The sequence below is a fragment of the Coffea arabica genome, chromosome 6c (assembly GCF_036785885.1).
Source record: "Coffea arabica cultivar ET-39 chromosome 6c, Coffea Arabica ET-39 HiFi, whole genome shotgun sequence".
Taxonomy (NCBI): Eukaryota; Viridiplantae; Streptophyta; class Magnoliopsida; order Gentianales; family Rubiaceae; genus Coffea; species Coffea arabica.
In genome coordinates, this window is record NC_092320.1 from 60132026 (window position 1) to 60204114 (window position 72089).

Consider the following 72089-nt stretch of genomic DNA (forward strand, 5'->3'; position numbering starts at 1 on the left):
TCTCCTCCTCTGCCCCGGAGTCCCACCTCTAGTATGATGATCAGGCTCCCTTCTCAGCCTTCTGCCCAACTTAATCCCTCTGCCAATGCAGGTCTAATTGCTTCTTTTCCCTTTTTGCTTTTTTGAGCTTTCAATTTTATTTTAGGTACAATATTAGTTCTAACGACAATGGTGATTTATGTAATTAAATAATCTCTCATTTTATTTTTGGTTGGCTAGCATTTGATAAGCGTTCTCCTTTGTTAAGGGCTCTATCGGACTCTGCCTCAGACTTTGGCTATGGTTAGTTTGGATTACAATACTTTATGCACTAACTATCTTGCGAATCAGTGACTTGGTTTTATTTTGATTGTCTTGAGGTCTTTCAGTGGACATGGAGAAAGCCAAGCTACAACATGATTATGAAATAGCAAACAACAATGTTTCTGAGCTTTCATATCAATCTTTTGCCTATGGCGTGAAGCATTTTTCCTTACATGTGCTAGGTGTTGTGGTAATGAATTTTTCGTAGCTTTTTTTTTTTGGGGTCTAATTGAAACTAACTTCTTAGTTTTTATTTTGTTACTAAAGGTTGGGATTAGAGTCGTAGCGAAGCTAATCGAGTTGTTTAGAGAATCTCGACTTGAACTTCTTACATCATTTTGGTTCTTGATCACTACGATGTTTTTCACCACTGCAATGGTATAGATCGATGTTTTTCTACAAAAATTACATTGGATAAAATCAGATATCAGCATATTATTTACTCTTTTTTTTCTTTTTTTTTTAAATTTTTTGTTGGATTGGTTTCTTGGTCAATGCTTTGATCGAGTCAAGCTTTCCACGGTACAGATTGGAAGAAGCAATTCAGGACCTTAAGCTTGCTAAATTTAAATTGGATCAGCATAATGTAGAGCAATTAGTAAAAGCTTCTTAGAAGATGTCCAAATGACGGAATGCTTTAGTAAAAGCTTCTTCTTTTTTTTTTAGTTTTTGAGTTTGGTTATATTTGTTTTAAAGATGGTAAATGATATGGCTTGCTAACTATGACTCTTATGTGGGAAAAGAAAAAAAAACTATGTCTCTTATGATACTCCCTCTATCCCATTTTAATAGTTTTGTTTTCTTTTTTTCATCCATCTCAAATTATAGTCCACTTTTGAATTAAAAATTATAGTAACTCATCAAATAGGGTTAATCACAAAAACTCCCCTTAAGGTTTAACCAGATTTTGCACTTTATCCTCTAACATTATTTTTCTCACTTTATTTCCTAAGCCATTAGTCAAGTCTAACCTTGTCTAACAAAATTGTCAAAAAGATATTTATAGTTAACTCCAATATATCCGGCTAATTACTTAGAATATTGTCAAAAAAAAAAAAGAAAAATCGGACACTTACGGATCTGACAAGGGTCTGGTATCAAACTATTGACCTGATACAATTTTTTTTCTTAAAAAAGGTCACTCAGCCCGGCATTTTTTTTTTTTTTGAAAAATCGACTGTCAGCCTGGCAGCCAGTTTGTCAGTGCCACCTGCAAAAAGTAAAAAAAAAAAAAAAAAAAGCCTGTCTTAGCAATTAATCAGCACTGCAATTGTTCTTGATAATGTTCCGTCTATGTCTTAATTCACTAGTCATGCCTGGGAAGTTTTGGTGAAACCGTTGAATAGTTTCAGCTGCTGAACTGCAATGGTGTTGTCCTGTATCAATATTTTCTCCGCATGTGCGGCATTTACTGGGATCCTTCGTTCCCGTCCTTCGCTTCAGGGCCTCACCCTCGAATGGACTAGATAAGGTGATGACTGGAGATGCCTCTTCTGATGGTTATTGGTAATTGGGGATTACCTCATCCATTGAAGATGATTGTTGTGATGATTTAGAGCCCGTAAGCATTAGTATTGCAGCTTATCATATTCTAGATAAGCATACAACTAGTAGATCGAGCAGATGATTGGGGCTAAAATTGTGGTGTTGAGGACTCAGACGATGAATGGACTCCTCAGCCTCCTCCACCCAGCACTCCATACCTGCCTCTGACCCCTCGCACGACCCTTCCTCCTCTGGGAGGAGGGCTCGTCTTGGGAGACAAAGAGACGTCCATATCTCTGACCCTGCACATTTTGGGGGTAATTTGGACTTCACCAGGCAGCCGACAAGCGGCGATATGCTGCTGCTTGTGAACGGAGGATAATTCCTTGTCGTTATCGGGATGCCGCCACCTTGGGCCTTCTAAATATTTGAGTTGGTTTTGACCAGTTGATTGAGGCCATTGGGTGGCTTCCCTATTCTCGTATTACTGACCGCTCGGCCTTTGTTGAATTAGTTAGGGAGTTCTGTGCTACATTTGAGTTCGACCTTCTCACTGGTTACACAGTTTCTACCCCTAATGTCATCCACTTTCATTTAATGGGTCATGAGTTCCACCATTCCATTACTGACTTCAATCTTGCCCTTGGTTTTATTGATCCAGCCTATGCCGAGTCTCGCGAGTATGCCAAGAGTGCATGTGACTATGTCCAGCCTTTTTTCTCCCGCTATCGCCATATTTGGGAGGAGATGTCCGTGGACAGGGATAATTATGACCCTCGTTTATCTAAAGGTTCTTATCTGAAGGACCCAGCATCTTGCTATATCCACCGTTTCTTGGCTTATAGTTTCTCGAGTAGGCGAGACAGTTCGGGCATTCTGTCTAAGCCCGAATTTTTCTTTATATGGTGTATGCATAACAATATTAAGGTTAACCTTGGGTGCTGGCTTGCTTCTCAGTTCAAGTCTATTTTGCCTAAAAAGAAGTGCCCCTTGATTCTTGGGTCGTACATTACTCACTTGGCTATTAATTTGCATGTACTTGATATTTGTAACTATGATTTGCATATAGCCTGTCACATGGAGCCCTTGGACATTCCGTGCTTGGAGAAAATGGGTTTGGTTCGGGAGGGCGATGATGGATGGGAAGTTGTTCCCCCGGGTTCGCTACGCGCTCCTCCTCGGTCATCTTTTGCCCGAGCCTCCACTGGTGGTGGTGATCCTGGCCCGTCGACCTCCGCTCCACCTCCTCCCACCCCAACGGCCAACGATTGGCTCCAACTCCGGAACACAGTTGAGAGACTGGAGACTCGCGTGACCCACATTGGCATTAACTTGCATAGCATGGCGTAGAATCTGGCAACATTTATGCAACATGCGGGAATTGCTCCTTAGTTCGCGCCCGATCCACTCCTGTTTTGACGACTTCAGGGAAGTACCGTTGCCCTTCTCCTCTCTTTTTGCTATTACATCATCACATTGAGGGCAATGTGTGACTTAGGTGTGGGGGGTCAGTTTGGGTGTTGTTCCTTTGTTTTTTTTTTTTTTGGTGTCTTTCCTTTGCTGTTATCTTGGTGAATATTTTGACAGCTCACTCTTCTATTGCTAGTTGTAGTTTATTCTATGAATTTAGTTTCGGTGGCTAGCAAGAGCATATTGTCCTGGTGAATATTTTGAATTTAATGACTTGGTGCAATTTATGGCTAACTTGTTTAGGCAATGTAAATATCTTGCTGGCACTGTTGTGTGGATTGGTCCCCTGTTGACCTTGGTCCTCAATGTTTAGGAGATGACGTGGGCCATGATCTTTAAGTGTTTGCTATTTTGGTACTTTATTGAGAATAACATTGGCTATACTCCGCTAGTGTCGTCACCTAGTAACCGGGAGTCTTCACTACAAGTGTCGACTCTTGCGTCAAAAAGTGACGATATCTATGAGTAAATAGTCCTAGAGCTATGAAAAGTTGAGTAATTGGGCTCTTTCATCTAAAAATGTCAGAATTCACGTCAAAAGGCTTGAATGGCTTAGGACTAAGCATTATTCGTTCAATCAAAAAAAAAAGAAAAAAAAAAGAAAAAAAAGAAGAAAAAAAGATCAAATGTGGAAAATATGTAAGTCTATGATCATGTTGGCCCGCCGATCCTTGGTTCTCAATGTTGAGATTTTGTTTGCCTGTTAACTTAATTGCTGACTATTACTAATTACACTACAAGAAATTTGGTCATCAGTGACAACAATATGTCATCACAAGACATAGAAATGTTGTCACTAATGACTTTTATTAACGACTTTTGAGTCATCACAGAGTCGTCACTATATCTCCGTCGATAAAAGTATATAGTGGCAACACAAAAAATCGTCAGTGAATGGTTGTCATTAGTGACAACAGTATGAAAGCGTTTTATTGACGACTTAGCATGTTGTCAGAGATGTATTGATCAAGGTTGTCACTGAAAAGTGTCAGAAGTTGTCACTTATATGATATACTTATTGACAACATTTCTTGTCACAATTGAAGTTTTGAGTTAGTGACAAGCTTTGTTGTCACAAAGAGTTTTTTATTCTTGTTATGCAACAGCTCTTTTTTGTCATTAGTGATCTTTAACATTGTCAGCTCCATTTCAATAAACTCACAATTTAGCATGGTAAATTATTTATCTAGAATAAATAGAAAGAAGTAATCTAAACAATCGATAATCAAAAGCAGTTGTTGCATTAGGCTACATGCCAATATAGCATATTCAGTACTCAAATGTCATATTGAGGTGCACATTACCCAACAAAGGTCTATAAAAGTAACATTGTGCCCAAATATCACATATTCATAAGGTACGTTTACAAAAGGAATTAAGTTCAAGAAACCAAAGAACATCCAAGCGAACCCTTGCATGAGAAATTGCGACTTTGTCTTCAACGTCCTTCAGTCATTGCTATAGACAGCTCCCAAAATTTTGTTTAAATAGCATTTATCTGTAATAAAGTAGTAAAACAAGTAGATAAGGGGAGGATTAAAACACTGAAGGAGAAGTAACAATACTTAGGTTGCTTAGCTAAAATATGCAATCCAATAAGAACCTCAATAATTAAAGTTGTACATTCAGAATCAACCCCAAATAAAACCAAAATCAGCCCCAGAAAATCAAAATCAGCCCCGAACTATTGCACAAAATCAGCTCAAGAAATAAGTACTGCTATTAAACTTCAGCTTCAAAGGAATAATATATCAAGTTGATAATGCAACAAGCACTGGTATAAGTACTTCTATGAACAATATAACCAATTGATAAGACTACAAGCACAACACTAAAGGAAAAGCAACTTTGATTCGCTTGCTTAGCTAAACATTCAAATAAACTAAACTGAACTAAACCAAAACAATCCAAAGTAATGCATAGCAAAGGATACAACGTGTCCAGTATGATAACCAAAGTAATGTGAATCACGATACAAGATGTCGAGCTATCCATTCATATAGGAGAAACTGAGGCAATGTGTACCTCATTTATATAAGAGAAACTGATGCAATGGGTATCGTGAGAAAGATGTCTATGGGTTGCTCAATCTTTACAACCCATTTCTCCAAACCACTAGAGGATGAATACATGGAGTGGTATTGCATAAACAATATTAACATTATCAAAATCCATATACCCAAATTACTCAAATCACAAAAACAACTAAAAGCTACTGAAAAGCATTGGCATTGCCGTGTAAATGCTTGTTAAAGCAGTAAATACTGTAAATTGCAAGACTTAATAGCTACCATCCAAGGTCAGAACTCATCACTATGCTCAAACACATTACCTCAATAGCACCATCATATCATACAAAAACTCAAATCACTTCAATATTTCAAAACAACATATGCTAAGCTTAGAGAGCACAAATTTCTGTAATGAAAGATCCAAAGTTCAAAACTTTCAAAGTCAAATAAGATAACTTTAGAAGCAGAAAATTAAACAAAAACAATTAAGTCACCTCTTCGATAATCTTCGTTGCCACTCTATCTGTAACACTCCCTCCTAGCTTCAAGAATTCAGTATTGCTTCAAATCTAACAAACTAAATACTCGTCATCAATTCAAGTAAATAATAAGCTGAACATAACTATGAAAAATAATATATTTGTTGAGAAAAAAATTACCTCATAGCCAGTGGCATCAGATAGGCTATTGATTTATCAGGTACATTTATTTTTCAAGAAAGAAAAACAAGCACCCTGTCCTCGTCACCATTCCTATTTTATGCCCTAAGGTAGAATACTCTGAAAACCATTTAAAATTACACTTCAAATCAAAAACTACTCCCAAGTATAAACTACTTTGCCATACTTAAGTAACCAAAACTGAATTGCATGGAGAAATAAAAGATAATTAAGGTAAGAACATAAATGATAATTGGAACCAAAAAGCACAGGAATTACCCATCCACAATGGCATAACATATGTATAAACTACGTCACCATACTTAAGTAACCAAAGTTGAATTGCACGGATCACATACAAAAGTTGAACTAATCTTTCTCTATTTTCTATAGGCATTCTCCTATAGATTTGTACAAGTAGGAACGCGAGGGAAAAATTTGACTGTGGTAATAGAAGAAATCAGAGCATTACTGTTCCTCACTGCTTCTTTGCTAACATTTTTATGAGCCCCTTGATAATTTTACCAAACCACATCAAATTCATGATAGAAAGAGCGCAAGGCACAACAAATACTAGAAAATAACCAACTGAATGCATCTAGATGACCTGACTATAGTGAATGTAAACATGGTGAAACATGCAAACAAACAACAAAATCCTTGCCATCAGCCAGCCAAAAAAAATAAAGACACCGTTAATTAGGTAGACATTGGACCTCTTCAATCCAGAAATATCAAGATGCCATCTCATGTTGATTTCTGGGGTAGTCATTTCTGATATGAGGACCATGAATGTATAAAACTGCCCCTCCCCAGTAAATACAAAATATACTACAAAAACTTCAGAAAGACTGTGATGGACAAGAAAATTTCTGATATTCCATCTTTTCTTAAGCAAGAAAATTTGAGATTTCCAGTTGTGTGAACTTCAACAAGTGTCTTCAAATAAAGAAAAAGGCTCTCTGGGTGAGAGTGTAGCTGAGAAATTACCATCAGAGTTTGCACAAAATTACCTGTCTAATTTGACCAGATCACCAATCCTTGAAAGACTGCTGCTTGGAAGGCTTCTGAATCAGTCTCACTCAGTCGCCGCAACATATCATGGATAAAAGAAAAGGCATGAATGGATTCATCTACAGCTTTTATATAACTATCCAATGCAGCAATGTACTAACATCTGTTTGAATGAATTAAGCCGCAGACCTGAACAAGGTCATAAAACATTACAATCGACTTATTCGATATCCATGGATTTGCCTAACAATGGATATTATTTTCATCAGCATGTGAAATACCTGGTGAAACTGGCATCTTTCACACAAATGCAACAGGTAAGGAGCATCCCAATCTGTGTCAGGTACAACCTCTAAAAGTGTAAGCAATTGCTTCTCTCTTCTTTTGTGGATCTCAATATTCTGCCTAGAGACACTAGGTGAAAAGCTAATTTCTGATGTCAAATACTCCAAATTTTGACTTAAAATATCTCTAGAGACCTTTGCTCTTTCACGGGCAACATAATGAGTAATAAACTCAATTATGTGACCTGCATCTTTCTTTGAAGGCCAAGTCTCCAATGAACTACAATCATCGCTGCTAGTAGAACCACCCTTTTGGAAGTAGCTTGCTTCAAGGATAAGAGACAGAACATCTACTAATTTCTTTAACTCGTCAACTAACCGTTAGCCAATCTTGGCATAACAACATAGCAATAGGATTGGCAGCAACCAACCCCTTCCCCTGTAACTTTTTTGTGGGATCAAGACATACAACAGAAGGATTTTAAAACCTACAATTTTCTAAATAAGAATGAAGCAATGAATATTTTGAGGTAAATGAGTATGTTATTATGCCTCATCTAAAGCTTGTCTAATTGCCTCATCTAATTTGGTATTTATTATTCAATTCTCCCCCTACCAAGTCCAGCCGTAGCTGATTTTGTACAAAAAATCGTTGGGAAGCAGCAAGTCCTTCCCAAGTGGGCCAAAAAGCAGAGGATACAATTAATCTAGAGGATACAATAAAATTTCAGGGGATGAAAAGTTTAATCATGTAAATAACCATAAAATTACACCCTCAATACAGGTTCAACAAGAATGCAGGTAGAAATTTTCAGAAAAAAAAAAAAACAAGCGTAGGGCCAAAATATTTGCAAACTATTTTAGAGACAAAGAACAGAAGGAAAGAACTAACCTTTGCTGCAGAGACTTGGAGAATTACTTGGTCTTCAATGCCAAAGAGCCACGGTACTTCACTGGTCGTCAATTGTCGAAGAGATCGAGAGTGTGGTAGAGGTGGAGGTGGAGGTGAAAATGGAAGTGGAAGTGGAGGTGGAGCCGTGGAGGTAGAGGTGATCGTGGGCTGACGGGCTAAGTAAAAGTGAGGTGATTTGTGAGAGTCTGAGAGAGAGTTCGACACTTAGGAAAGTTATTGTTTTGCATCTACGCAGTACAAGAGACTTGGACAAATTTGCGCCTCTTTTTTTGCCTTGAATTTTAAAATTGCGCCACTTTGTTTTTGTCTTGAATTTTAACTAGATTTGGACATCATAATTCCCCCTTTTTACACAAGAAAAATTGGTGCAATTTTGTCTTTTATAATTGTATTTGAAATATAGATTTCATTTTTATTCATTATTTTTGTGTCACAATTTTAAAAATTTTAGTATGAGTGGCAAAACTTTTTAAATTCATATAAATGGAAAAGCATTTTAATAAAATTTAACTAGTTCTTATAGGTGCTAAAACTTTATATCAATTATAACTACTATTTATAAAACTTCACTATTAATCCATTATCTTCAAATAAGAAAAAAATGCACAATTCAACTAATACATAAAGTGTATTAGTTAATTAACTATGGAGTTTAGGATTTATCCACTTCGATAATCGGTTCAATTTGAAAACTCTTATTTATTCATATCAAATTAACTAATAATCATTCTAAGTTAAGTAGTCACAAGTTTATTTACACTAATGAATTTTTTATTTTTTAATTATTTTTTATTCTAATGAAGTTATTACATATACAAGAAAATTAAACTAATAAGGAGGCTCATAAGTATACAACAGTTAAAAATCATTAGAGAACACATAATGATTACAAAAAATTAGGATTAATAGTTGCAAAAAACAATAAATATTTTAAATCAAACAGTGATAAGACTAGGTTGTCACTAACAGCTATATAATGTTATCAGTGACAACAATAGCAAAGTTGTCAAAGAAAGTGCTATTAATACTGACGACTTTTAGAAAGTTGTCACTATTGCAGTTCCCGCTCTCTCCGTGACTCCTGGCGGGAATCGAATTGTGACAACAATGCAAGGTCGTCACTGATGTGTTGGTTTCCTTGACTCAATTGTGACAACTTGCCGTATTATGGTTAAATGACCCTATTCTGTGACAATTTTTTTTCATCACTGAGAAATGTTGTCACTAATGACCAAATTTCTTGTAGTGTTAATATTTGGATTTCCTAGGCGAGTTAGCCATGAATTGGACGAGTCTATGAACTTAGGAGCTAACCGGGAGAGATATGACTTGACACTTAGCCACTAAACCTTGATTTTGGTGTAAGCACAGCGGGCCATAGATAACGTGAGAGCTAGCCATTGTTGAGTTGAGTTGTCCCCATGCTTGAGGACAAGCATGATTTAGGTGTGAGGGGAATTGATAGGGTATTATTTGTTAGTAATTTTATTATTAATTTTCCCTTTCGTCCCTGTCAAATATTGTGGTAATTGTTGATATCTACTCATATTTGGTATCTGGACTTAATTTCAGGGAGTGGAGCAGACAACTACAAAAATAGGGACTTTTGGATGCAAATTTGGGAGACTCCAAAAGAAAACCTGACAAGCCTGGCCCACGGAATGCTAGAGACGGATGGCATTTCCTTTAGAAATGTTTTGAGTATTGGAGTTTTTGACTAGGAATAGGAAACTAGAAAAGAGGAAACATTCAGGGGCCTTTGGACTTTCTTGCAGTTGCACTCTAAATTCGGTAGGGACCACCTGGATAGAGAGAGTCAATTTTCTTTTGGCTTTCAAGGAACACAAATGTACAGACGGCAAGATTTTTAGCCTTTAGCATAGTTTTCAGTTTTTTTCTTCTTCGGACTGGCCTTTAACGCACGTCAGGTGTTCGACAATATTTCTCAACGGGAAGAATATTTTTTTATTCCTTGCTTTCTAGTAAAAAATGCAATGCCTTTGCAATCAATTAATTTGCGTGGAGATTTAATTATACGACGTGGCTAAGCCTTCTATCTAGTCAAGGCTCAATTCAACGGCGCAGTCCAGAAAATCTGTGAGATCTAATTAGTTTTCACGCTTCTCTCAATTTATTAATATTTGCACGTTGTCTACTTGAATTTTCATGGGATTATTTTATTAATTGGATATCAAGGGCTCGATGTTCAATGTGATTTATTAATCTCGTGCCAATTTAGTCAATTAAATCCGTAATTGTTTGATTGATTAATATAAGAGAACGTGCAATCTAATTTAAATAACCCTCGTAGCGTGTTATTGATTAGGGTTAGGTTTTTCTAGTTATTAATGCAATTGAAAAATTAATTCTTACGGTCGTACCTAGGAGTATTTTCTGGTTAGGGGTTTGGTTATCAATAAATTAAGGAAAAATTGGTTGTTAGAGTTCATCGGCGACTATAGCTAGCCTATTAATAAATTAAGTGAACCTCTCTTGCATCAATGATCAGATAAATGGACTGTGTCTGAGTAGTTGTATCCTTGGCTAGAATTTATCTATTCTTGATTTAATTCCTGCTATATTCGTGCTAGTTAATTATTTATTTTGAGTTGAATTGGTTAATTGTTTTTAGTTTTAGTCCGATAAAATCCTCCTTTATCAATTGGAATCTCAAAGAGACAAATATCCCCAGTCCCTGAGGAGACGACCCTACTTGCCACTGTCTACTATTTAGTAAATTTTGTCAACTAATTAATTCTGGTATATCGAATTAAACAAACTCTTCGAGAACAGGGTGAATCAAGTAACCCATTATACACCTAGGATCCCTGCTCCAGTACCTAGAATTAATTATTGACTGCTTTTAGTGGTATTTAGGTTTTATTTTTATTATTGCACAGGCTCGACCCCTGTCATAGTGGCATCTTTTATTATTTTTTACTAGAATGATCGTACTTACTAGAATCTCTGTGCATATGCTTTTTTCTCCCCCAAATTATGGATATCCACAAAAGTTCTGACAAATTAACAACAAAAAAAAAAGCAGGAGAATAATAAAAAGGAATTTTAAAGGAAAAGGATAACAAACAACATCTCCATTGAGTTCAATACAAATATAAAGATGTGGAAAAAAAAGCCCTTGTCACTAGAACTTCTTGACACTCTCCTTTTTCATCTCCCTTGACCTCCTTATTGAACCAATACAAGAATGGATAGCCACAACTAGAATCTACTACACTAACCTACATTAAAACAAGGGAAAATAAAGAGAGTTACATTTGCTAAGGGCTTGTTGCCTCAAAGGGTAAGACACAACCCTTTGGTTGTTCTTCTTCTTCTCCAAAGTCTTTCCCTTCTCTCAAGCTAATTAGAACTCAAAACTCTCAAAACTATAAGAACTAGGTAGTATATATTCTTGGCCTTGCATTATCGGAGCAAAGTGTCAAAAAAAGAAGCTCCTAGAATCTCCAAAAGTTGGTACAAGTTGTCCCTTTTGTCTTATGAAAAATGGAGAAAAAAACAAAAATCATGCAAGTTGACTACTCGCAGCTGCCAGGAATCCCTCGGACCAATCCCTCGAGGGATTCTCTTTTTTTTTTTTTTGGCTTTTCATCCTTGAATTGTACCATCTCTTTTAGATATTATTGTGACTTCTCAATCTTCTAATCCTCGCTTTAGATCACCATTTCACTTCCAAGTGAATTTGATCATTTTACCTACAAAATACAGAGATTTTCCATCTAAAATGAGAAAATCACAACAAATTCATCTATCAATTGACGGTGCAAATTAGTGACAAAAAATGGACAACTTGTACCATTTAACTTTACAAATTGACTAAAAAATAATGTGAAACACATTAAAAAATATCACAAATTAGCCATTATCAACTGGATAACACTACTTTTCACAATAAAATATATAGAACCCCTTATGGAGCTCTAGAACTTCAACAACTTCTGAATAACCCAACTCTTCAACAGCTGCTAGATAACAATTTTTCTCGCTATATGTATTTTACTCTTGACGGAGCTTTTGAATATATAGAACTTTTGATGCACCTAAAAATTTCCACTATTCTATAAATTGATCTATTAGCCATCCTTTTGGCTGTATTTTCAAACGAATAACAAAAAATATCACCTAACACAATCTGCGGATTCTTTAACCTTTTCGGAGATAAAGGAAGCCATTTGACATACTTTTGAACTAATCCACCCAAAAACTCCTTTTAGCATATCCCATAGGGGTTATTTATGTGTTGGCTTGAAACTCTAACTATATAATTGATAAGTATATACTTTGCATGTTTTTAGTGTGTTTTATTAGTTAGTTTAGTGTTTTAACTACTTTTATAGCTAATTATCTAAGTTTCTAGTGAAAATATGTATTTTACAGTTTGAAGTGTTAAAATTGCATTTCTATGAATTTTAAGGGGAAAAAGTTCATGTTTTTGTAGGTTTAACGATTCAATCATCAATTGGAGAGATTTGAGAAGATAATTGGATGATTATTGATGGTTTGAAGTGGTTTAAAGAAGACATGAAGTGCAAAACATTCAAAGGAAGAAATGCAAGTGAAGACAGTTTTAACACCTTGTGGTATTTTGGCAATATCGTGAGTGATAAGCATTGGATTGAGGTGATTCTTATACCATTTTGAATATAAGAGATTAATCTACATTTGGTATGAATACATCGAAGTCCAATTCAATCATTTTCATTGTCAAAAAGTAGAAATATAGAAGTGCAACTCTGCTGTCGAAAGCTGAAATAGAGCTCTGACCAGTTGATGGTATTTTGGTCATATCTCGATCCACAGAGCGCCGAATGAGATGATTCTTGAGGTATTGGAAAGCTAACTCAGAGATATATGTTTTATACAAGAGCTAGTTTGGCCTCCATCGTTGAGAAAATATCAGTTGAAGTGGTGCTGAAGTGAAACCGTGACTATCCAATACGCGCGATGAAGTCGCGTATTTCTGAGGTCGCATATTCTCTTCTGTTTTCTACAACTTGCTCATCAACTTGCCTTGCTTTCACACAACTTTTCCAACTTAATTCTAGTTATCAATTCCACCTGTGTCTGATTAAGAAAAGGTTGGAAAGTTAGAAAGACAACTGATAAGAGTTTCAAGAGTCAAAGATAACAACTAGAAACAACTCATTTGGCTCTTGAATCCTCTATAAATAGAAACCTTTGGAGAACATTTTAACAGCTTTGGAAGGTTAGAGGAACTCCACAAAAATGTAGACTTTTACTAGAATTTCCTTAGTTTATTAGTTAGGATAGTATAGAGTAGTTAGTGTAGTTTTTCCTTCTTGTATTTGTAGTTAGATTTGGATGAAGATTTGAAGAGCAAAGATGGAGAGTTAGAGCTCATGTGATAAGGGTGACATCTCTCTTATCACTTTCTCTTTTGTATTTGATTTCATGTTTAACTATAATACAAGTTTGGATTTTTTTTCTTCATGTTTAGTTAAAGTTTATGCCTAGAGTAATGGATGAACTTTCTATATCTTGTTAATAATGTTTATTTGGTTGTTTGATGATATTATTCTGAGCAAGTTATTTATCACTTTTACTTTTCTAATCATGATTAACTGGCCATTAATTGTAATTATCTAAAGGTATTAAGTTTGCAATGAGAATTGGAATTTAACATTAGTTCAAGGAAGTGATAAACCTAGGGAATTCACTCACGAGAGCAGAGGAGTACCTTCGTGGCTTTTAGTGACTTGTTTCATGTAATTTCATAGAAGAAATGAGCTTGTAGTTAATTTCATAATCATGAGAGTAGATATGGCTTAATTGCAAGTATAGTTGATTCACTACGATAGTAGGTTTCACATATATTAGGAAATTACGTCACGACTAGCCAAGATAATAACATTCACTTAACTAATAACTTCATTTGCAAGAGTAGTAAGGAATTTCATACCTGTAGAAGCTTTCTAGTGTTATTTTTATTACTTTTACTTCATGATCATAGTTTAAATAATAAAGGAGTTCAAAAACCATCGGTAATTGAAACTCTTCCCTGTTGGCTCGACCTTTAATACCCTATACTTACTCTCGACTCATATACTTGTGAAAAATCACGTGTGGGGTATTTAGCATTTATAAATGTAAAACTTGATTGTGGATGAGCTAATTGTTATATGTATACCCTGCACATATCAAGTTTTTGGCGCAGTTGCTGGGGAAAATTTGTCAATATCAGTGCTAAGAGTAACTTTATTAGTTTAGATATTTTTACTTGTTTTTCTTGTTTTTACTGTGTCTAGTGTCTAGTTTGTTATATTTAGTGTCTAGTTGAGTCTTTATTTACATGTTTTATATGTGTCGATTTATCTATTCTTCTTGACTAAAAATGTTTTTGAGTTGTTTTTGAATGCATGTTTAGGGGTTCAATTGGAGAGTAGAAAACATGAGGAGACAATGCTTGAGAAGTGGAAGATCAACAATGGATAGTTACTACATGCAAAGCTCCATGGATAGAGGTAACCATGAAATTACTGAAGATATGTCTTTTGAAATTAGTTTAAGGTGTTTAAAGTTTAAATTTGATGTTATAACGTTAAAAATTCAAATGGACACTATTATGAATATGCTTGAGCAAACGAGGAATATTAATATTTTTAATTCTTATCATGTGATTTATGACTTGTGTGGAGGTTATCACGCTACTCATACATATAGGCAAGCACAAAATGTGGATTATGTTGATGAATTAGGGCATTACAATCCTTGTTTTGATCAATATGGTGCTAATTGGGATAATTCTCATGCTTATGATTGGGATAATCAATGTAATTATAGTGATTCTCCATGTTTTTATGATTGCCAACCCGAATATGTCCAATATGAATCAAAGCCATCTTGAGAATTGGCAATAGAAAGGTTAGTTAATGCACCTTCACCTTCGGAATTAGAAAGTGAATCATTAGCTAACGATTCTAAGTCATCTTGGGAGTTAGCTATAAAAAGGTTAGCTAATGCAACCTCCGACTGTTTTGATAGGGTTGAGGAAATGTTAGATGAATTAGCTTCTCACTTTGGTAGAATACAAGACCAATTGCATGAGTTGTGTGAAGTTATTTCTTCGAATGATATGCACTATGACTCTAGCATGAATGGTGAGTATGTTGCAAGTGAAAATGGATTGCATTTTGATCAAAATGATGAATCTAATTTGTGTTTCAATTAAAAAGAGTCTATTACACATGATAGTACCTTTGGAGCTAATCTTGAACCTCAAGAGGTGAGCCTTAATGACTCATTTTTCACCCCTCTTGAGGAATGCATTGAGAGTACAAGTTTTAATTATTCCCCAAGAAAGCCATGTGGACGTTCGTTTGGTGAGTTCTCAAGTGGTGCATATTCAAGGTAATATCTATGAAACACTTGAGATAGGTAAGTCACTTCCATCTCTCTTATCATTTGAATATGTGATTTTTGTCATAAAGTCACATTTTAACGATCCACCATGACCTAAAATGGTGGATTATTCATTGATAAAACCTCCTTGAAAAATGAGGTTAAATAGTCGAGCCAACGACTATAAACAAAAGCGCTAGTTGGGAGGCAACCCAATGTTTGTTTACGTTTACGTTATTTGGCGTGATTTTTATGTTTAAATTATGTATTTAAATTATTTTGTTGTTTTTCTTTCATATGTTTGGGAAATAGAGGCAGAAGTGACCAAATGAGGTGAAAAAGGCGAAGTTCGATCAAGAAACTCTACCCCTCGATTTGAGTAAAAGTTGTTTTTAATTTGTTAATAAGGGTTAAAATGCATGTTTTGATTGTTTTACATGTGCGTGCATTGAATACTTTGGCAAAAAAATGACCTAGGATGCATTTTGAGTAATTGGGGTAAAAACATAATTTTTGAAACGTTAAGAAGTTTTTGTAGAAAACTGCAGAATGAAGAAAATGCGAGCGCAGAAAAACACGACCTCTAGTCGCGTATTCATTTCTACAAAATATAAGAAGAAAACGTGAGCCTCAAAACGCGACTTCAAGTTGCATTTTCAGAAGTCTCGTATTTGGACCAGCAAAATTATAATAGAAAACACGAATGATAAAAATGTGACTTCAAGGCCGCGCTTTATGAACTCTCATTTTTAGGATTCTTTTTAAAAGAAAAATATGGGTTCATTGTTCATTCTCTTCTTCTTCTTTTCCTTGCATATTTCCTTGTACCTTGAGTAGTGTGTTGCGTATTTTCTATAGGTACATCACCACCACAAAGGCGTATGAGTCACGGATCACCGTTATATGTTTATTAATGCCTTTGTTATCACCTTTGTTTCTCATTTTCCATTCTTAGGTTTCTATCACTAATAGTTATCCAATGGACCTCATGAAGTTGTGGAGATAAGTGGACAATGGCTCGTGAACTTAATGCTTTGGTACTTCAATCGCAACAATAGGGGAAAATTACTTTCTTTATCTTGATTCCCTTTTTACACATTGAGGACAATGTGCATGTTAAGTTGGGAGGGGGGAATTGAGATTATATATGTTAGTTGTGATTGAAAATATTCAGGACTTGTGCTGAAAATATTTCAGCACATTCAGGACTTGCCTGAAAATATTTCTTGTGCTTTAATTTGTTCAAAACTGGGTTTGTTGGCAGGGAGTTTTGTCTATTTATAAGAGGAAACTCTGCCAAAACTTTTCTAAAATCTTGTTCAAAATTGTAAAATGCCCCAAATTTTTTCAATTTTATCCAAAGGCCAACAAGTATACCATTAGCAATTCAAATTCCTTCTACTTTTGAGATAAATGTATGTGACTTGAAAGCTTCTTTTCTAATTTAATTTGGAAATGACTATTATGTGATTATAATTTGTACATTTATAGGAAAATATCTTGTAAAGTAGAGAAAATTATGCCTACATTTTGCATATTTGATGAAATTTCTTCTCTTTACTTGATTTTACAAAGTTAAGTGATTAATATGGTTAATAAGTGTAACACTCTTCTCATGATTATGCTTTTGAGAGGCTTACTTTAAAAAAAAGAAAAAGGAAAAATAGAAAGAAAAAAAAGATAAAAAAAAAAGAGAATAGGACTTGTTCTACTCCAATGGTTCTTGTACTTAGTAACCGGGAGTCTTCATCTATAAATATTGACTTTCACGTAAAACGATACTCGAATTAAAAGTATGTTAAACTACTTGAGTATGTGAAGTGTTGAGTAACCGGCGATTTTCATCGAAAAATATCGATCTTCATGTCAAAATGCACTTTCACTACTTGAGTAATATTTAGTTATATTGTATGGATAAATCCCTCTCTAAGTTGAATAAGAAAATGATTATGGGATTAAATAGCATTTTTATTGGCCATATGAGTTACTTACTTGTGACATTGGGTGAAGGGGACAAATTGAGATGAATTAGCATAATTAGGGTATAATTAGCTTTCCTTTACTAAATATTATGAGTACTTGAGGATTAATGAATGATTGCATAATAGTTATTTACCTTGTTTTTGAGGAAATGAAGTTGAATGGTGCACATATGTTTATGTTTAAAATGTTTGATCATTGTTGGTTTGTATTTTTCTTGCTTAAGAACAAGCAATGGTTCAAGTGTGGGGGTATTTGATAAGTATATATTTTTCGTGTTTTTAGTGTGTTTTATTAGTTAGTTTTAGTGTGCTTTAACTACTTTTATAGCTAATTAACTAAAGTTTCTAGTGACAATATGCATTTTATGGTTTGAAGTGTCAAAATTGCATTTCTATGGATTTTAAGGGTAAAAACTTCATATTTTTATAGTTTTAAGGATTCAATCATCAATTGGAGAGATTTGAGAAGATAATTAGATGATTATTGATGATTTGAAGTGGTTTAAAGAAGACATGAAGTGCAAAACATTCAAAGGAAGAAATTCAAGTGAAGATAGTTTTGACACCTTGTGATATTTTGGCAATATCTAGAGCTACAAGCATTGGATTGAGGTTATTCTTATACCATTTTGAACCTAAGAAATAGATCTACATTTGTATGAAGACATTGAAGTTCAGTTCAGTCATTTTTATTGTCAAAAAGTCAAAATACAGAAGTGCAACTCTGCTGTTGAAAGCTAAAATAGAGCTCTGACCAGTTAATGGTATTTTGGTCGTATCTCAGTCCACAGAGTTAGTTTCTTCTCCATCATTGAGAAAATATCGATTGAAGTCGTGCTGAAGTGAAAATACGACTATCCAATACGCAAGATGAAGTCGCGTATTCTTTTCTATTTTCTGCAACTTGCTCATCAACTTGACCTGCTTTCACACAACTTTTCCAACTCAATTCTAGCTATCAATTCCGGCTATATCTGATCAAGAAAAGGTTGGAAAGCTGGAAAAACAACTCATAAGAGTTTCAAGAGTCAAAGATGACAACTAGAAACAACTCATTTGGCTCTTGAATCCTCTATAAATAGAGGCCTTTGGAGAATATTTTAACAACTTTGGAAGATTAAAGGAACTCCACAAAAATGTAGACTTTCACTAGAATTTCCTTAGTTCATTAGTTAGGATAGTATAGAGTAGTTATTGTAGTTTTTCCTTCTTGTATTTGTAGTTAAATTTGGATGAAGATTTGAAGAGGAAAGATGGAAAGTTAGAGCTCATGTGACAAGGGTGATATCTCTCCTATCACTTTCTCTTTTGTATTTAATTTCATGTTTAACTATAATACAAGTTTGGATTTGTTTTTCTTCATGTTTAGTTAAAGTTTATGCCTAGAGTTATGGATGAACTTTCTATATCTTGTTAGTAATGTTTATTTGGTTGTTTGATGATATTATTCTGAGCAAGTTATTTATTACTTTTACTTTTCTAATCATGATTAACCGGCCATTAATTGTAATTGTTTAAAAGTGTTAAGTTTGCAATGAGAATTGGAATTTAACATTAGTTCAAGAAGGTGATAAATCTAGGGAGTTCACTCACGAGAATAGAGGAGTATCTTTGTGGCTTTTAGTGACTTGTTTCATGTAATTTCATAGAAGAAATAAGCTTGTAGTTAATTTCATAACCATGAGAGTAGATATGGCTTAATTGCAAGTATAGTTGATTTACTACAAGAGTAGGTTTCACATACATTAGGAAATTATGCCATGACTAGCCAAGATAATAACATTTACGTAACTGGTAACTTCATTTGCAAGAGTAGTAAGGAATTCTATACCTCTAGAAGTTTTCTAGTGTTAATTTTATTACTTTTACTTCATGATTATAGTCTAAATAATAAAGGATTTCGAAAACTATCGGTAATTGAAACTCTTCTTTGTGGGATCGACCCTTAATACCATATACTCGCTCTCGACTCGTATACTTGTGAAAAATCGCGTGTAGGGTATTTAGAATTTATAAATGTAAAACTTGACTGTGGATGAGCTAATTGTTATATCTATACCCTGCACACGTCAATAATTTTCCTATATCTCTTAGTATTTTGAATGGTTCTACTATCAGATCTTAAAGATTCATGCAAACGGTGTTTGCGAGAATGCAAAAGGGAACCTTTTGGACCAATAGGCAATGCCTAGCTATCAAAATTCGTGATAATGCCTCATACAAACACACACACACACACACATGTACATATACACATACAGATACATATATGTGTGTGTGTATATGTATTGGATGTATGAAAGAAACAAAAGAATAAATACTCCAGAAAAAATTACTCCTCCCATCCTACTTCGATTGTATTGGGGTTTTTCTTTTCAGAGTAAATCTAACCTACTATTTTTCTAAGGGAATTTCGCCAATTTGGTCCCTAAACATTTTCACTTAAATCAATTTCGTCCTTAATGAAATATTTTAACCAATTTAGTCCTTGAACTAGTTTTTTACTTCGAATGTAGGACTTTTCATTGCATTTTACTCAATTCCCGTGGACCAGCAGGGTATAATTGTCACATTGATTTAATCTTCTGCAATTAGCTGACAAAACAGATTAGAGATCATTACAAGGAAGAGATCACTAGCTGACAAAACAGAGAAGAGAGCCTGATGTCAACTAGCGCCTGCATCCTTACTCTTTTCCGGTTCCTTGGTCTTGTGAGGAAGAGATGGCACAAGCTGTCGGAGCAAATGGGATCAGTGGGTTCAAAAGAACAGTTTGAACAAGTAGGTGAATTGAGCTAGTTGCAAAGAGAAGAAGTGCAGGGAAGTGGGTGGCAGCGGTACGAACAGGAAGAGGGGTTGCTGCAGGTGCATTCCTCCAAATTTAAAGAGGCAGTGAGGTCAACGAGTAGTTTTGTGGGCTGCTAGTAAGGGGTTCTCAAGTAAATTGACAAAAAGTGAAGTCGAGTGGAAGGATCCTGAAGAATGGGAGCTAAAACAGCTGAAGAAGAAAGGTGAATGTGTGACGACCCCACCTCCCCCTAAGGCGTACCAAAGGGTTCGGCGGACCGCCTGCCCAACTCTCGCCAGGACTTACTCACAAGCTCACGCGAATCACGTACATACGCATCCATGAACCATAAATAACATCCACGATTCAAGCTTATAATATACATGGATAGAAAACAGGGTACAAAGTCTCGATATACTCAAATTAGTTCAAAGCGTATACAATCCAAGTACAAAACAATCCATTCGAGGGATAGCGCGAGTACAAGTCAAAATTCAAAACAAAATCAAGAACAACTAGACTACGCTAGCCTTTACACGTCTCACGCTTCGCTCGTACCCCTGTAAGGAAAACAAACTAACGGGGTGAGCCAAAGCTCAGTGAAGTTCCCAAATATCAAATTGATCAACAAATCAAGTGATAACAAAGTAATAGTGAAATAGCGAGCAAACAAGTCAAATCAGGAAAATAGTACTTCAGCTAGCCAAGTAATATCAAGTTCACATTCACATGTAAGGATACAACAACCCATATCACGGCTCCGTTCCAGCTTGGTCAAGTGGTAGTTGACACTCCGTCAACTTTCAAGTAATATTAAGTCCAAATAAAAACTCCACTACACGCCAATCTCCGTCCATCAATCAACCCCCTTTTCCGGGCCTGCGCGCCACACAAAACACGGGTGGTAATACTCGAGTATACCGTTTAGTCGAGGAGATGACACTCCACTCGACATTTCAAGTGACCCAGGGTTTGTTATCTAATCGACCAGGCCCTTGCCGGCTCGACTCGATTAACTAGCCACAGGGTTTCTGGAATTCCAAGCAAGACATATTTCAAGTGCATGTAAAGCAAGTCAAGTATAATCAATAGAAAGAATAAGTCATATTAGGGCAAGTGCGGTAAAGTACACCCTTGCCCTATCATTCATTTTCATGTAATCATACAAGTCAAGTAAGGAACACATGTATCAAGTACAATCGGATATTTGGAAGCACTCACCAAAATATAGTGGTTCAAGTATTCACGTTCAATTATACTCCAGGCTTGGAGTCCAGATCTGCGATAAAAATTCAGTTTGAGAACTTTGAAACACGAATAGGATTCGAAACTTAAACGTTCCGTTCATTAAGAATCGACCAATTGAAATTCATTTGGAAGACATTCGTGAAACACTTGCTCACTTTTCAAATCGTAAGGTTTTGTAGCATATATACTCGGAAACAACACTTGAGTTGAAAGTACAAGGAAAACAAGTTTACATTGGCCCTTATGTCTTTTCCTCAAGGGTACAAGTTCAACTAGGTTTTAACATATAACCCTCGATTCAAGATAGCCAAAGTCCTAGATGGCTCAAGTACTAGTCGTCTCAACTCGACCCAAGTCGCAAGGTATTTCTATAGCCCTCGAACGTAAATTCGGGCAGCATGCCCTTTGTGTTTACCTAATTTCCAGCCATTTATGGCTTCATTCTTACTCAATCCAACCCAACATTGTACACTAAACAAATCCATAACACAAATTCAGTTCAATAGCCATTCCATAGGCTCACAACAACACACGAACAAAGATTAAGCTAATTTCAAGTGCGGAAATGCAATTACAAAAGACAGATTTGACGGGTTTTGCAGAAATAACATATCCGAGGCTACGCTTATCGGATTGATACACAGCTTATACCATTTCTAAGCTAAGACGAAGGCCTACAACTTTCATGAAGGTCACTTAGTCAAATTTTCAATGTAACCTGATCAAATTCCCAACTCACATAACCTGGTTTCAACTATTCGGCTAATCGACCACACTGCATTCGGGTGACCATATCTCAGTCTACCAAGGTCCGTTTAAGGCGTTCTTGGTGGCGTTACAAAGCTAAGACAGGTACTGAAACTTTCATGTTTTGGTGAAAGGCTAAATCCAAACGGATTATAGTGAATAAACTCAACCAAAAGGACTAAACTGTCCACGCGGAACTCTGGAAAGTGACCTAGATCAGCAAGGGTATTTTCATCTTTTCACAAGCTGCGTTGCTCTGATTGAGCTGAATTTTGTGGGCAGCTATAAAATACCATTCTCTACAACTTTCATGTTTTGACCTAAGGCCAATTAGGCCTCTAACATGAGGCTACAAAACCGGACAGAAAGGGGAAAATATTTCCAGAAATCTGGAATTTGTTGATTTCAATGCAACCTTTCTTGATTTCTTACTTCCAACACTACCAAAACTCCTTATATAATCTTATATACAACATATATCAATCATACATCAAGTTTGGCAGCAATTTCCCCCAAACCCTAACTCATATGTCCACAAGAAAACAACCCCCAAGACATGCTACAACCGTTATTCATCACCAACTTGAGTTGCTAAGCTAATTTACACAAGATTGAAAGTAAGAATTAGAGAAATCAGCATCCTTACCTTGATTAGTGTCCACCAAGTGAAACCCTATCTTTCGCTTTCAAAATCTCACCAACACTTCACTAACTAAACACTCAAAGGTGAGTTTAATCGGTTTATTTTCTTTGTTTTCTTACTTTGTAGATGGAAATCAAGATGTAGGATGGCTGTCTTTCTTGCTCTCTCTCTCCCTCTCTTGTTCGGCCAAGCACAGAAAAAATGAAGAGGAAAGGTGCAAAATTTGGAGATAAGAAGAAAGACTAACTCTTGGTCAAGAAATCCTTAGGTGGCGACACTTGTCGCCACCACCACCTTTCATTTTTCTCTTTCTTTTCCTTGTTATTCTAGCCTTAGAATTCGGTCAAATCTAGCTGAAAATAAGAGGATATTTTGCTCAAGTATCAATAAGCATGTATGGTAAGAAAGTGGTGGTCAAGTGGTTCGTTCAATCGGTAGTGCGCGGGACCCGTCGGTTCGCGCCGTTTTTCTTAAAAACACACGTACTAGGGTTTTTACTTCCTATTCACTAACCTTATATCATTGCCCCTAATCACATTTTATTTCTCACTTAAAAGTCACTTTTAACCACCAAATTTGATCCTTGCTCCATACCGAAAATTCATCCGGCGGAAAACACGAAAACCCTAATTTTGCTCCAATCTTGAAACCAAAAGTGAAACTCTACTTTCTAGGTTTATTTATTATTATTGTGGAACAAATGGGGTAGTAGGGCTTTAGTAAATCATAATTTCAAATAAAAGGCATTTTTGAGGAAAAATATAAGAAATTTGCGGGTCCTCACACTCTCTCCCCCTTAAAAGAATTTCTACCTCGAAATTCATACCTTTCGTCAAGAACAGGTCGGGATATTTTTCTCGCATGTCCTTTTCTAGCTCCCAAGTTGCTTCTTCCACTTCATGATACTTCCATAGAACCTTTACTAAAGGAATCTGCTTGTTTCTCAGGTCCTTCACCTTTCGATCAAATATTTGAACATGTCGTTCTTCATAGGTTAAGGACTCGTCAAGTTCAACGTCTTCGGGTGGCAAAATGTGAGTCGGATCCGGATGGTATTTCTTAAGTAAAGAAACATGGAAAACGTCATGGATCCTAGACAAACTAACTGGTAACTCAAGTCGATAAGCCACCTTTCCTATTCGCTGAAGTACATTGAAAGGTCCTATATAGCGTGGTTGCAACTTTTTCCCTTTTCCTGATCTAATCTTTCCCTTCAATGGGGTGATCCGAAGGAACACTTTATCCCCTATTTCAAACTTCAAATCCTTTCTCCGATAATCGGCATAACTTTTCTGACGGCTTTGGGTGGTTTGAAGTCTCTGGCGGATTACTTTTACCTTTTCATAGGCTTCCTCAACCCATGGTATAGTGGCCGGATCTATAATTTTTCTCTCCCCTACTTCATCCCCATGGATTGGGGATCGACATCGTCGTCCATACAAGGCTTCATATGGGGCCTTTTGAATAGTGGAATGATAACTATTGTTATATGCAAATTCAACCAAGGTCAAGTATTGACTCCAACTTCCTCCAAAATCCACAATACAGGCTCTCAGCATATCCTCAAGAGTTTGAATAGTTCTCTCAAATTGTCCATCAGTTTGTGGGTGATACGCTGTGCTATAACTCAACTTAGTTCCTAGAGCCTCTTGTAATTTCTGCCAGAATCGGGATACGAATCTAGGGTCTCTATCAGATACAATGCTCACTGGTACCCCGTGTAGTCTACCACCTCATCCATATAAAGTTTAGCAAGTTTCTCCAAGAAATATTTCATATTTATTGGCAAGAAATGTGCAGTCTTAGTTAATCGATCCACTATTACCCAAATTGCATCATGCCCCTTTTGTGTTCGTGGTAACTCTGACACAAAATCCATCGTTATGTGCTCCCATTTCCATTCAGGGATCTCTAAAGGCTGCAATAGACCTGATGGCTTTTGATGCTCAGCTTTTACCTGCTGGCACGTAAGACACTTTTGTACAAATTGGGCAATCTCTGCCTTCATATTCTCCCACCAATACAGACTTCTAAGATTTTGGTACATCTTATTATTCCCTGGGTGCACCGTATACCTAGAGCGGTGTGATTCCTCCAAAATCTCCTTCCTTAACTTCTCATCCCTAGGTACAACGACACGATTTCGAAATTTTAAGATTCCATCAGGGCTTAGGTTAAAATTAGGTGACTCCCCTTTCTTCACCTTTTCCACCCACTTTTGCACTATTGGATCCTTCACTTGGCTCTCTTTGATCCGCTCCATCAATGCCGATTTTGCCTCAATATTTCCAAAAATTACCTTCTTCAGTTCCAAACGAGATTTCCACTCACAGACATCTTCTAACAGGCTCCACTCTCTCACTATGGAGCTTGCTAATTGAGCTTTCCGGCTTAAAGCATCTGCTACAACATTGACCTTTCCAGGATGGTAGTTAATTGTACAATCATAATCCTCTAAGAACTCTACCCACCGACGTTGTCTTAGGTTTAACTCCTTCTGAGAAAACAGATACTTAAGACTCTTATGATCCGTATAAACCTCAAAAGTTACACCATAGAGATAATGTCGCCATTTCTTCAAAGCGAACACTACAACTGCAAGTTCCAAGTCATGGGTCGGGTAATTCTGCTCATGAGCTTTTAACTTTCGGGATGCATAGGCAATCACATTCCTATTCTGCATCAACACGCACCCTAGCCCTTCTTTTGAAGCATCGGTATAAACCGTATAGCTATCATTTCCACTAGGCAACGCTAAAACTGGAGCCATAATCAGTTGTTTCTTAAGCTCTTGGAAACTACTTTCACACTTAACATCCCAAATATACTTTCCCTGTTTCTTAGTCAAGTTAGTCAAGGGTCCTGCAATTCTCGAGAAGTCCTTTATAAATCTGCTGTAGTACCCTGCTAAACCTAGAAAACTTCGCACCTCTGTGGGATTTTCTGGCCGCTTCCATTTGGCTACAGCTTCCACTTTTGCCGGGTCTACAGCAAGGCCATCTTTTGAAATTATGTGACCTAGAAATGTCACTTTTTCCAGTCAAAATTCACACTTACTGAACTTAGCGAACAGTTGGTGCTCTCTTAGAGTTTGCAGCACTATCCGCAAGTGTTGTTCATGCTCCTTCCTTGATCTCGAATACACCAAGATGTCATCAATGAACACCACTACAAACCTATCCAAGTAAGGTTTGAACACTCGATGCATTAAATCCATGAATGCTGCTGGGGCATTGGTTAAACCAAAAGGCATTATTGCGAACTCAAAATGCCCATACCGAGTGTTAAATGCCGTTTTTGGCACATCCTCCTTTCTAATTCTCAATTGATAATACCCTTGGCGCAGGTCCAATTTAGAAAACACTACGGCCCCTTGTAACTGATCAAACAACTCATCGATGTGGGACAAGGGATATTTATTCTTAATAGTTACTGCATTCAACTCTCGATAGTCAATACACAACCTCAAACCTCCGTCATTCTTTTTAACAAATAACACTGGAGCTCCCCACGGGGATTCGCTCTCATGTATAAACCCCCGTTCTAGCAAGTCTTGCAATTGCACCTTTAGCTCCTTAAGCTCAGCAGGTGCCATACGATAAGGGGTTTTCGAAATAGGAGTTGCTCCGGGTACTAGGTCAACCTTAAATTCAATCTCCCTCTCGGGTGGCAGAGACTCCAATTCCTCTGGAAATACGTCCGGGTATTCACTGATTACTGGCATGTCTTCCAACTTAGTCTTTTCTCCCGGAGTATTAATTAGAAAAGCTAGGTATCCACGTGCCCCACGACGAAGCAATTTCCTAGCCCTTATGCCCGAAATAAGCGCAGAAGAGGCTATCATACCCCTCACGTCTAACTTTAGAGTTGCCTCCCCCGGTATACAAAATTCAACCACTTTCATCCTACAGTCTACTCGAGCATGATAATGAACTAGCCAATCCATACCTAGAATGACATCGTACCCCATGATGGCTAGACTAATAAGGTCAACTATCAATTTTCGTTCCCCAACCCAAATATCGCAATTCCTATATACCTCATTCGCAAGCAAGATTTGATTACCCATAGGTGTTCTTACCTCTAAGTCATAAGGTAACCTTTCAACTTTCAAATCAATTCCAAGCATAAATGCAGGATTAACAAAAGAGTGCGTAGCACCGGAGTCTATCAAAATTCTAGCTAATCGGTGAAAAACAAGGATTGTACCTTCTACCACCTTTGTTGGTTCAGGCACGGTTGTTTGATCCAGCGAGTATACTCTAGCCAGTACCCTCGACCTGGCCCCTCCAGCATTAATCGACTTTGGGTTTGACCTGGCAGTCGATTGGGTGTCACTGATCAGCGGACAATTGGCTATCTGGTGATCCACACCTCCGCACCTCAGATACTTTCGAGTCTTTCTCCAGCACTCATCCTCGGTGTGGTTTGGTTTCCCACAATACCCACACGTCACTCGGGGAGTGGAGGTTTGGCCTCCCTGGGAAAAACCTCTACCTTGGCCCCTACCACCTTGGCCTCCCCTCTGGGCACCTCCTCTCGGAGCACTTCTCCCAGATGTGCTCGAGAACCGTCCACCTCCAGCCCCACGACCGGATTTATCAGGTGGCATGCTCCGTTCACCTCGCACTGACCCTTGGACTCCACTAGGTGCCCCTCTCCGTTTAGCATGGAAATTTCTCATTTGCGCCCTAGCAGTCTCTATCCTCAGCGCCTTCTCCAAAACCTCCGTGAAAGTATTAATTTGGACAACTGCTAAGGCTTCTTGTAACTCCACATTCAATCCTTGTATAAACCTCCGTACTTTTCTCGACTCTGTAGCTATCAGTTCGGGAGCAAATTTGGACAACTTTGTAAACTGAGTCTCATACTCAGTTACACTCAACATCCCCTGACGGAGTTTGATGAAATCGTCCTCTCTCTCCTCTTGGACGATGGGTGGAAGGTATTTTTCATTGAAGTCCCGTACAAAGTTTAGCCAAGTCCATGCAGTTCCCTCTCTCTCCCACTTGGCCCTCACTACATTCCACCAAACCCTAGCTGGCCCCTTAAACTGGAAAACAGCGAATTGGACTTGTCTCTCCTCGGTATAGTTTAGGGCAGCAAAAATATTTATCATGGCCTCCAGCCATTTCTCAGCCTCATACGGGTCTGGCCCTCCTAAAAACTTGGGTGGGGAGAACTTTTAAAATCTCTCCAAGGCTCTATCCTGCCCCATATCGGGGTCCCTAGGTTGGTTTACAAGGGCTTGACCCTGTTGTTCCACTAACCGAGTCAGAATGTTAGTCATCTGTTGAATGGCAGTTGCCACTTGATCTCCCCCTGCCGCCTGGGGTTCAGGCTGTGGCTGAACCGCTGCCTGCCTCTCCTCTCTCGGTTCTGGCACCGGTTCCTGTGCTTGTTCACCCTCACGGCCTCGCCTAGAACCGCGTTCTCGGTTAGCTTTCTTGGTCCGACTTCTTTTATCTTCCATGTTTCGAGAGTTAATCAGCAGCTATAAACATATAAACAGGGTAAGGTATGGCTTATTTATCACGTTGCAGCAAGATAATTAGAGGCAAATAAACACGTAAGAAACAAGCACTTTATATACATAGCAAACAAGTCATATATACATGCCAACCTAAACACGTCAGTGGCTATACTAGCCCAAGAACATAGAACAAAAGCCCTATTTACATCCACCGCGACACGTCTAAGTCAAAACAAAAGAAACGTGTCGTCCTACTATGTTCCTAACTGTCTCACAAAAGAAGCTCCCTCAACTCTAACAAGTGGTTCGGCTAGACGCCGACCCCACAGACTCCAAGGACGCGCTCGGCTCCTCCTCCGGGTCCTCCTCAGGATCCTCCCCAGGAGCACCAGGAACGCCAGGAGCTACAGGCGCTTGGCCACCTCCGGCCAAGTCCTGGAGAACATCGTCCACAGGGGCCTCACACTCGGTCAGAATGTGGCCAGTCCGGTCTCCAATAGCCGCAACCACTCGCACGAGACGTCCGAAAGTCGCCTGGGCCTGCTCGCGGAATGCATCGGTCCGCTGCTGCTCCTCCAATACCGAGGCCTCCAGCTCTCGGATCCTAGCTCCGTGATCTCGGAGAGTAGCCCGGAGACGCTCAATCTCCGTCTGGCACCTACGATTGGCACTAGCCAATCGTCTCCGCTTGTCGTCCACAGCGAGCACTACCCGATCGGGGTAGGAGTAGGTCTTCCAGCAATCGCAAAGCCAGATCTTGCGCACTGGGGACCATCGCTGCACTGGCCCATCGGGGCCCTCCTGATATGTAATCACGCGACAAACAGGCCCCTCCAAATGCGGTTCGTCGGTAGGAGCATCCTTAGGCGCGTCAGTAGGTACCTCGGTCGGTATGTCAGTAGGCGCAGGCTGGGACGGTCCAGCACTCCCAGAGGCGTCAGTACCCGCCATAACCTAGATTTGCAAATAACATTGCAAAAGTAAGTACTCATCACGTAGAAAACAAGGCTAAAGGCTAAACTCAAGAATAAAACCTTAGCCTATCACATCAAGCACTCAATCTATCCAGATCAATTCACAACCAAGGCTCTGATACCACCTGTGACGACCCCACCTCCCTCTAAGGCGTACCAAAGGGTTCGGCGGACCGCCTGCCCAGCTCTCGCCAGGACTCACTCACGAGCTCATGCGAATCACGTACATACGCATTCATGAACCATAAATAACATCCACGATTCAAGCTTATAATATACATGGATAGGAAACATGGTACAAAGTCTCGATATACTCAAACTAGTCAAAACGTATACAATCCAAGTACAAAACAATCCATTCGAGGGATAGCGCGAGTACAAGTCAAAATTCAAAACAAAATCAAGAACAACTAGACTACGCTAGCCTTTACACGTCTCATGCTTCACTCGTACCCCTGTAAGGAAAACAAACTAACGGGATGAGCCAAAACTCAGTGAAATTCCCAAATATCAAATTGATCAACAAATCAAGTGATAACAAAGTAATAATGAAATAGCGAGCAAACAAGTCAAATCAGAAAAATAGTACTTCAGCTAGCCAAGTAATATCAGGTTCACATTCACATGTAAGGATACAACAACCCATATCACGGCTCCATTCCAGCTTGGTCAAGTGGTAGTTGACACTCCGTCAACTTTCAAGTAATATCAAGTCCAAATAAAAACTCCACTACACGCCAATCTCCGTCCATCAATCAACCCCCTTTTCCGAGCCCGCACGCCACATGAAACACGGGTGGTAATACTCGAGTATACCGTTTAGTCGAGGAGATGACACTCCACTCGACATTTCAAGTGACCCAGGGTTTGTTATGTAATCGACCAGGCCCTTGCCGGCTCGACTCGATTAACTAGCCACAGGGTTTCTGGAATTCCAAGCAAGACATATCTCAAGTGCATGTAAAGCAAGTCAAGTATAATCAATAGCAAGAACAAGTCATATTAGGGCAAGTGCGGTAAAGTACACCCTTGCCCTATCATTCATTTTCATGTAATCATACAAGTCAAGTAAGGAACACATGTATCAAGTACAATCGGATATTTGGAAGCACTCACCAAAATATAGCGCTTCAAGTATTCACGTTCAATTATACTCCAGGCTTGGAGTCCAGATCTGCGATAAAAATTCAGTTTGAGAACTTTGAAACACGAATAGGATTCGAAACTTAAACGTTCCGTTCATTAAGAATCGACCAATTGAAATTCATTTGGAAGACATTCGTGAAACACTTGCTCGCTTTTCAAATCGTAAGGTTTTGTAGCATATATACTCGAAAACAACACTTGAGTTGAAAGTACAAGGAAAACAAGTTTACATTGGCCCTTATGTCTTTTCCTCAAGGGTACAAGTTCAACTAGGTTTTAACATATAACCCTCGATTCAAGATAGCCAAAGTCCTAGATGGCTCAAGTACTAGTCGTCTCAACTCGACCCAAGTCGCAAGGTATTTCTATAGCCCTCGAGCGTAAATTCGGGCAGCATGCCCTTTGTGTTTACCTAATTTCCAGCCATTTATGGCTTCATTCTTACTCAATCCAATCCAACATTGTACACTAAACAAATCCATAACACAAATTCAGTTCAATAGCCATTCCATAGGCTCACAACAACACACAAACAAAGATTAAGCTAATTTCAAGTGCGGAAATGCAATTACAAAAGACAGATTTGACGGGTTTTGCGGAAATAACATATCCGAGGCTACGCTTATCGGATTGATACACAGCTTATACCATTTCGAAGCTAAGACGAAGGCCTACAACTTTCATGAAGGTCACTTAGTCAAATTTTCAATGTAACCTGATCAAATTCCCAACTCACATAACCTGGTTTCAACTATTCGGCTAATCGACCACACTGCATTCAGGTGACCATATCTCAGTCTACCAAGGTCCGTTTAAGGCGTTCTTGGTGGCGTTACAAAGCTAAGACAGGGCACTGAAACTTTCATGTTTTGGTGAAAGGCTAAATCCAAACGGATTATAGTGAATAAACTCAACCAAAAGGACTAAACTGTCCACGCGGAACTCTGGAAAGTGACCTAGATCAGCAAGGGTATTTTCATCTTTTCACAAGCTGCGTTGCTCCGATTGAGCTGAATTTTGTGGGCAGCTATAAAATACCATTCTCTACAACTTTCATGTTTTGACCTAAGGCCAATTCGGCCTCTAACATGAGGCTACAAAACCGGACAGAATGGGGAAAATTTTTCCAGAAATCTGGAATTTGTTGATTTCAATGCAACCTTTCTTGATTTCTTACTTCCAACACTACCAAAACTCCTTATATAATCTTATATACAACATATATCAATCATACATCAAGTTTGGCAGCAATTCCCCCCAAACCCTAACTCATATGTCCACAAGAAAACAACCCCCAAGACATGCTACAACCGTTATTCATCACCAACTTGAGTTGCTAAGCTAATTTACACAAGATTGAAAGTAAGAATTAGAGAAATCAGCATCCTTACCTTGATTAGTGTCCACCAAGTGAAACCCTAGCTTTCGCTTTCAAAATCTCACCAACACTTCACTAACTAAACACTCAAAGGTGAGTTTAATCGGTTTATTTTCTTTGTTTTCTTACTTTGTAGATGGAAATCAAGATGTAGGATGGCTGTCTTTCTTGCTCTCTCTCTCCCTCTCTTGTTCGGCCAAGCACAGAAAAAATGAAGAGGAAAGGTGCAAAATTTGGAGATAAGAAGAAAGACTAACTCTTGGTCAAGCGCCACCTGTCGCCACCACCACCTTTCATTTTTCTCTTTCTTTTCCTTGTTATTCTAGCCTTAGAATTCGGTCAAACCTAGCTGAAAATAAGAGGATATTTTGCTGAAGTATCAATAAGCTTGTATGGTAAGAAAGTGGTGGTCAAGTGGTGCGTTCAATCGGTAGTGCGCGGGACCCGTCGGTTTGCGCCGTTTTTCTTAAAAACACACGTACTAGGGTTTTTACTTCCTATTCACTAACCTTATATCATTGCCCCTAATCACATTTTATTTCTCACTTAAAAGTCACTTTTAACCACCAAATTTGATCCTTGCTCCATACCAAAAATTCATCCGGCGGAAAAACACGAAAACCCTAATTTTGCTCCAATCTTGAAACCAAAAGTGAAACCCTACTTTTTAGGTTTATTTATTCTTATTGTAGAACAAATGGGGTAGTAGGGCTTTAGTAGATCATAATTTCAAATAAAAGGCATTTTTGAGGAAAAATATAAGAAATTTGCGGGTCCTCACAGAATGCACAGAAATGGAACAGAAAGGTCTGTACTCTATACATTGATAAATCCAGTACCTCAACTTTTGAGACTTGAGAGTGTACAATAAAAACATGCATAAAAAGTTTTTGAAAGTCAACCAGCTACGCTAGGCGACAAAGTTTGTTGCGAGGCTCTTCCACCTCCTCCTTTAAAACGCAGGCCCCGTTTGAAAACTCATTTTTCTACAAAAAAAAAATTCAGAAAAGAGCAATTAGAATGGTAGTTGAGCATCTCTAATCTGATCTGAAACCTGAAGAATAATGGGAAGAGCCCCTTGCTGTGAGAAAGTGGGCATAAAGAGAGGGAGGTGGACGGCTGAAGAGATGAAATCTTGACCAAGTACATTCAAGCCAACGGAGAAGGTTCCTGGAGGTCACTACCAAAGAACGCAGGTACCCCTGTGTACATGATACTGCTATCTTCGTTCACAAACAATTTCACCAAGTTATAGTTATTTGAGTTCTCCATTATTATCATATCAGCAACAAGGCCTGCCCTTGAGTATGGAATTAATACCTTTTTTGTGTCCATTTTGATCGCTTGAAGGACTACTTAGATGTGGGAAGAGTTGCAGATTGAGATGGATCAACTACTTGAGGTCTGACTTGAAGCCACACCCTTGGATCAACTAATTTATTTATAATCTGTATAATCTCAATATAGTAGTTTATATGCAAGAGAGCATGAAAAGAAATTATACTGATTACCCGATGTGGCTCGTTTGTGTTTAGATTTGGACTTCTTGTCTTTAACATCTCCAACTAGCAAATTAGCAATTGGATTGCCCATTCCTGGATGATATATGAAGCTGCCATGAGGTCCTTGGCCGTTGTAGTCTTTGTATATTCATTGTTGCTTTGAATTGGCTGGGAGTGGGGTCTGGAATATGTTCTTTGCTTTCCGTTCATCTTTTGGCGATGCCGCTGTGTGTGGTGGCTGACTATTCCCCCTTGTATGATGAGAAAAAGACAGAGACAGACAGGATTATGTGATGTCCTCTTCGGAGTTGGGAAGGAGGAATAAATGAAAAAGGAAAAGGGTGTGGCTCCGGTGATAAATATACCTTTATGTGATGATCTCTAATCTGTTTTGTCAGCTAATTGCAGAAGATTAAATCAATGTGACAATTATACCCTGTTGGTCCATAGAAATTGAGTAAAATGCAGTGAAAAGTCCTACATTGGAAGTAAAAAACTAGTTCAAGGACTAAATTGGTTAAAATATTTCATTAAAGACGAAATTGATTTAAGTGAAAATGTTTAAGGACCGAATTGGCGAAATTCCCTTTTTCTAAAATATTTTTACATTAATAATAGGAGTATGACTAATCATCATACTTTTACATTAATTATAACAACAGTACTTATGAAAAGTTACACTAGTATAAATCAAAGTAATTATTGAATAAGATAAGTTATACTCACTAATAACAAAATACATTACATAAGGATATTTTAGAAAAATTAAAATTAACTAAAATTTTCATTTGAATAGTGAATTATAATTTGAGATGGATGAAAAGAAGAAAGCAAGACTACTGAAGTGGAATGGAGGGAGTATCATAAGAGACATAGCTTTTCTTTTTTTTTTTTTTTTTTTTGGAACATAAGAGACATAGTTAGCAAGCCATATCCTTTACCATCCTGAAAAAATGCCAAACTCAAAAGCTTTAAAAAAAAACTTTTAATACTATTCAAGTTCCATCTTCCCCCTCAAATGGCTTTGCTTCTTTAAAGCATTCCGTCATTTGGACATCTTCAAAGAAGCTTTTACTGATTTCTCTGCATTGTGCTGATCCAATTTTAATTTAGAAAGCTTAGGGTCTTGAATTGCTTCTTCCAATCTATACCGTGGAGAGCTTGACTCGATCAAAGCCTTGACCACGAAACCAATCTAACCAAAAATTCAAAAAAAAAAAAGGAAAAAAATTCGTAAATAATATGCATATATCTGAATTTATTCAAATGTAATTCTTGTAGAAAACAATCTATACCATTGCAGTTGTGAAAAACATCGTAGTGATCAAGAACCAAAATGATGTAAGAAGTTCAAGTCGAGATTCTCTAAACAACTCGATTAGCTTCACTACCACTCTAATCCCAACCTTTAGTAACAAAATAAAAGGAAAGAATTTAGTTTCAATTAGACCCCAAAAAACCAAAAGAAGAAAAGCTACAAAAAATTCATTACCACAACACCTAGCACATGTATGGAAAAATAGGTAAGTGAATTAAGTAAGTGAATTATTAAGCAAGCGAATTAAGCCTTTTCATTAGCTGGATAACATTTTCTGCAGTAGATTTTAGTAAACTCTCAAAAGGACTGCAGGGTTTCATTTGTTTTATTAAGCGATGCGAAAACTGCCTTTTCATCTCCTACCACTACAACAGAATTGGCCATTTGCGGCACATAGCTAATTTGCCGCAATAAAGTGGTATTATTTTGATTATGCTGAAATATTGACCCTGTACTTGGCTTTTTGTGGCAAATTAATGTCACAATTAAATTCCACCACTAATTGCGCAACTAAACGATGTCGTTGTTGTGAGCTATCCAAGCATTAAACGAATAATTGCTGAATCATATTCATGACAAGTAATCTTTCCATTTTCTCAGTCCTTCCACTTCTTCTCCCCTCTCAATTTTTCTAAATTTCTTCTATAGTCCGAGAACTCTATGCCCCAAATTTCTCTTCCGAAAACTTTCGATTTTGCCTCTGCTCATCCCTAATTTCTCACTCTATCTCTCCATTTCTCATCAAACAGGTAATTACTTAATCCTTTAGTAGATTGACACTAGATGTTTTTACAATTAATATCGATGACGAGAAGCAGCAATAGCACCTGAAGCATTGTTTTATCAAAGACGATGCCATGTTCTATCAAAATTGGTGCACTTTCTTGTTCTTCCGTTCTTATCCAAGTCTCCACCGATGAAACCAATCTAATTTGAGCGAAATTTTTGAAGCTGGATTAACTTTGAAACTCGTGGACGAGTTAATGAAGCAAGCTGGATTAATTGAAATTTATGAATCTGGTTTAATTTTAAAACTCATGGACGAGTTGATGAAGAAATCTAGATTAATTCAGTAATCTCTTCTTTTAATTTTTTTTATTTCATTATTTTAGCTCCATTGGTGATTTTTGCTCTCAATCTTTATTCAGTTGAGGTTTGTTTCCCAACCTTAGAAGATCCTTCTGATGATGCCCTAGTCACAGAGTTCAAATCAAGGAAAGAAATCTCTTTTTTTCGCCATCATTTTTAGTTTATGTGCTTCCTTTACTTTTCATTCGTTAATGGATTTTATAAAAATCATGTTATTACAGATTCTATTTTGCCATTATTGAAATATTTCTTGAATACTGGCAAATTTTCATTCTAGTCCCTTGACCTTTGCAACTGGGTCATCTATTTTCATCTCCCGATTCTACATAATTCATAATTTGTAATTTGTATAATTTATAAATTGGTTGGAGAATAAGATTTTGGGTTCAATTTGATGGTTTTGATGCTGGATGCTTATAAAATTTCAGTTGATGATATGTTGCGGTTGTCAGTGATGTATGTTATTTGGAAATTTCATCTCCTGGCTCTGGTTGGTAATTCTGTTTTCCCTATCTCCATTGCCTGGTATGATTGTTAGTCAGTTGAAAAGGACTTTTTTGTACTCAAGTCGTTTCAAGAACCATTCCATGTATACTGCAGTTGCTAGGCCTTTTTTCTTAGTTCTAGAGTCCCCCTGGTGGCTAGTAAGTTCAGAGACAATTCAGTAAATAGACTTCTTTCTATTAAGAATTGTTATTTCAGTATTCTAGCTCTGCTATGTGATTTGTGTATGAGACTGCAAGAAATCTTGTATCATCAAAATTTTTTACTAACTTCATTATAAAAAGAAAATTCCATTTTCGCCATTAGAGGAGGATCCATGAAGTCATCCACTACAGCCCTAAGAAGCAAGAAACTGGTGTTGCTTATCAAATAGCGTTAATCACAATACTCCCCTTAAGATTTAATCTGTTTTGCACTTTACTCCCTAACATTATTTTTCTCGTTTTATTCCCTAAACCATTAGTCAAGTTTAACCTCGTATGATAGAAATGTCAAAAAGACATTTATACCTCTAGAGGTTAACTCCAATAAATCTCCTATACCTTTAGGTATAGCATATTTTGCACTTTATCCTCTAATATCATTTTTCTCTTAATTTCACTGTTTGTCCCTAAAACCACTCAAGATAGATAATATTTAAAATATCATTATATGTAACATAATAATGAAAATGGATAACTTCAAAAATCTCACTCGAGGTTCCTGAAAATTGCAGACAGCTCCTCTCTAATTTGAATAATTACACTTGCACCCCTTGTTATCATGTTTCTTGTAACACAAAAATCCATTTGGCTGACATCAGCCAAAAATACCCAATGAATATCTTAGAACGCCCCAGCACGCTACTCCTCTTTTTCTTTTTTTTTTTTCCCTAAAGAAAAAGCCATGAATCTTAAGCCAACATGGGTGTCCAGATCCTTTTGCTCATCAGTGTCATCACATTTAACCTATAAACAACACAAGCATCCCTTGCTGCCTCCTCCTAAGAATCATTGAAATAGGCAGGAGCTTCAACAACATCTTTTTTTCCCTATCATCCCAAGGTAAGCCTGGTAATCTCCTTCATCTTGCAGAGGATCGAGGATTATGGAGGAAATCTCCTCAGCCACAAATTGATTCTTCTCATTCTTATAGTTGACTTGCAATCACGAATTTATCATCAGAGACAGCAATGATCTTGAATGGCCATAATTCCATTTCACTTTGAACAAATAAAATGCTGAATATTTCCAAGGAAAAGTCTGAAGTAACGAGCGTTATAGTAACGAAATTATTTTTACCTGATATAACAGGTAAAAACACTTTTAGTGACCATTTGATTACCTGTTGTACTGGTCATCTGAATAAAATAGTACCTAAAAATATGGTTAGTAAGTTTTACATTAAAAATAGTAAGTTAACTCAAGAAATTAGTAACTTTTATGTCTCAAAAAGTAAATTTGAGGAAATATGGAACTTATTTTTTTTTAAAGTAAATAACTACTCTATATCTAAAACTTACTTTTTGGAGAGTAAGTTTAGTTCAAATAATAGTAAGTTTTTATAGACTAATAGTAAATATTATTGATAGAATAGTAAATTTGGTTAATCATCAAAACTTACTATTTTATGGCATAAATTTACTATTTTACTTAAAGAAACTTATATGGAACAAGTATTAGGAAGTTTATTTGAAATAATGCTAAGATTTTTTATTAATAATTGAAACTTAGTATTATAGTTAGTAATTACTCGTAATGTAAATGTATGATACACAATTGTACGTATCATTTATAAATGTTATATGTTTTAACCATTTTAAATAAACTATGAAAACTTTTTTTTGCATATGACCTTATAAAATATGTAAGAATAATTTGTCATATTATAAATTTTGAATTATTTTTGAATTTGTGAAAGGTTAAAAAGTTTGGATGACAGTAAAAAAAAAATCTTTCGAATTATATATAGAATTGCACTTATCTATACATCACAATTTCCATATATGGACACCGATGAATATAATAAAATGGTACGCAATTTTCATATATTAATGCCTATGAATTTAATAAAATGGTAAAATCTTAATAAATTTATTTTCTGGGTCACAAGTATAAAAATTAAAGTTGTATTAACATAGCATAATCTTTGAAAATTATAGTAAAATTACCCATATGTTAAGTTCTGTGACTTTCAAACATACTTTGTATCATTTACATTATGGATTTGTATCCATATGTTTTCTATCAAACTCTTTTTTTTATTGGCAAATGGTAAGTAAATTATTATAAAAGGGCATTTTATAATAATCATAATTTTTAATAGATGAATTTTATGTAAATTGTTAAAATTATGAATTCACAAACGACTAAATCTGACTACTTTATGGCACATATTAGTCTAAACGACTAAAAAATTACTGTAATCATGTGCATGTTGATTGTTGAATTGAAATTTCCTTTATTACTAGTACAAGTTCTTCTAAGGTACTAAAAATTAATCATTAGTAAAACATCTTATCGTTATTTCAAATAAATTCCCTAACACTAGTTTGAAATATGTTTTAAAGTAAAATAGTACATGTGTCTCATAAATCAGTAAGTTTTGATTATTAATCAATTTTACCATGTTATTAGTAAGAATTACTATTTATGTATTAAAACTTACTATTACTTGAATTAAACTTACACTATAAAAAGTAAGTTTGGGATATAAAAGTTACTAATTTATTCCAATTTACATTTTGAAGTATAAAAGTTACTAATTTATTACTGTTAACTTACTATTTTAGATGGATAACTTACTTTCTTATTTTTAAGTGTTATCCTATTTAGGTGGATAGGCCTATCACAAGATCAAATCGCCGCTAAAAGTAAATAAAAAATAAATCGAAAATGGTCATATAAGTGTTATCCTATTTATGTTTCAAAAAGTAAATCGAAATAAAAATGAAAGTTACTTTTTTTAAAAATTAAATTACTACTCTACATTCGAAACTTAGTTTTGTGGGGAGTAAGTTTAGTTCAAGTAATAGTAAGTTTTTATAGATTAATAGTAAATCTTGTTGATTGGTTAATCATCACAACTTACTAGTTTGTGGCATAAATTTACTATATTACTTAAAGAAACTTATATGAAACAAGTATTAGAAAGTTTATTTAAACTAGTGCTAAGATTTTTTTATTAATGGTTGAAACTTAATATTATAGTTAGTAGTTGTTGGTAACATAAATGTATAATAATGATTGTATGTTTCATTCATAAATGTTTTGCGTTTTAAGCATTTTAATAAATGTATGTATCATTTATAAATGTTACGTGTTTTAATAAATTTATTTTCTAGCTCACAAGTATAAAAGGTAAAGTGATCGTATCTAATGTAGCGTAATCTTTTAAAATTATAGTAAATTTACCCATATATTAAGTTTCGTGAGTTTCAAATATATTTCGTATCATTCACAATATGGATTTACATGCACATTTTTTATGAAACTTGCTTTTAATTGGCAAATAGTATGTAAATTATTATAAATGTCATTTTATAATAATCATAATTTTTATAGGTGAATGGTATATAAACTGCTAAAATTGTCAATTTATAAATTATCAAATCTTACTACTTTATGGCATATATTAGTCTAATCAACTAAAAAATTACCGTAATTAAGTGCACGTTGGTTGTTGATTTGAAATTTGCACCAAGGTCACTATTTCGATATTACTACAGCAAGTTTTTCTAATCAAAGTAAAACAAAGTCAAATATCTTTTCCTTTTGTATGCAGTATTTATGTTTCGTAAAAAATTAGTAAACCATGATTACATTTCATAATTTGTAATGAAATTAGTAACATTTTCTAAATAAATTGGAATAATTTGTAAAATATATTTTTTTTTACCAATATAGTTAGGGGTGGCAATCGGGTCCAAATCGTATTGGTGTGTCGGGTTGAGATCGGGTATAATAGAAAACCCGGTGACCCGAACTTGACTTGCCAACTCGAAATGGGTCTAGATATCTGACCCGAATCCAAAAATTTCATGTTGGTGGGTTGATAAGTCAACTCGAATGACCCGGAACTTAATTTTAATTTATTAATTTACCACTGTAATTTCTAATAAAATCAATTTTGCACAATTTTGATTACATAAGCAAGTAATAAAAATTTAAATAAATAATCCCAAACCGAGTCTAAAATAAATTAAAACACTGTAAAAGTGTTTTATCCCAAAGAAAATGGGAAGAAAGGATGATGGCATAACTATAAATGTGAGCAACTATATGCATATCACACCATGAGTTTAGTTTTTATTTGTTCAAAACATCGGTAATTTATTCGTTAGTAGATATAAAATGCATATTATTTTTCTACAAATGGAAAATACACTTTCATATATACTAACCATTAACAGAATATGTATTTTAAACACAATCAATTGAACTCATATTTCGTTTGTTTAGCTATCATTTATTTTGTTACTTAGGTTGAATATTTACATTTGAATAGAGTATTGATATCCGGACTTCATATGTTTTTGAAATTTTATAATTTCGGTAAAATTTTGCAGTGCAAATAACAAAATAACGAACCTGACCTTACAACTACTTCAATATATTTTGATGCCGATAGATATGGAGGAAACATTGAGATGTGTGAGAAGGTTCATTAAAAAATGTTTAAAATTTATGCATTTTTCTTGGGTTTTAAACTAATTTTTATTAAGTAATTGGCTTCCTAAACTATACATGTTCTTGCAGATATTTGTGCCAATAAATGAAGATAATCAACACTAGTATTGCACACTAGTTGACTTTGTTAAAAAGAAAGTTTACATACTGGATTCGTTGCCTAATTCAACAAAGGTCCATCTAATTCAAATTGGCCAACAAGTCACTAGAAAATAGGATTTCACCTCCTTACATTGAAATGCAATGCTGGATTTAAAGTTTCCATGCAACGTGTTCTTCCACCTAAGGCCTTAAATATTGGAATTCCAGCCTAATTATAATGAACCACACTTGCAGCAACTAGATTAATCTGAAAGAAGCAACAGCCGGTAGAGAATCAGAGCATATCATCATAAGGAAAATCAATCATTTGATGCTTACATCGGCTTATGTCTCTATTGCTTGTCCAGGTTCATGCATGCAGTTTGAATGTTTAACCACTAACAAAAATAGCAACCTGAGATATAGGTATCATTTACTAGCTTTTAATAATTGATACTTACGCATCAAAATTAAGCTGGCAGGACACTAGATATAGCTGTCTAAGCATGACAAGATTACATGGCCAAGAACTGAATTTAGAGCACAAAGACTTTGGCTTCAGAAATCTGAAGCAATCAAAAGGCTAGTAACTTGATTTGAGAATTTGATCACCAGCATCAAGGGCTCTGATATCACTATCAAAAGCTTCAGTTTGGATTGAAATTTCTGGTTTACAAACCCAAGAGCACTTGGATGCTAACAATATCTGAAATTTGATCACCAAACTTTTTTCCAAACAAGCTGAAATTATTCACATTAAAACAAGTAAACACCAGAAATTGCAAACTAAGGAGATTATGTTCAGATTTACAATCAAAATGCATTAAACTACCTTCGAAGAAACTTAAATCATCCTAAAAGCTTTGAGCAAAGACGTGCAAAAACATTTGTACTCTCTCAAGAATAAAATTCCTTAATGGTCTTGGCTGAAATCTGGTTCATTCACTACAAAACCATCACAAAATTTGTATTAAAAAAAGGCCACAACAACACATAATCATAGCAAATGAATAACATAAAACTTAGGCGTGAAAAAGGAAAAATGTACCTGAATACTTTTCGTTCCTAACAAGCTAGTGTTTTGTACATAACTTTGGATTAATGAAGGATTGCATGCCCACATTAATGCCTATACAAATGCATTATCCGTACCGAAGATTTAACTGCTGGAAATAAGCCAACACCTTTGTCGATGAGAAACATGCTTAATGTTTGAGGGCCAATTTGAAACAATGTTCTTGTTCTTCCGCTCGTTTTCTCTTTTTTCTATTTTTCCCTAAACTTTTCTGTCTCGTGTGGGATTTTTTAGTCTGTAGCTGCAGTAGTTAGAGAAGAAAAGTATTATGGAGCGAAGGCAATCATGAATATATGGGAGCCCCGAGTTGACAGAAACCCAATGAATTTAGCTCATCTCAGCTTTGGATTACAGGAGGCTCTTGCGATTCAGATTTAAACGTCATTGAAGCAGGGTGGCATGTAAGTTTTTAACGAAGCATAGTTGTTCACATGATCACAACTCTTTCAAGTAGTGCAAACTTATAACGATAGGCACTCAATGAACATCCATTAGTGAACTTAATTTACACCAAAACTATCGTATGAATACGTACGTTCATATTTATTTGTACTCTTTTATTTCAACATTGTCCATGTTTAATTTTAATTTATTTTTTTAAAGAAACTATCACATAAAACCACTTTTATTAGGGCACCTATTACACACGCCTTTTTTTATTTTCTTCAAAATAGCAAATATAAAATGATCACTTAATCATTCTATTAATTTCTTTGTGTGTCTTAATTGGACGACAACAGGTTTTTTTCCAGAATTATATGGAGATAAAAGAACAAGTTTTTTCATTTATTGGACTGTAAGCATCCCACATTTGTTGATAGTTTAAAATTAAATTAATCACTTTCTCTCGAGTCCTCAGAATGCAGCTAAAATATGACATCATGTATTTATCGGTCTATCTTCCATCCAACAATGAACAGAGGAATAATTTTCGATCAACAGGATGCTACAACTTGCTCTGTCCAGGCTTTGCTCAAACCAGAAATGAATATACATTGATCTTTATGTCCTGCTCCTTGATATTATTAGGTTGGTTTAGTATTTGAAATATCATCTCCCTTTTAGTGATCCCTCTTATTTCTGAAATCTTAACTGCTTACATTTGGAAACTGTTCTATGAATTTTCTCTCCTTTCCTGACTGAAGAAGAGGGAAGATGTGATTCTACAAAATCTACATATATCATAGGATGGTAATAAGAATTGCTTCTGCAACACAGATTTACAAGAGTAATAATGGCCAAATTTCCGTGGCATTGCAGACGTTACAATGGAGTAAAAAATTCAAGAGGCTGATAATAAATTTCCATAGATGGCCAAATTTCCGTGGCATTGCAGACGTTAACATGGAGTAAAAAATTCAAGAGGCGGATAATAAATTTCCATAGAAACAACAGATTCGCAACAATGATTCTAGATCAGTTCAGTTCAATAACATCTGCTCTATCAAGCGTATCAACTTAGAATTCCAAAATGGGAGAAATCTCTCTTGCTTGAAGAATTCAAGTTATAAAGCTCATGTTGAGTTACTAATATATTAGTAATTCTCACCCGCACAGAGTAGCAATCACAACATACAAATTTCTCTTTGACATTTCACCAAACATCTTATATGCATTCACAAATTAATCACATTTAACTTAAACGCCTGGTCTCAAGTCCTTTCCTAGATGTTTCACATGGCTATTAAGCATATTTTACCCGTAGACAATCAAAACTACAACAATTTCCTAGATGTTTCAACGGACATTTTCGGCCCCAAAATTGCAGTAAAATCTTCAAATTCTCAGCCTTGATTTCCCAAGAAAATCTTGACAAACAAAACAAATGAAATATAAATAAATTACAGCAATATAATCAAACGATTTCAAGAGAACATGATGATCTAACCTCGTCACTGCTATTTTTTATATGCTTTTTGGCTGGCTACCACCGTCGCTAACCCTTTTGTTGTGTCTGCATATGGCAGCACTCAAACCCAACCGAACGATGAGAAAGGATAGAGGGAAAGTGTGAACTAAAGATGAAAATTTTGAAGTGAGAAGATTTATTCAATTGTAACAAAGAGAAAGTGTGAACCAAAGTGGAAACCTTTGCCTGGGAATTCAATCGTATCATTGGAACTGAGAACTGAATAAGAAGAAGGTAGATGACTTTAAAGAGAAAGGTGATACCCAAAACTGTTTTCAGGACCCCAAAACCGTTTTTTTTTACTTAAATATGTACATTTTTTACTTTTTGTATTAGTAAGTTTAATTTAAACATAAGTAAATTTTGTCAAATAATAAGTAAATTAAATTACTCAAGGTGTAAATTTCTGTTTCTGACTAAAACTTATCTCTCAGGCATATACTTACTAGTTTTAATTAAAAACTTACTAAAGTTAATATTAATTATTTTAATATAATATTTAAAAAGTCGTCAAAAGATTTGATCTGTCACTAAAGGTAATAGAAACCAATAATAGCAGGTTTCCCTAATATCGTTACCATAACTATAGGCACTGTAGCACTGTCCATTTCCCAAATTAGTATCTGCGCATATATATCTTTCATATTTTGCAGTTTGTTAGTACACGAATATCAACATAATGCATTCCATAACTGACAATCCCTTGCCAATACCAACTTGAAATCATCAAACAAAATTTTTGAGCTTCATTTTAATCATATGAGATTGATGGCCACCTAACTCTTCAAATACCAATCATCTACAAATTCCTCGGGCATACTTATCGCATGTCTATGTGGCCAGAGGCACTATTATTGATATCAAAGCGCATCCCATCTATTCATCACCGTCACTGCTAGGTATGAAGTTCCTCTGCTGTATTACTACCACCACCATATTCAATTACTAAAGCAACCCTCCACATAAATCTACCATCACCTCACTGACCTTAAACCCAAATCGAAGAAACTGTTATTTTTGTCCCTAGAATATATATTTCATATCTGCAAACACTATAATAAAGGATATGGCAAACGATGCTAGATGGTAGAGGGATTTTAGGGATTAAAGGGAGGGAGAAATTATAGACGTGAGGACACTTAAGATGCCCACTAAATGGATATGAAGGAGAAGAGAGATAAAAATGGACATAAGAAGGGGAAAAGGTTATTGGTGGGTCTGAGTAAAGGAGACCGAAACAGAGACATAGGCAGAGAATGGATTGCATAGCAGTAATTGGGGTGGTAAGAAGTGGGGATTGAAAAAGGAGGGAAGGAGAAAGTAGGTAGCTAATTATAAGAAAAGCGCAACCATATGCACATTCATAAAGAGGAATCGACAACATTCAAGCATTTTTAGATTTTTAATAATAATTTTTCAATAACAATTTTTTTTTATTTTTTCCATTATTACATGAAATTGCCAAGATATTTCTATCAATCTAAAAAATTATAATTTTGGGATGAATTTAGTTAAGAGCATATCTATAAATTTATTATTCTTTCATTAATGTATTCGGAATGTTGATTTTTTATACATTATTTGCCCTGGATGTTATAAAATAGTGGAGTTGATTAACGATTTTAGTGACAAATTGGAAAAAAATGATGTTAAGGGATAAAGTACAAAATAAGATAGGGTAATTGGGGAAAGGGGAAGGGTTGGGTTTGGTGGTAAGATGGAAGGGATTGTAAGGAGGAGGTCTTGGATTCAAGACCTCCTACTTATTTTGTTTTTTAAAAAAAAAGCCAGGAAAATTACCGCATTTAACTATTAAGGGTATAAATGTCTTTTATCATTACCATTACATAATGTTAGAGTCAACTAACGGTTCAGGGGATAAAGTAAAAGAAAAAAATAACATTAGAAGATAAAGTAAAAAAATAGATATATATATATATATATATCTTAGAGGGAGTTTTTATAATTTTTTGTCAATCTAGGGGAAGTTTTTATAATTAATCCAATCAAATATGCACAATCGTGACTGGTATGTTTAATTAAATGATAAAGAATTAGAAATCCTCTTTGTCCATATTTATTTGACCAAGCACATGGTTTGAGAGTAGTTCATTTATATGATCCATGACTCTTGACAAACTTTACCAACGTTACCATGTAGACAATGGAACTTTTAAAAGAATATTCTGACTAAAAAAGAATCCATAATATGCTATTTAAGCTTATAAATTGGGTCAACGGCAAAGGAACTTGCAGAGGCCCCATCCTGGGTCTAGACATGTGGCAACCCTGGCCTGGTCGAGTTGGGCCTCGACCTCAGGCCCCTGGCAACCATCCTGAGCCGTATCGTCACTAGGGCTCCAGAAGGGGCCAGGAGACCATCCCGCAGAGGTCGGAGGAGATCCCCCTCGGCGCGGGATAAGGGCTATCCCGGGCAAGTCCCGAAACGTACGGAGGTCGGACTCTCGAACAGGTATAAATGGTAATGCTCACCACCTACACAAGGTACGCTCACTATTGGCACATTACTTCCGGCCGCTTTACTCCCCATAAAACTTCATTCACCAGAGAGCTAACTTGACCGTCGGAGTGCCCTCGGGGACGACCTCGGGGCTCTCTTGTTAGATCACTCTCATATCTGTCTTGCAGGCTTGGAACCAGCTCTTCCCATCAGCACGCCGAGCTCGTCAGGTCAACTCGGTCCGGGGAAGCTCAGCGCTTCTTCAGTTGGCGCCGTCTGTGGGAACGTAAGGTAATCAAGACTGTGTTGATGGCGAGAACGCGATCCAAGCGAACGATAGAGAACATCGACCCTGGAGCCGGCGAAGGATCCCAACGAATGGATGCCGAGGCGGCTCGGGGCGCCGGGGGCTCAGCCCTCTCAGGGGAGCGGAGGCAGCAGATCTTCCAGTTCGTGATGGAGAACCTCCCCATGCTGGAAGACATTATCCGGCAGGCGAAGGAAGGAGAGGGGGCTGGAGGCGCGCAGACCTCCAAGGCGAAGGCAAAGAAGAAGGAATCACTTCTCGACCCCTCGGAGGATGAGTCACGGGACCAGCCCCCTAGGAGGAAGCGGCTGCGGACTCCCCCTCGTCCACGGGCCTCGGTGGTCGGTGACAGCGAGAGATACTCCCGCGACCGGTCCGCGGGGAGCCGTCCAAGAGACCCCTTCCCCCGAAAACCCACGCGGAACGGGCTTGAGCGTTCTCCTGTTCGGTCTGTTAAGAGCCGGCCTCGCGACCCCCCTCAGTGGAAACCTGTCCGAGATGAACTTGACCAGATCCTGCGGCTACAATTGTACGAGGACAACTACACGACCTCGCGCTTCCCCCGAGAGATAGAGGATTACCCACTACCCCGGAGGTTCAACATCCCGAGCATTAAGATGTATGACGCTTCAACCGACTCGGAAGACCACCTCTCGGTCTTCCTGACGCACATGCGTCTGCAAACAGCCTCGGATAAGATCCGCTGCAAGACCTTCCCCATGTTCCTGAAGGGGAAGGCTCGGCTCTGGTTCCAAAGTCTGGCACCAGGGTCTATCCGGAGTTTCCCCGAACTGGCCAAACAGTTCGTAGCCCAGTTTGTTTCGTCGAAAACTTACTCGAAGAATGTGACTCACCTAATGGCTATCAGGCAGAGGCCCGACGAATCCCTGAGGAATTTCATGACCCGTTTCAACGCGGAGAGTTTACAGGTTAGGGACAAAGACGAAAAGGTAGTCATGGCCGCCTTCGTGAATGGGCTCAGGGTAGAGGAGCTCTTCTACAAGCTGGCCGAGAAGCCTCCTGGAAATCTGGAGGAGCTCCTGACCAGGGCGCACGCGCCCGTTAATGCGGAGGAGGCGGGCCGTCTGAAAAAAGAGTCAGATCGAGAGCTCGGAGATCGGAGAGGACGGGGAAACCCCCCCGAGATCAAGGATGGTCCGACCAAGAAAAACGTCTTTGACCGGCTCTCGAGGGAGAAAGTTCCTGCTCTGCCACCACTCCCGGAGAAAGGCTGCACCCCCTTGACTCAACCCAGGGCCCAAATCTTGGCTGTCATGGAGGCGGAAGGCCTGGGAGGTCGTCCGTCCAAGATGGGAATACCCCGGAACAAAAGGAACCCGGACCGGTACTGCGCTTTCCATCGCGACGTTGGGCACGACACGGAGGGGTGCTGGGCCTTGCGGAAGGAGATTGAAGATCTGGTCCAACCCGGCTTCTTGGGACGGTTCGTGCGGCAAGGTCGCCCCGGCCAGGAGCCCGGGCGCACCTACCGCAGAGATCGGGTTGAGAGCTGGCATCGCGACCGCCCTGAGCAGCGTGACGCACTCCGGGGCCACTCTCCCGACCGGGACACCCAGAACCTAGCGGGGGTGATAAACACCATTGCTGGGGGCCCTACGGGGGGACAGCCAGGTAGCTCGGAAGAACCGGCGACCTCCCCCGAGGGGGATGACTCCTTGAAACGCTTACGCATGGACGAGTAGATCACTTTCGGATCGAGGGATGCAGTTCCTCTAGCGTCCGGAAACCACGAGGCCATCGTGATAGACATTGTCACCAACAACTACCGGGTGAAGAAGGTGTACGTCGACCAGGGGAGTGCGGTCGACATTATGTTTTACCGAGTGTTCAAGGAGCTCGGCTTGGAGGACGGACAGCTGACCCCGGTTCGGACACCTCTGATGGGATTCACCGGACCACCCATCAACTCGGAGGGGATGATCACCCTGATGGTCACGGTAGGGCAGGCTCCCAAATGCCGGACCATCCCTGTCAATTTCGTGGTGGTCAAGCAACAATTCCCGTACAACGTGTTCCTGGGTCGGTCTGCCTTGAACGCTCTCCGAGCTATCCCCTCAACGCTCCACCTCAGCGTCAAATTCCCCACTCCGAAAGGGATAGCCGAGGTGCGCGGTGATCCAGAGGTGGCCAGATCTTGCTACTTGGCTATGCTTCAAGGACGGGAGAAGGTGGTCGCCCAGACGACCTGTCTGGAGCCCTACATTCCAGGGGAGGAAGCCCGGCAGCTGGGAACCCAGGACGAGATCAAAGAGTTCTCCTTGAGGGAAGACTGGCCCGACCAGGTGATCCGCATAGGCGCGCTGTTACCCCCTGAGGAGAAGGAGGGTTTGAAGGCCCTGTTAAGGGAATACTCCCAGGTCTTCGCCTGGACAGTTGAAGACATGTCCGGGATTCCGCCCGACCTGGCAGTCCACCACCTCAACGTAGATCTCTGCTTCAAGCCGGTGAAGCAGAAAAAGAGGAGATTCGCCCCAGAAAGGAATGAGGTGATCAAGAAAGAGGTCGGAAAACTGCTAGAGACTAAGATCATCCTGGAGGTCTACTACCCGACCTGGTTGACCAACCCGGTATTGGTTAAGAAGGAGGATCAGACCTGGAGGATGTGCGTGGATTTCACAGATCTCAATAAAACCTGCCTTTTTCTCTACAGAGAATTGACAGGTTAGTAGATTCTACTGTGGATTTTGATGTTTTGTATTTTTTGGATGCCTTCAAGGGGTACCACCAGATAGAGATGGCTGAGGAGAACCGGGAAAAGACCTCCTTCATCACCGAGGAAGGAACCTACTGCTACCGGACTATGCCGTTTGGCCTGAAGAACGCGGGAGCGACCTACCAGCGTCTGGTCAACAAACTGTTCCAGAATCAGATCGACAGGAACATGGAGGTCTATGTGGATGACATGATCGTCAAGAGCCGAACTGATTAGCAGCTCATCCTTGACCTGAGGGACGTCCTGGGCATCCTGCGGGAGAGCCGGATGCGAATGAACCCGAAGAAATGTACCTTCGGGGTCAGGTCGGGAAGGTTCTTGGGATTCTTGGTGTCTCGAGAAGGGATCCGGCCGGACAAGCTCCAGGCTATCATAGACATGGCCCCCCCAAGGAGCGTAAGGGAGGTCCAGCGGCTCACAGGAAGGATGGCCGCCCTGAACAGATTCTTCTCGCGTTCCGCCATTCGGGGGCTGCCCTTCTTCAGAATCCTGAAAGCTCCCAAGGACTTTCAATGGACTGAAGAGTGCCAGAAAGCCTTCGCCGACCTTAAGGCCTATCTGGTTGAGTTGCCCACTTTGACCGCCTCGGAGCAGGGGGAGACTTTGTTCCTGTATCTGTCCACTTGCAACGAGGTCGTCAGCCTGGTCTTGGTGCGGGAGGGCGGGGGGGTTCAGAGGCCGGTATACTACGTCAGCTGTGCTTTACAAGGGCCGGAGACACGGTACACGCCGGCTGAAAAGCTGGTCCTTGCTTTGGTGCACGCGGCCCGAAAACTCCGGCCCTACTTTCAAGCTCACAGCATCATCGTCGTGACTGATCAGCCCCTACGACAGATACTTACAAGATCCGAGGTCTCGTGCAGGATGACCAAGTGGGCCGTCGAGCTAGTTGAGCACGACATTGGTTATTGGCCCCGCACTGCTATTAAGGCTCAGGTCTTGGCAGACTTCCTTGCTGAGAGGGCTAGCTTGGCCATGACCGGGCAGAACTCTCCGCCCAGTGAGGCGCGGTCGGGAGAATCTTGGATTCTGTTCGTGGACGGGGCCTCCAGCAAGGAAGGAAGCGGAGTCGGCCAGCTGCTTATCTCGCCGATCGGGGAGGAGCTGACCTACGCTTTTCGATTTGACTTCCCCGTATTCAACAATGAAGCCGAGTACGAGAACCTGCTCACAGGATTGCGAATAGCCCACCAGATGGGTATAACCACGATCAAAGTCAGGAGCGACTCCCAACTCGTCCTCCTCCAAGTCCGCGGGGAATACCAAGCCAATGAGGATGTCATGAGGAAATACTTGGCCAAGGTACAGGAGGCAATCGCCCTATTCGACACTTTTGAAATCGAGCGGGTGCCGAGATCACAAAACAAGCGTGCGGATGCCCTGTCGAAACTGGCGTGCTCCTCGTTTGCGCACCTGAACAAGGAAGTCTTGGTAGAGTTGGTCAAACAGAAAAGTATCGACCAAGTCCAGGTTTTGGCTATAGATAGCCCGGCCACCTGGATGACTCCTCTTATCGACTTTCTCAGCTCGGGTGTCCTGCCCGGGGACAAGACAGAAGCTTGCCAGCTTCAATTCAGAGCTGCTAAGTACGCCTATGTCGGGGGAACCCTCTACAGGAGGTCGTATCTGTCCCCCTGGCTAAAATGCGTGACTCCAGAAGAGAGCAACTACGTCCTTCGTGAAATTCACGAGGGCTTGTGTGCGGCCCATGTGGGGTCCCGAGTACTGGCCAAAAAGTGCCTTCTCCTGGCTACTATTGGCCATCGGTGTTCCAAGATGCCGCGGCCCTGGTACAGAAATGCCAAGTTTGCCAGGTGCACGCCCCACTGTGCCACCAACCAGCCCGGGAAATAGTTCCCATCCACAGTCCCTGGCCTTTCGCCCAGTGGGGGATAGATCTCCTGGGCCCTTTCCCCCGAGCCCCGGGAAGATACGAGCACCTCGTCGTAGCCATCGACTACTTCACGAAATGGATGGAAGCGGAGTCTCTGGCCACTATCTCTGGGAGAGCAATTCAAAAATTCTTCTGGAGGAACATAGTCTGCCGCTTCGGGATCCCGCATGTCTTAATATCCGACAACGGGGGGCAGTTCACCGACAACCCCTTCAAGAACTGGTGTGCCGAGCTCAGGATCAACCAGCACTTCACATCGGTCGGTCATCCCCAGGCCAACGGCCTGGTGAAAAATGCTAACCGAACCGTTCTCCAAGGACTAAAAACTAGGATAGAACTGGACCAATCTAACTGGTTAGATGAACTCCCCAGTGTCCTCTGGACTTACCGCACTACGCTCCGGACGGCCACCCACGAGATCCCGTTCTCTCTGACTTACGGGGTAGAGGCGGTGGTACCCGCAGAGATCAATCTCCCCTCGCCTCGGACACAGAACTTTGTTGCGTTATCCAACGAGGAAGAGCTGAGGTGTAGCTTGGACATGCTGGAGGCCAAGCGTGAGGAAGCAGCGATACAGATGGCTAAGTAGAAGAGCCAGCTCGCCCGCTATCATAACGTCAAAGTGAGGAACATACAGTATCGGCCGGGGGACCTCGTCTTAAGGAAAAACTCGGTCAGCCGAGCTCATAACTCTAACAAGCTCGACCCGAACTGGGAGGGGTCCTACAAGGTCCTGGAGGCGAGCCGAGCTGGTTATTGCAAGCTTGCGAAACTAGATGGAACAGAGGTACCCCGCACTTGGCACTACTCGAATCTGCGACTGTTCATAGGGTAGGTTAGACCAGGGTGCTTGACTGTCTGTTCTTCGAAATCCGAATTTCAATTTTATTATTATTCAATAAAATTCGACTTTCAAGTTTTAAATTCATTGTGATTGTTCGCCCTTTAAGTCCAACCTATGCACTAGCACACTCAGCGCTCCCACGCTAAATGTCCTAGTGGGGGGTTGGGGGGCTTGAATGGGTAATGGATCGAACGCACGCCTTAAAGAGTTTTTGAGTGCTCGACCCCGAGAGGTCGGCACGGCTTGAAACCCTAGAATCTGAGGGTTCAGCGTTCGACCCAGGAGGTCGACGGGAATGCCTTTAAAGTGTGGTGTTCGATCCCAAGAGACCGGCACGACTTAAAGCTGCAAAGTGTATGATCGACCCAGGAGGTCGGTACGGCTTCAAAGTTTGGACTGTACGCTTGAGGTCGGCACAGAGATCCGAAAGTTCGACGGAGCTCGACCCCAAGAGGTCGGCACGAATGGATGCTCGACCCCGGGAGGCCGGCGCGTCTCGAGGCTTTGAAATCTGGAAACCCGACGCTCGGCTCCAAGAGGTCGGCGCGACGTGAACTATTTTGGGTTTTGTAGGATTCGGAGGTTCGACGCTCGACCCAAGAGGTCGGCAAGAATATCCTTAAAGTTTGGTGCTCGGCTCCCAAGAGGCTGGCGCGTCGCCCTGATGGGTCTATTTGGTGCTCGACCCGGGAGGTCGACACATGGTTTTGATAGTCTGATTGACTTGGACAATTTAACTGTCAGATTAACAAGAGTATATACTTGGTACTCGACCCAGGAGGTCGGCACATGGCTTTGGTTGTTAGAGTTGGGCGCATGCGAGAACTGCAAGGTAATTTCCTTCGAGTTTTATATATGCATTCAAAGCCTACCTATTACAAAGCTTCCGAGTCGACATAAGGTAATTTCCTTCGGGTTCCGTGCATGCATTCAAAACCTATCTATTACAAAGCCTACCGAGCTCTAAAAGGAGGAGGACTTAGCCGCGTACAGCTCGGACCCTCTTCTTCTTGCGAGTAATTTTCTGGGAGCAGGGGCTGAAGGTACACCTTAAACATGTTGAGAGACGTATGGTGAAGGCTATTCAGAAAGATAGCTGGGGAGGCCTTGGGGCAGGGGACCCACCCATTCCGGATGGACCTTCAAGAGCATTTTCAACTGGAGCATGGACACATCCTTACAAGAAGATGGAAAGGATTTCTGGAGTGGTCGTTGCCTAGGCTACCGGCTCCTTCTCGGGAGCCCTGCCAGGAGCGTCGTGCTCTTGCAGGGGGAGCTCCTCCAGGTCGACTCCCACATCGCTCCTGCCTGTTAGCTCCTTCAGGGCATGCCTCTTGCAATACCTCTCGAAGAGCCAGTCTACCCTCTCCTCGGCAGCAGGATTGTACTCCTTGAACGCGGCCAAGTCGAAGCCAGGCAGGCCGAGCCCCTTGACCCGGTCCAGGGCTCGCGTGAAGCCGATCTGGAGGATGGGCTGGTTGAGGAGAGCGACGTCCTCGGCAAACTGTTGGGAGGAGATGAACTCCCGAATAGCCTTCTTCCGCTCCCGGCTAACGGTGTCGGTGAGCTCGATGGCGTGGTCCTTCCTCAACTTGGCCACGCCGGCCTTCTCCTGGTCGAGCTCCGACCTAGTAGAGGCGAGTTGGACCTGGTCTGCTTCCAACTCCTTCTCGGCCTGGCCCAACTTGGCCTTAAGGGAGTCCGCCTCTTTGAGGGCTTGGGTAAGCTTCTACTCTGTCTCCTGATTCTTCTTTTGCAATTTCTCCAAGTCGGGAGACAGTTCGGAGAAGCGGGTTGCCAAGGCAGCACCGGCGGCGTTGACTTGAGGAGGAAGGGGAGCAAGTCAGTACGTTACGCTATCCAACCAAAACGCAGAGGCACAACTGGCCCAAGGGATAGGGAACTTACTTGGGCCTGCGCGGTGTAATATGCGTCCAGGAGGTCGGAGGGGTTGGCCAGCTCCATCCACCTCCTGTCGCGCGGGAGGACCGAGCCCGCAATCAGCTCGCGAGCCACCTTGGGAAACTGGATTCGGTCGTTGATGGAGAGCCTCCAAGACGGACAGAAGTGGCGGGGATCGTACATAGTTGAGGCCTGACCCGGCTTCAGGAGGGCTATGTGGCGAAAGTGCCACAAGCTCGGGGGAGGCGACTCCCGAGCATGCTCTACCGCGGAGCCAACGCCCAGGTGGACTGGTCCTCCCGGTGTCAGCGGGAGGGGAGGGGGTTGAGTTGAGACCAGCGCGAGCTTCTTCCCGGGTTGGGAGGGCTCGTCCTCTCGACCCCTCTTTTGCCCGACTGCCTTCTTGGAGGGGAAAGAGGTGTTCTGCGCTTCACTCTGGTGGGCTTGGCCGCCCCATGGGGTCGCAGCCGCCCCAGGAGCCTCCTTGGCAGCCTCTGACTGAGGGGTGGGGGTGACCTCCACCGTAGGTGCGCCCAGCAGTTTGGAAAGCCTCCTCACTGCGACAAACATCTCCAGGTCAGTAAAGACAGGTCAATACCAAAAGTCATAATATGCACATACGTAAAAGCAACGAGCTGCAGGGACAGAGTCAGCGTTACAGGCATCGAGGTCGGTTTCGGAGGCCGCTACCTCTCCAGAGGACCCGGACAACGTTCCCGTCAGCCCGGCTGCAGAAATCTGCTCGGTGGAGAACTTGGTGGCATGGAGCTTCACCTTAAAGCTCACCAACTGGATAAGAGTCTCTGAGTCCAGGTCCTCCGGGTAGGGATCGGATTTGACCTCTCCGACCTTCCACACGGTGGCGTCAAAACCGATGGATTTGACAAAGAAAAATCCCCTTTCCAGTTCTTGATGGAAGTGGGGAACCCGTAGAACAGGTCCTGGATGCCCTTATCCCCCCGACCTTGGTTCCCAGTCCGGCGGGAGAAATAATACCACCCAAGAAGGGAGAACTTGAGGATGTAAGTAGCTCGGAAGAGGGAGAGAGAGTATGGGATGGAGCAGATTTGGCAGTAGATCAGGAACCCTATGATGATCCTGATCGAGTTAGGGTAAACTTGGGTGATCCTGAGCCCCCAATAGCTCAAGATCTCAGCCAGGGCTGAAAGGATTGGTAGTCGGAGCCCCCCAAGCAGCTGCTCGTTGTAGATGGCTACAAAACCAGGGGGAGGTCGGCTGGCTCGGTCGTTGGGCTCGGCAGCCCTTGGCTCAAAGGCCGGAGGGATGGAGAAGGACCCGACCAGCTCGGCCACCGCCTCGAGTGAGATGGTGATCTTCGTGGTCGGGGCGACCGAAGTCAAGCTCGGCATCGTTCTCCTGCTCGGGGGAAGGAGTCCCCTCGGAGGAGTCCCTATCCTCCCCAGTTCCCCCCTGGGCTTCGCTGGGAGAGTCCTGCGGGGACTTGGGGAAGGGAACGGAGGTGGCCTGTTGCTCGATGAGGGCATCAAGCTCGGCCGCCTCCTCCAGGGCTCGAGCAGAAGGGGAATGAGTGGAAGGAGAGCTCATGATGGCTATGGGCCCGAGGAGGTCGGGATTGGAAGCGGAAGAAGAAAAAAGAGGAGGGGGTGAAGACGAAGATGAAGATGCAGATGGGGAGGAAGACGAAGAAATGACAATTTGGGGGGCTCTACGCCGGGAAGGGATCCGAGGTGCGGTGGAAGTGACGACGGAATGATCCGACATAAAAAGCAGAGAACGCCTAAGGAAGAGGAAAAAGTGAAGGGGGAAAGGAAAAGACTTACTGATGACCGGAGCAAAAAAAAGATGAGGGAGTCGCCGGAGTCTGGGCACAGAGAGACGGAAGCCTTGTTACTGGAAAATGGAAATGCGCGAAGAAAGGAGAAAATGGCAAATGGAATCGGTTAAAGTTCGATGACTCCCATTTATAGGGGGTAAAATGGGAGGAAAACGGTTGCTTGAATTCGAACCGTCCCATGTGAACGCATTTAATGATGGTACGGAAGCCGATAGGGTGTGACAGCTGAAAGGACGTGGGCGCGGTTTCCCTATGACAGCACTGTACCGGAGGTGACCTTGGCAGAGTAGTACGCGGCGCTGGCCTCCCACGTGGCAGGGGTAGATTAGGTCTACCTGACAGCCTTACCTAATCTAGGGGGCTAGTGCAGAAGCCCCGTCCTGAGTCTAGACACGTGGCAGCCCTGGCCTGGTCGAGCTGGGTCTCGACCTCAAGCCCCTGGCAACCGTCCTGGGCCGTATCGTCACTAGGGCTCCAGAAGGGGCCAGGGGACCATCCCGCAGAGGTCGGAGGAGATCCCCCTCGGCGCGAGATAAGGGCTATCCCGGGCAAATCCCGAAACGTACGGAGGTCGGACTCTCGAACAAGTATAAATGGTAATGCCCACCACCTACACAAGGTACGCTCACTATTGGCACATTACTTCCGGCCGCTTTACTTCCTGTAAGCCCCGATGCAACCAAATACAACCAAAATACTCAACCAGACAAGTAGTCAAGTAAATACAATGACAAAGAATATAAGCAATTTTAAAGCACAAAAATAGAGTACCAATAAAGTAAAAGAAATTCAAACCAATCAAACTCCCAAACTTCTTCTAAACTTGGAGTTGAATCCACCAAATAGCTTCTTCAATTGATGGTAGTGCTAACCAACTTGTACAAGTGAAGGCTCACTCCTTCCTCACCCCAAACATACTTTGGTTGAGCAAAGGAATTTTACTACTCTCCAAGTAAACCCTCAACTAGCTACAATTGAAAGCTTACCCACTCAATTAAGAACTACTTTATACAAGTGAGGCAACCTTTATCAAGGTTTTACCACTCCAAATGATAGGTTCACCTTCACCAAGGTTTTACTTCTCCTAGAGAGTAACCTTCACTTGAGCCACCTCACAACCCAACTTTCCCAACCCCTTATACAACCAACAAAGAATATTTCTACTCAAAGATCTCACTTGTAAGCTTGTATATAGTGTTGGCAAAAAGTCTGTGTCTTCTAGTGCTTTGGGGTATTTATAGAAGGTGAGAAATGGCTTCAAAAGGCTTTCCAACGGTCAAATATTAAATGCTGTCGAAACTAGCCGTTGGCCTCTCGGACGTTCGAACCATTTGCTCTGCGTCCGAACCACCTATCGGACGTCCGAACCATTTGTTCTGCGTCCGAACCCTGCGTCCGATAGAAGTCAGAATGTTCAACTTTCATTCTTTTTGTGTCGGACGGCCGAAACAATGAATGAGAGTCCGATCCAAACATCCGAAGAGTATCGCCGTTTGTCGGACGTCCGATCCTCTATCGAGCGTCCAATCCTTTACGACCGAACCTTCATATTTCTTAACTCCTCTTTGATTCAAATCTTTTCGATTCTCTTTTAGATCAATGACCTGTTCTAACAAATATCTCACATAAAAACATTAGTCCAAATCTACATTTTGGTTTGTTAATCATCAAAACCAAGGACTGATCAACCAAGGTCAACACTCCCCGTAAAACTTCATTCACCAGAAAGCTAACTTGACCGTCGGAGTGCCCTCGGAGACGACCTCGGGGCCCCCTTGTTAGATCACTCTCATATCTGTCTTGCAGGCTTGGAACCAGCTCTTCCCATCAGCACGCCGAGCTCGTCAGGTCAGCTTGGTCCGGGGAAGTTCAGCGCTTCTTCAGAACTCAAGTATTTTCTTTTCTTTAACTTTTTATGCAGTGACAGTGTAGTGGTTTTTTTATAATAATAAATTTAGATATATGCCGCACTAACAATTTTTTATGATTCTTTTACACTAACAATTTTTTATGTACTGAAAGTGTTTACTGATCTATCTCATTTCAGCGAGTATATGCAGGTTTGTTGACCCTGTTTTAGCAAATTCAACTAGTCTATGAACAGATTGGTAGCAGAATCAGTAAGAGCAGACACCGGAAATTGAGCAGCTTACCTGCTTTTAGTTTGCTAATCCACTCTGATGCTTCTTGACTAGAATTTCTTTAATCGACGTTTCAAACATTTTCAGAAGTATATTTCCCCATGGATTATTGTTTCCTTCGGGCTTCCGTGAAAGCTTTTATCTTCTTTATATTTTTACTTTTTGGATTCCCATCTTCATTTAATCAAATCCTAGAATCTTTCGCTGCAAATATATTTTCCATTTTACCATTTTTACTATATTTAATGTCTTGCTTGAATGTGCATATCTTTCTGGACCGAAAGAATCTTCGTCTGAGATAATATCTTTTCCTACCTTGTTGATTTTAATTTTTTTTCCTATGTCACATATAAATTATACTTACATTTTCCTCGATTAATTAAATTGGGTAGTTATATTAATGTTCTATTACCATTCGTTTCTTTTTCTCCAATCCTCCGAATTATTTTCTTAAAGAACACTATCGATACGTTCAGAATGTCAAGAGACACCTTGATCTTTAATGTTACTCATTCCTTTTTTATGCATTAAAAAAAAGAATTCAATTGTTTGACTAGAAGGATTTTTCACATTCCCTGTCTTTATAAATACATTAATTAGGATTAGTAAGAAAAATGGGATTTCAGGCGATTAAATTATATTATATCCTAGCAAAATATAGATCATAAAATATTCTGTTAAACTCTATTCCCCTTCTCACCAAAAAGTTGTGTATAGATTATTAATGGAGAAACTGATCACTCATCAAGAGTCCAAGTAAGTTTCTTCAACCGACAGTAACTTTCAGTCATTCATCAAGGAGGTCGGTTGAGAAACTTTAACAAGCGAAACATCATCTTCCTAATGCAGCAAAATAGAGCCCTTTTTTAAAAAGGCTGCAAGGGATGCCTAACGGCCCATTACCATCTAGGAATTTTAAGCAAGGACATGCAGCCTGGACTCAGAGTTGCACAATGATCATTGCATCCACTTCATCTCCTACCTTTTTTTTTTTCCAAATGGTGAAAGAGATGACAACTTTTGTTCAACATAACAAATAAATTTGCCAATAAAGATGGAGGGAAATATTAAATACACTCTCTTCACCCCAACTATTAATTTTAAGATTAATCTTTCCTACACTGATAGCGTAGCGTTAGATAAATGACAATTATACAAAATTTGAATTTGAATTTGAAATTGAATTTTTGCACACATATCATAAATCAAATGGTAATAGTATATACAAGATTTACTCTTATATATACTGACCGTGTATATACTATCACAATTCGATTCATGACATGTGTGCAAAAATTGAATTTTAAATTCAAATTTCACATAGTTGTTGTTCATCCAACGCTGACAGTATATGCACTGTCAGTGTAGCAATGATTAATCCATAAAATAAATGGTGGGAGTACGATTAACAAAAAATGAAGTGAGATTAACATTCTTGGGATAGTACTTCTACTAAATAATACTTATGAACAACCTTAATGCTAAAAGATGGAGCAACTCAAACTTTTTCTCATCATTTAGATAATTCATCATCATTTTAGGTAATGCAATCAACACCATTTTGCAAATCTTGAGTAGGATAACGGACCTCGGTTGGGTTCCTATGACCGATATAGCTAAATCAAGATCCTCATCAACAAAGAAATGTGACTCCTTTGCATAAAAACCTTTCATCCACCTCCAAGTCTTCTTGACCTCCTCAACGATTAGAATCTTCATTTCAGCATCAGCTGGTTAGCATTTTTCCTAGGCGAATATATCAAACTCATACACCTGAATATTGGCATCTGCAACTTGGCTGAATATTGGCGAGAGTTTACTTCTTTTGATCTCCTCAACCATTCATTTCATCAATAATCAGACAACATTTTTCGCAGCAGATGTTAATGAACTATTGTACTTGTGCATACTATTAAAATCACAGGGGGTGAATTATGCAACTCGATCGGCTAAACGTTGAACTGTTTTTGGCTTCATTGATCGCTGCCTCAACGCTTCAGAAAAGCTGTTCAAGTGTCGTCTGACGTGATGCACATATTGTTTATGCTTATTTGAGAGTAAGGAAGCAATTAGAGACGTTTCTGAAACGAAGACAATCCAATACTCCCTTGAGCATTTCCTCAAGGCTATCCATTTTTTTGTGTTGATTGCTATATTTCAGTGATTAGGATAACTTTTTCAGTGATTGGGATCGGGGGCTAATATTGGTCAAGTTGCATGGGAACGAAATACGTACGGGGGGCAATCTCATGCCATCAAATTAAGGATAACAGATGTCCAGAAGAGAATGGATATTTAGCTTCATCCTCAACAGATATAGTATCAAATATTCGAATATTTAGACTGAAAATACGTAAAATTATATTAGTTATTTTTAACGTACTTTCAGGCTTTCTTCGGGTATGCTTTAATCTTTAATGCAGAATATAGTTTTTGGGATATGCGGTTACAATTATTTTTTGGGAGGAATGGTTTCTAGGTAAGCTTTTGCAAAAGTAAATCAAGGTAAATGATCGGTGGCCGCAAATAATTGAAAGTAAAAGAATATTCTAGGATTCATCCTCCTTGTATATACCTTTTTGTCCCTCCTAATTTTAACATTTTAAAAGTTAATACTACGGTAACAAATTGGCAATGGATAAAAGGCATTTATCCCAAAGCCAAAACAACATCAGAATGGCTTAATCATCACATATTTTTGATGTTTTCTCACTCACAACAGCACAAATATGTAATGTTCCTCAACGAAAATATCCACGCATTAATCCTCAATTTTACGCTTGTAAAATATGTAATGTTCTTCTACAGAGTCAGAAAATGGCGTCACGATTATAATGTAAAAGCTTATCAACTTTTCACTGATCACCACATAGAAACATACAAGCTTAGAGCCGACTGAGCTTACTTGTACATGAAAACTTTATTGGAAAGTACAAACACCAAATCCGATATAACATCATGACAAAGTAACAAGAAGTTACCCTTACCACTATTTAGGGAGAGGACTTCTTTAGAAGTAAATTCATGGTTGAGAAACAAAAGAAAAGCACATTAGAACAGTCAACAAGCAAATCTGTTTAGAGACATATGAACCCTGGTGGAGTATGCCGGCCACAAGCATTCATACTCACGGCAAGGGAAAGTGGGAGATTAAAGTGGATGCCCAAAATATTGGCTTTGATGGCTTTGCAAAGGCAAACGGCTGCGTCGAGGTCAACAAGGCCATCAAGGAGAGAGCAACAAGGTATTGTTATGAGAGGTCCACCGAAGATCCCAATCACACTCAGCAAATTAGCACATATGCCGAATTTCAAGGCATCTTTTGGGCAAGTTGCTTGAGGAGGTAATGGTGCGCAATGGACACAAGCACTGACCAGAATGAAAAAGGCAAGGTTAAAGGCAAGAAAGAGAGCTGGGGTTGTAGTGGCCTTGGAGCCCATATTCTCAAACCCCAATAATACCTAAGCACTCTTGGTTTAGTCAAGAAAGAAAGATTTTTGCTGTGCTATGTTTTGGAAGAAGTTGAGGGTTTTATACTGAGCAAGGAGGGTCAATTTCTTGGTTTAGCTGGCTACCGAAGCATAGGTTTGGCAAACCCATTGGATGCGTTTATCCCAGCCTACTATATAGTTCTATACCAAACATTAGCTGCGCTGTAAAGTTTCTAGTGGGTTTACTTATTTCGTGCTTAATGAATTTATTCCTTACATGATAGCTTGAACGGCATGGCAAAGTTTTGTTATTTATGCAATCACTCTACTATTTCAAAGAAAGAAGGCTTGAATGGCATAGAGATTCAAAAGTAACTTTATTAGCCGTTTTTGCGCAGCTTAATTTATGCCTGACTAGTGTGCTCAATTCATTCTAACAGCGTCATTTTGCAATAACAGGCCAAAAAAAACCGTAATTTGGAGCTAAACCCAGAAAATGAGAATAAAAGACTGTTCGCTAGGAGTGATGTAATACATACAATCGCACCAATACAAGTTGGCTATATTAGTCAGGATGGCTATCAATGTAATGGTAGCCGATTTATAAAAACTCTTATAAGTGACTTATAATTCTGAGAGCATTGTCTTGACCCATGATGGTGATACGAGTTGAACCCATTCTAGTTTGAAACTTTCTATAAATTCACTTACTTTTGAAATAATATACCAGAACTTTGATTGAAGCTTAAACCCATCCTAGTTGAATGTTTCAATCTTTTTTCTTTTCTATTTATTTTCGTTTAAGATAAAACTTTAAGACGAGAGAAGCAAATCTGAAACAATTTTGCTAATGCCATTGACATATAATGAACAGAATTTGAATATAACATATTACATCACGAATTCCAGATATCTTAATCATTAATTTGACGAACATAATGCCTAAGAACAAACTTCTCTGCACCATTTTGAGGATAATTGCTCAACATATCTAAAATATCAGAGCATGAAGCGGATCAGCGGGATAACCCACCATGGTATGCTTTCATGAAGAAACATTTCAAATAGATCCAAAATGATCATCTTACTCCAATTGTTCAAGAACTTCTGAACAACCCAGTTTTTCAGCAACTTCTGGATAACACTATTTTTCACAATAAAATGTGTTGAACTCCAGAGCTGCAACAACTTCTGAATAATACTACACTTCAAAAATTTCTGGATGACAAATTTTCTTGCAATGCTTATTTTACTCCTGATGTAGCTCCAAAGATACAATACCTTATGAACAAGCCAACTTAATTTTCAACAACTGCTGGATAACACCTTTCACAGTTGAAAATATAGAACTTTTGATGGAGCTAAACATTTCCGCTATTCTATTAATCGATCTATTAGCCACCATTTTGGCTACACCAAAAAATCGCCTAACACAATTTGCGGATTCTTGAACCTTTTTGGAGATAAAGGAAGCCATTTGACATACTTTTGAACTAATCCACCCAAAAACTCCTTTTAGCATATCCACAAGTTATTTATGTATGTGTTGGCTTGAAACTCTAACTATATAATTTTCCTATATCTCTTAGCTTGCTTCTCTGGGGTGATCATCAAACTGATATATATATATATGGGTTCCCTTAACCAAGCCACTGCCTATGAGTCGCCGGCTCATTCTTCAACAGGCACGCGGTCAGAGCCCTGGGCTCCTCCCACTGCTTGGGAGCTTAAAAAGAAGTTTGAGCTCTTTTGGCTTACTTTTAGCCACGCAGGGCGGCTATCCGCATGTGTCCCAAAGTGACGTCCATTTTTTGGTAATGGGTATACTCGAGAGAAAAGGTTTGGAATTCGACCTCCCCCCTTATACGCTCTAAAAAGGGGTCATGAAACTCCCTTTTTGTTTAGGATCCCCTTTCTACATTCAATTCTTTATTGAGCCTGGTGTGGAATCACCTTCATTACACATTCATTCTTGGTCTGGCTGCTGGTCTAGCGTATATATATATATGGGTTGGATCAGAGGTTGGTGAAGGAATTTGGAAAGTCAACTTGATTCGTTGAAACATGAAACCGACTTTGATTAATTGTACATGTACATGTAAAAAATATTGGCACTTGTGCCAAAGAAAACAGAAGGTTACATACAAAAAATCCAACCCCCATTGTCAATATTTATGCACTATTTCTGATGAAATGCATCATCGTTTGAGATTTACTCTAACAGGTAATGGGGGTCACTTGATTAAGCGATTAAGGTGCCAAATAGGGTAATATATCATTAATCTTACAGTTGGGTGCTCATTTAACAATGAGATCACAACGTATTAAATCATATAGTGGCTGTGCAACAAATTAAGAATATTCATCCAACAGTGATGTCACATGGTGCACCAAGTCATATACTTCACTTGGATAAAAATTTGTTGAGTACAATTTGGTAAAGCTTGAACCTTGCGACATGTCCACTGTATGTATCTTGGACAGATATTGTATTTTCTCTACTTTTTTAAGTTGCAAAATGTGGTATTTAAAGTTTGTAAAACCCAATATCTTTGTTGGAAATTCAAAAGGTTTTTCATTTGACACTTTCACCCGAATTAATTAATTAAGCAGAAATCTCATTACCTCTTTCGCTGATTCATTCTTCACACTGTCACCTATGCGAAGGGATAAATTTGTTTGAATCTTCATCCAGAATCATATGCAAAGTACCTTCATTGCACTTTTTAAAACAAAAAATTTGAGCAGCAAATTGCCGCTGAGATCAATTCTTCCTGTGCAGTAGTAGTGGAGGAAACGCAATTCACATTGACATTCAGGAAAATTTTTTTGAATCAGTAGAGAAATGAAAAACAATGGGACCTGAATTTTAAATCCCATTCAGTCATAGAACTTTTTTTGGGTTAATTCGTTTAAGCGGTGGAATGATGGAATTTAATAAGCAGAGGAGGGAAGGAGAGATTTGAACTCAAGATCTCTTAAGTAACATAGTCAATGAAAATCCATGCTAGATAAAGTGGTAAAGGAATTTTGGAAGTGAGTGTTTCGTATGTAGTTTCTCATGTTCCAATTTTTAACACATCCAGTAATTCATATACTTCAATAGTTCCCATCTAATACAGTCTCAATTTTTTAACATATAAATTACCTTTATAGTTTCAATTAATTTGATATTAGACGTACTTTTAATTTCAAAACTTGAGAGGTTAACTATTTCAAATTGCTGCATAGATTTCAAATCAAAACAAGTAAAAAATTCAAGTAAATTTGTGCCTCATTAAATATCTATACATCTGTATCTATACATTTATAGATCCTCCTATATATAAAGTATGAGGGATGATTTTGGTGCTAAATTTTTTTGTTACTTTGTTATTATATCTTTACTCTTATATAGGTAAAGATTCACATTATATAATCTCCACAAAGAATAATTTTAGTGACCTTCATTATCTTACTATTTTTCAAACAAAAAAATTCCAACAATTTCATGTTTTTCTTGGAATAATTAAATTCTACATTTTTTTATCATACGAAAGTTCTATGTTTTTTCCTTAATTTGCACACCCCTAGGATGTGATTTTCCCTTCCTATGTATAATGTACAAGTCTTGGATTTGATGTTAAGAAATTATATTATCATTTATTATTTCAATTTTACCCTTGCATGATAGAACACTATATAATGACATCTCATCTTCCATACCCTGCATTCAAGCATATTACACACAATATCTCTAACTTTTACAACTACAACTAGAATAAACCTTCTAAAAACAACCAATAACTTACTTTCATTTCAAAAATAAAAAAAGATATACTCCCATTTATAAGCCTAATAAAATTTCAAATAATCACTACTAAATTAATACCTTTTTCTTTAAGAATATTTTATGTGTTAAGAATTTTTTATTATGCATGCAGATAGTGTATGCCTTTTCCACTAGTAATATATAAAGTGGGAGAATCATTATGTAATATAAACATAAAATATCACTTTTTGAAGTTTCTTTGCTACCCTTAATTATAAGGGCAAATTGGTCACCATTTAATGCAATACAACACCCCACGATCAGAATTTTTTGCATAATAACTCTTTTCTTGAAAAATTTTCCCATAGTAAGACAATTTGAAATAATATACCATTTGTATTTGGTGCGACATGAATTTTTTATGCAAAAGTTTAACGCAATTATGTACTTCAGCATTATCATCACACCCCATCTTTAATCCTTACTCTTTTTTGTTCTTTAGCATTACAATGATAACTTTTAAGTATAAGGTGCATCAACTCTACTTAAAGACAATAATTATCACAAACTTTACTATCTTGGTTTAGTTTTTTCTATACAAAAAAAAAAAAAAAAAATCCAATGGGTGACAAACATTGTTTCAATTTTGTCTTTTTTTTTTTTAACTTGAAAATTTCATTTCTGATTTAACTTGGAAATAGCTTTTTTTTTTCATTGTTTCAATTTTGTCATTAATTAGTGAAATGGTCAGAATATAATTTTTGTTTGTGATAATTTTAGAAACCTCCCTTGAGGTCTCTAACAATTTTAGGATCCTCTCCTTAGCTTTCAAAAATTACACTCACTTTCATTGTTTACGTTTCAAAATAGGCTCAATAGGCTACCAATTCTTTCAAATATCCTAAACTATCCTTTTTGTCAAAAAAGATAAAAAGGAAAAATAAAAAGAGCTTCGCTAATTGCCTGTCTTCCAACACCAGAGGCAACAAACTCTTTCTGCCAAAAATAAAAGCTTGGAAAAAAATCAATTATGATGATTGCTTTCTTCTAAGCAACACCACCTCAAAAGCCAAGCAAACACCCCCAATTTAAATCAAAATAAATTCCAATAATTCGAGCACTCAAAATACCGTAACCTAATTTATGTTCAGCAGCCCCAACCCTTACATTTCCTACACAAGTCAATTAAATTCGTCACTTGGTGCTAAACTGGATAAAACTCAACGTCAAATTTTACTGAAAACTAATACTTCATCAACAACCAATAGCGCAACTCTTTCATCTTCCTCTCTTTGCAGCCTCCTTTATTTTTTTTTCAACCACCCATTTCTAAAGCCCATTCATCACTCAAATTCTTTACTTTGGACATCACTAAGTTTTATCACCAATAATCAACCAAAACTAGATAAAACAAATAGATGCAGAAGAATCAAACCCATTACACTTAAAATTAAAAGGAAAAAAAGGATAAGCCTAATCATATTTGCAAAAGAAAAAGATGAAAATAGAGAAAAAAAAAAGAAGAAAGGAAAGGAGGGGGATAAATATGGACAAGGGGCAATAAATAGAATTAAAGGAGAAATATTAGGCAGAGAGGAATGGATGGTAGAAATTCGCCAAAAAAGGAAGTGGAAGAAAGAGTAAGGTAAAAAAGAAGAAGTGAGAGAGAGAGAGAGAGAGAGAATAAGTCAATTTTGGTTTTCCTTGGAATTTCTGAAATTTTCGAAAAAAAATGTCATTAAGTATCCTATATAGGGGTAGTCGAGTACTTTTGAAGCAATAGGGGAGATATGTGTAATTTTGAAATATTAAAGGGAATTTTGTGAAATTGTTAGAAACCTCAAGGGAGGTTTTCGAAATTACCCTTTTTGTTTTCAAGCTATGAGAGCTTTTGAATTTGAGCATATTTTTTTCTCTTCTTTTGTTCCTAATGGTGGTATTTATCACTGCATGATGATCCAAATTATTTAAAGCATTTCAATTGTTTTGAAAGATTTTTTTAAACTTAATGCATTTTTTGATAAAGTACTTAAGACTTGGTATTAAACTTTGTTTTTCAAATATGTATCCACAATAATCTCACATGTTGCTATTGATTTTTTTCCCTTTTTTCCCTCCCTTCTTTCAGAGATATATCTTGCTACAGTATTGCATTAAATTCTTGCAGATAATTTGCTTTGATATTGTCTTCAACAACATGCATAGCTATCTGTTTACTTGTATGAGTAATTTAGAAAGAATAAAGTATCTTTAAGAAAAGAATGGAAGTTTTTGATAAAAACGAAAAAAAAAAAGAAAAGAAGAAAAGTTTGAAAGTCTTAAGTGGACTAAATAGGTTATGTTGGGAATATGATTTAGAAGTGTATTACTGTGGGAATGCTTTTGGAAAACAAATTTAATTTAGAAACAACTTCCTCATGCCAATTCCACTAGATACCACGTTGTCATCTTTCCCTAACAAATGTCACTACAACAAAAATGATCTTTCCTGACATGTTTATAAGGACACTTGCTGGTTTATGTCATTATAGCACCCTATTATGACACTTATTAGTAATTCAATAATATATACTCTAATTTTTTTTATTTTATCAGATATAAAAGTAATAATGTACCTTTAGACTGCCTAACATAACACTTGAAAAAATGTGAGATGTACCAAAAAAAAAAAAAAGAAAGACACAAAACATCATCGTTTGATTTTGGCCAAAGATTCATTTGCTCTAAAACACTCAAAATTTTCATTCTACCGGCCAAAACACTTGGTCAGAGCACTTGCTCAAAAATTTCATTTTCCAGCTCCACCATTTCCAGCCCCCCCTCCCCCTCTCTCTGTGAAGGTGTTGGGTGTACTGCTCAGGCCAAGAATAGGCATTCAAATGGACAAGGTCGCTGGCCTGTTAAATCTGCTAGCTTCATTTTGGATTTGCTCAAGAATGCTGAAAGCAATGCAGAGGTTTGTCTATGTAGGTGAAAGGCTTGGATCTGGATTCACTTTTCATTTCTCACATTCAAGTGAATCAAGCACATAAACAAAGACGCCGCTACAAGATGAGATTCGTCTCACTACTTTTTTGTTAAACAGGGTTCTTTGTTGGCAAGAACTCTTTGGGGTTTTTAGGAATCTCTCTGCTGATCCCTCAGAGGATTTTTCTCCCCAACCCTTATGTTCGAAGCCCCTCATGCCTCTAGCCTCATTGTCAAAACCTAGGCTTTGTTGCTCTCTTTTGGCATTTGGGCTTTGGGGTTGGAGATGGAGGTCTTGTGGTCTAGTAGTGTTGGAATGGAAAGCCTTCTGAGCTCTGCAATGGTGGCTTTGTTGGCTGAGATTTCAACTTCGGTTGTAAAGTCTCTGTCTTGCCTACTTTTAGTGGTAAATTCCAACTCCCCTCTCTCTCTCTCTCTCTCTCTCCTCTCTCTCTCTCTCTCTCTCTATTTTATTGCAGATTTTTTTCCTTTTTTTATGTATAAACATATTTTCTTTGTGGGTTCTGTTTGTGGTCAATTTTGATTGACTTTGTGCAAAGATTGAATTTTTTTATGTAAATTTGTTAAACAGGGTTCTGTGTTGATCTTTGTGTTCAGTAATGTTTTAATTTTTGATAGTGGTATGATGTTTTTATTCTACTTTTTGTTTCTTACAAGGTCCTAAATGTTTTTATGCGGTTTTGGATAATGTCAGGGTGTTTCAAGCTTCTGATCAGAAGATTTTGAATGAAAAAATTTGGCCCTTTTTAGAAAGTAAACTTTTGTAGTATATATATGTATACTGGGTATTGAGATGTGTATTCTGCTGTCGGTGATAATTTTGTTTTCCTTTTGACTACAAAGTGGAAACATATGTATTCTGGGTTTGGGTTTGGGAACTTGGGTGAAGCGGCACAAATTTTCATCTGTTTGTTCTCTTCTGGGGCTTTTGCATTGCTGGTATTAGTCAACTGATACATTAGTTAAATACTCCTGGAGGGCTTTGCTAATGCAAAATTCTTATTGATATCCAGTTAATCTTCGTTGTCTTCAAGTTGAAAATAAAATAGTCATTTTGATATGGGATATATGCACCATCTGTTGTATCAGTACAAGGTAGATGGCACTGGGATTTAATTGGTGCAATTTTGCTGATGTTTCTCTATGCATCTTGATTACTAGCCAGTATACTTTTCTTTCATGACTTTATTCATCAAGGATTTGTATAACCATAGGCCAGTAGTTTACTTAGAGTGATTGAGGGAAACTTTTCATCTATAGGACATTAGCCTTCTATGGTCCCAACTCCCAAGCATCAAGACACTTGCGTAATGATTGCTACTTAGCATTGAATGACTGTTAATCTCATAAATTGTATTGATTTGCTTTGGGCCTTGATTAACTTTACATGTTTCAGATATCTAAATCCTTTCTTATTATCATTCTGTGACTGGCTTTGAAGCCCTCAGGGTAGGAAGAAAGCTTCAAGAATTGAGGTAGTTATTTGGCCCTGTTAAGTAGTAGGTCCGGTGACTTTTACAAACATAAATTTATTAGGTGATTGTTGGGTTATGGCTAGCTCATGTTTGAGGAGCTAAACATGTCAAAGTGCTTGTGCCTAATAACAGGTTATATAATCTTTATGTAACACACATCATTGTAAAAAAAGTTTGTTCAGAGGTTATATAAAATTTTGGGGAACTTCCTACCCCCTCACTACTTGAGGTGAACCACTGTAGCAAATCTGCAGAGGATTCTGCTAAAGAACTTGGAGAGGAAATTGAAGGTCTGAAGGTTGTCATGAGAAGTGATATTTAGGTGAAAATATCATCAAAGATTCTGGATTTCTAATTTCTATGTGCACCAATGAGTTGGAAGTTAGAAATAATTCTTGTTACTGATTTTCTACTGTCAGTGGTATACTATTCTCTGTACTTTAGAATTTTATCAGTCTTTCCCCTTTCACCTTTTCTTTAGCATTACATGCTATGTTGTAATTTTTGGTTGTATGCAGTTCCTTTTGCATTGTGGATATTGTCCTTGCATTTTGTGATGATGGTAATCCCATGCAATGTGCATGATGTCATTAATTCCATTCTAGAGTGTATTACCACTTCTAGTCCTGTTTGAGCACTAAGGGTGTTTAATTTCTTGACAAAAGGAAGCAGACCAACCGTATACAAGGACTAAATTTCTGGATATGACTTTCAGTTTATATAATAGATTATTATTTCAACTTACACGTAGGTTGGACTTTCTGCTGATTTTTTCTTAACTGTATATGTGAAGCAGAAATTGAAGACGCGTGTGGTGAGGAAAAATGTAAATCCTGAGTGGAATGAAGACCGTACACTATCAATTGCAGATCCAAGCATCCCAATCAAGCTAGTAAGTATCATACTTTTTTTAAGTTTATTATAGTGGTGCTTTTTGAATAAGGTGCAGTTATGAACTGTAAAGTTTTTTGCCTTTTTCGAAATTGAGAAACATTGGGTTCATTCTCAATACAAAATGAATTGTATGACGAGAGTTGTTGCACCACTGATGCTCAAGTAGGAACAAAGTCTTCTGTTTGAAATAACTTATGTTGGATTAGTGTTTGCAGTCCTTGAAAAGTTTAGTTTCTTGTTGCGAAGGCTGAAAAATAAAATCTACATTATGTTCTGCGAAGGATTAAGGCATATTGATCATTGATTGACTCTATCCCCAGATGCATAGCTCCAGTTAGATAATTGGGTTCCTGTCATCTGCGTGGTCAAGGTCCAAATTTTTGCTGATGCATTATTTACTTAATTTTCTTACCATGTTAAAGCTAATTCAATCAGCATAGATACTTAGCCTCGCTCTTAATGGTGTGCAATGCAGCAAGTTTTTGACAAGGATACATTCAGTCTTGATGACAAAATGGGAGATGACAAAAGGATTAGGCATTTATTTTCTATCTATCTAAATTTGCTTCTTGGCTTTTACTTTATTAGATGTTTACTTTCATTCCCAATAAAGCTGTCTGATAATTAAAAAAAAAAGGAAGTGGAGCCCGGACATTAGATTATTCTCATCAAGTGGAATCTAGGAATGTCTGTCACAAATAATTATTTGGCTCTCTAGCTATAACTTTGGAGTTGCTTGCAACTTTAGCATGACTTTGATTCTTGTACTTGTTGGATCTTTGATTCCTATTTTTGAAGCTTCGTTTCTGCTTATAGCTCAAACTAAAATATTTATGGTTAGGTCTATTTCTTATACCAAAGTACTTTGTGCACAGGTGGTACCAATTAAAGATTGATCGTGTCTTTGTGGTTATGACTGAATGCTCTCATTTGGTTCGAAAGTTTGGAAGCTATTACAAGTTCTTTCAACTTTTTATATTAGAAGAGTCTTTTACTTTAATTTTAGCTAGTGGCATTGTTTAACATTGCTATTCTACTTTAAACAACTTTTTCAATTAGTATGTTAGTACTTGTTGTTGATTTCTAGTTCAATAAATGATATTTGAGCATTGATTTTTGCTTTTAAATTACTACATGCATTCTGTTCTTTGGGATAGTTTTACAAGTCCTTTGTGTATCTGATTGACGGACTGTATAGCAGGGAGCACAACCAAGTTGCTTCTTTATTTAAAAAAAAAAAAAGAAAAAACTCTTGGCAGTTAAAAGTGTCCGCATAGCTCAACAACTTCGACAATATCCTGACACTTTTGATTGTCAGGAAAAGAAATTTTTGTTGGCAGGTGGAATGTTATAACAGCATAGTTTTCCTGACACTTTGAATAGTACGAGCCTATCCCCACATTGGAA

At 38.6% G+C, this 72089-nt stretch overlaps 2 protein-coding genes and 1 long non-coding RNA gene across 3 annotated transcripts; 2 read left to right on the plus strand and 1 right to left on the minus strand.

Annotated features, from left to right (window-relative positions):
* Window positions 1-5470: 5470 nt before the first annotated feature.
* On the minus strand, window positions 5471-27540 carry LOC140008870 (uncharacterized). Its single transcript, XM_072053773.1, has 8 exons — window positions 27138-27540; window positions 26400-26876; window positions 25654-25946; window positions 25468-25605; window positions 25132-25344; window positions 23885-24586; window positions 7225-7536; window positions 5471-5545 (listed from the first exon to the last, which is right to left on the minus strand). The coding sequence occupies exons 1-8, from the start codon at window positions 27538-27540 to the stop codon at window positions 5471-5473; spliced, it is 2613 nt and encodes an 870-aa protein (XP_071909874.1).
* Window positions 27541-32951: 5411 nt separating this feature from the next.
* LOC113691414 (uncharacterized) lies at window positions 32952-33537 on the plus strand. The gene is made up of 2 exons (XR_003448698.2): window positions 32952-33095; window positions 33250-33537. It is a non-coding gene; the product is annotated as an uncharacterized lncRNA (long non-coding RNA).
* A 16282-nt stretch (window positions 33538-49819) lies between these two features.
* On the plus strand, window positions 49820-51400 carry LOC140008871 (uncharacterized). The gene has a single exon (XM_072053774.1). The coding sequence runs from the start codon at window positions 49820-49822 to the stop codon at window positions 51398-51400; it is 1581 nt and encodes a 526-aa protein (XP_071909875.1).
* Window positions 51401-72089: the final 20689 nt, after the last annotated feature.

Bases quoted from the DNA above. Each gene is read 5' to 3' on its own strand.
- LOC140008870 (XM_072053773.1), bottom strand. From the start codon at position 27,540: ATGCCACCTGATAAATCCGGTCGTGGGGCTGGAGGTGGACGGTTCTCG. The intron at 25,606-25,653 runs GTTTATACCGAT...GTGTTGATGCAG, and splicing joins GTGGAAATGATAGCTATACG to AATAGGAATGTGATTGCCTA. The intron at 5,546-7,224 runs GTATTTCACATG...CTTGGATGGTAG, and splicing joins AAAGATGCCAGTTTCACCAG to CTATTAAGTCTTGCAATTTA.
- LOC140008871 (XM_072053774.1), top strand. From the start codon at position 49,820: ATGAACCCGAAGAAATGTACCTTCGGGGTCAGGTCGGGAAGGTTCTTG.